Below are 71,698 nucleotides of genomic sequence, written 5' to 3' on the forward strand. Positions count from 1 at the left end.
TTAAGATAAACACACCTCGGACCTGTCACTCTGTCCCAAGTCTCCCAACCTGATGTGGCGCGAATTGTACCATGAAAGACCCTCAGTCCTACCGGGAAGGCGTGGTGGGAGTGAAAACAGTTAAGGCCCCCGGAACTGCACCGGTTCCTCCCTGCATCCGCCACACGCCTGAGGCTCACCAGTGAAGGAGGCTCAGTCCCCCGAGCGGGGGAGGTCAACTGAAAAGAGCTTGTCTCACTACTACGGCAGAAGAGGAGGTTTCTCACGAGTCACAGCGCTTCCAGAACTACCGTGGGTGTTCCTAATATTTGGAACCACTTGTTCCCCTAAGCGATGTGACATATTAAACTCCAAGGAAGGGAAACAGGATTTGCGACGGAGAGATTATCCTCGAATCGAGGATAATTAAAGTATTTGTAAAAGGAAGTATAGATTGCTCTTCTGAGGAGGCCTCCTCACAGAAGTGCAGAACAGAGCCGTACCGTCCTGAGCTTTGAGGCAATCCGTTAGAGTCAAAGCTATCTGCACGCCAAGCTATTCCACCTTTCCTCTGCAATTCTACACTCCCCCCCCCCCCCGCCACCCACCGGCTGTGTGGCTTGTGGGATCTTAGTTCCCCGACTAGGGATTGAACCCAGGCCCTGGCAGTGAAAGTGCAGAGTCCTAACCACTGGACCGCCAGGGAATTCCCTACACATTCTTACTAATGCATGTGGCAGCTGGCAAAAGCTCCATGCTGGCACTAAAAACCAATTTTCAATTTTTTTTCCCCTCAGACCTGGCTTCTTGCTCAAAGCCATTAGCCCCCATTAATCTGGGAACATTAACCTCTATAAACCTTTCATAGTTCTAGGAAAACTTGTCAACAAATGACCTATGGTTTCATATGTGTTGACACTGGTCAATACAGGAGGTGGGTTAGTCATAAGTCATTGTGTTTCTAGGTAACCAATTTGCCTACAGCTTTAGAAGAAGTTGGAGGGGGGAAATTTGTTTTAATCACTGACCTTTCCACCTGAGCAATTAAATATTTGATTGTAACCTACCCTACCCTCCTCCTACACACAAAAAGCGAAGCAAGGGAACAGTTGGAACTTTTATGTTTAAAGAAACACCTCAGTTGTTTGGAGCTGGTGTCCTAAAGAAAAGCACTGTCTTAAACCAAACCAATCAATTACTAAGTAAAAGGCAGAACTGACTCTCCCGGGCTTCCCCGCTTTCCCTCCATCCCTCTTTTCCAGGTTAACAAAGATGTACTGTGGCTGGAGGTCTAACCTGCTGAACTCATGAGCTATTTACACCCAAGGAGGGAGCCTGGGGGAATCTCTGGGGAGATACCCTGCCTGAGCAAAGGCTCACCTGTTGCCTTGACAGTCACAGCTGTCAGGTGTAAGAATTGCGTTCATGGGGACTTCCCTGTGGTCCAGTGGGTAAGACTCCGCGCTCCCAGTGCAGGGGGCCCGGGTTAAATCCCTGGTCAAGGAACTAGATCCCACATGCCGCAACTAAGATCCTGCATGCTGCAACTAAGACGCGGCACAGCCAAATAAATATTTTTAAAAAGAAATGTTTTTCTGAAGATAATCATAAAATGCTATTCTGAGTTAGAGTAGGGTTTGAGGTTTTTCCTTTTTGCTCAAGAGGGAGGGAGGGAGAGAGAGAGAAAAAAGATACTAGACACTACAGATAAAAGCCGTTTTCCCTAATCCCACTTGCCTCTCCCCTGAGACAAACACCATCATAAACGGGGTGCGCTATTTCGAGCGTATCCTTTTATTAGTGTTACTACTTATACCTGTGCTGGTCGTCATGAATAACACAGTTCTAATTTCTGTGTTTGGTTTTTACTGCTGTGTCTCAACATCAGTCTCTGAGATCATCCAGGCTGACCACCACTAAATCCAGCACACGCCTCCCAAGCGCTCTGCCTTGTCCCCTTGTGCTTTACGGTCTCGCCCGTGGGCTGTTAGACCAACAGTGTTTCTCTGCTGCAGACAGCGCTTCAGTGAGCACCCCCACGTGTACCTGTTTCCTGGAACACAAGAGCCGTGTGCAGCACAGTGGAAGCAGGGTGTGGATTGTGGCTCTGCCACTTATGAGCTCTGTGACCTTGGGCGAGTTACCTGACCTTTCTGTGGCTGACTTCCTCATTTGTAAATTGAGGGGAAATAATAGTACTTCTTAGGGCTTCCCTGGTGGCGCAGTGGTTGAGAGTCCGCCTGCCGATGCAGGGGACACGGGTTCGTGCCCTGGTCCGGGAGGATCCCACGTGCCGCGGAGCGGCTGGGCCCGTGAGCCGTGGCTGCTGAGCCTGCGCATCCAGAGCCTGTGCTCCACAATGGGAGAGCCCACAACAGTGAGAGGCCCGCGTACCGCAAAAAAAAAAAAAAAAAAAAAAAAAGTACTTCTTAGAGTTGTGGGGATTGAATGAGGCTTCGTGCCTGACACACAGCAGGAACACAGTACATGTTGGCCATCCTCGTCCTTATCAAGGGTGAGACCTGCCATGTCTGCCGGGTCCCAGGACGTGCAGGACGTGAGCATCACTGCCCAGTCCCCCGACAACTGTGATGTCAGCTCACACGCCCACCAGTGGCTGCTGAAACGTCCTGCTTTCCCTCATCTTCACTCACAAAAGGGTTTAAGACTTATTCCAACATAATGGGGTGAAAACAGTTATTTTTTACTTTTTAACTTCAACAGTGTTATTGCTTGAATAAAATCTGCTTTAAAACACGATTGCCGGGCTTCCCTGGTGGCGCAGTGGTTAAGAACCCGCCTGCCAAGGCAGGGGACACGGGTTCAAGCCCTGGTCCGGGAAGATCCCCCATGCCGCGGAGCAACTAAGCCCGGGCACCACAACTACTGAAGCCTGTGCACCTGGAGCCTGTGCTCTGCAACAAGAAGCCACTGCAATGAGAAGCTCACGCACCGCAACGAAGAGCGGCCCCCGCTGGATGCAATTAAAGAAGGCCCGCGCGCAACAGCGAAGACCCAACGCAGCCAAAAATAAATACATTAATTAATTAATTTTAAAAACAGGATTGCCATCTAGTGGTGGGAGAAGTGGACTGCAGTTAGGGGCCTAGAGCCAAATGCGAGTGGACCCACGTATACCTGGGGATAAACTGGGCATTTTAGTCACTCACAGCTGGTTTGAATTGAAGCAACTGCGTGAGAGTTCTTCTCTTCTCCCCTTTTGAGGCAGCTTGTGATCTTGTCCTCACTTTTCCTGGTGCAGCGGCATGGAGACCCGTCTGCACAGCTCTGGACAGAAACTTCCAGCCAGTGGACTGGCTCGCTGGCTCAGAAAGGAGCAGGGAGGTAGATTAGGAACGAGGCTGTTTATAAAGTGGTGGGATTCTGTGGCTCCAGCCAGGCAGGCTTTCCTTGAGCTACCCTCATCCTCCAGGGGAGGAGGCTCAGGAGCAGGTGGGCGTCTGGGATGTGCCCGCAAACTGCCACTGAGGGCTGAGCTGAGCCCCAGTGAAACGTCCTTCCAAGCCAGGGCCTTGGACTGTCTGCTGTGAAGAGTTCTAAGATCACAGCTGAGGAAGATGAGTGCACGAAAATGTTAGATACTGTTCATCAAAAACAGAGATACCTGTTAACAGATCTGCACAAAAATGTTCCACGGAAGATAAGGGTGTCAAAAAAGCAGTGTTGCTGAAATGTCATATAACGTGTCTTTAAGTCAGTACTGTCACTAAATGAATGGGATAGTGAAAGTTAAAAAAAGAAAACAAAGTCTAGGATTTCCCTGGTGGTCCAGTGGTTAAGAATCCACCTGCCAATGCAGGGAACATGGGTTCAATCCCTGGTCTGGGAAGATCCCACATGCTGCGGAGCAACTAACCTGTGTGCCACAACTACTGAGCCCACACGCACTCTAGAGCCCATGCTCCGCAACTACTGAGCCCACACGCCACAACTACTGAAGCCCGCGTGCCTAGAGCCCATGCTCTGTAACAAGAGAAGCCACCACAATGAGAAGCCTGCGCACTGCAACGAAGAGTAGCCCCTACTTGCTGCAACTAGAAAAAGCCCACGCTCAGCAACAAAGACCCAATGCAGCCAAAAAATAAAATAAATTTAAAAAAGAAAAGTAAAAGATTATTTTAAAAAAATAACTACTTCATAGGGTTTTTATAAAGATGAGAAATAACAAATTTAAAGTCCCTGGCATATAACCAATACTCAATAGTAGCTGTTTTACTGTTATGAATAATGAAGATGTTTAATCTATTGGGTACGAGTATTTCCTAAACTTCAGTCACTCCTGTGCCACCACCAGGTCTTTTACCATATGTGAGGGCCGTTAGACAATTTTTTAAAAATAAATTTATTTATTTTATTTATCTTTGGCTGCATTGAGTCTTCGGCGCTGTGCGCGGGCTTTCTCTAGTTGCGGCGAGTGGGGGCTACTCTTCGTTGCGGTGCGCAGGCTTAGTTGCTCTGCAGCATGTGGGATCTTCCCGGGCCAGGGCTTGAACCCATGTCCCCTGCATTGGCAGGTGGACTCTTAACCACTGCCCCACTTAGACAATTATTTACATGATGTTTTTCTTTCAACAGTTTCACTCTTCTTATTTAAAGAAATTTTTTCAAAAGCAAACTGTATCTCACCACCACCTTGAAAAACAGCTATGACTTGCTGTAAACAGAAGGTAGCCGTAAAATAAATACAACAAAAACAAAACAGTGCTATTCATTCTCAGTTCCCTTGCTTTCCGAAGGCCAAATCTGAGGCCTGCTTTCTGTTGGTTAAAGAGGGTATTCGAGCAAAAGAAGGGCCAAAAGGTACAGCCTACAGCGGTTTTCTTCTCAATACGGAGAGAAAAGAGGCCTTTTTCACTGCATGCTCGTGTTATTTAGAGCAGCACATGGGCAGCACACAAAATGGTCTCAAGCCATCTGGGAAATGCTGAGGCCGGACCAGAGACCAGAGGGAGAGAATGGCCTGTTTAGCCCCCTCCCACCCTCGTGACGGCCCTTGGGCCTCTGGGGGGCTCTAAAACGAGGGAGACACATAGGAGGAGGACCCGGGTGTGCCTCCTGGACCTGCCACGTCCTGGCTACGTCACCTCGGGCCCATCCGTGGGCATTTGGGAAACCTTGGTTTCCCAAAGCTAATAACTTCTTACCTGCCTTACGGAGTGGCTGTAAGCACCGATCATGAGCGTGTGTGTCACTTTGCTTCTTAATCTGTAAGCTACTGTGTAAACAGAGCAGGTCATAAGGATATTCCCTGAGGCCAGGCATGAAGAAGTGGGCGCAAGGAAGGGACGGTCTGCTCCTTAATCACTGGCACAGGTGACAAAGTGTGGGCACACTCCCCACCCGTGTGGTCTTAAAAACAAGGAGCCAGCCAGACACGACTTGGGCAAGGAGGCAGGGCCAGAGGCCTCTCCGACCACTTCCAATGCCAGGACCCTCTGATTGGTCACCAGGGCCACTGGGCTGCTGTCCCTCCCCACCTGGCACCAAGGGTGTCACCCTGGGATGTGGGGCTGCCTGAGCCCAGCCCCCTTTGCTGAATGCCTGGGGGAGCAAGTATCCCAGCCGTCCAGCCTCACAGAAGGCAGCCGCCACGTGAGGCAGAGACGCTGTGAGCGGCTGACCATGCGCACATGACCCTGAACTTCATGCGGCTGTCAAGAGCCGGCTCACGTCCCCTGCCCTGCGAAGCTCCTCGCTGCCCTCAGTGTGGTCTGCCTCCCGCGGCATCTGAGCCAGGCCTCTGCGTTAGTGTTCACCTCGTCTGCTCATACAGCCACTGCCCCCACTAGACGGTTTGTGTTTCTTCTGCCCCCAGGTCTGGCCCCACACCTCACCTGCAGCGGACGCACAGGCGGTGCTGGTCGGTGTAGCAAACCCTGCCTCACCCTGTCCACGTCCCCTCAGCGCTCGCTGTTCCAAACCACGGTGCAATGGGCCGTGTCCCCTCAAACTTGTATGTTGAAGCCTCAATCCCAATGCGATGGTGTTTGGAAGTTGGGCCTTCGGCAGGCGATTAGGTCATGAGGGTGGAGCCCTCATGATGGAATTAGTGGCCTTACAGGAAGAAGAGCTGGCTTGCTTTCCTCCTGCCACGTGAGGACACAACGAGAATTTGGCGAGAATTTGTCTGCAACCCGGAAAAGGACCCTCACTAGAACCCAACCATGCTACCACGCTGATCTTGGACTTGCAGCCTCCAGAACTGTAAGGAATACATCTCTGTTGTTTCTAAGCTACCCTATTTATGGTACTTTGTTGTACCAGCCCGAGCTAAGGCATCTTAGTAAGAACCTGAGAACTTGTGCCTGGAGGTTTCGTCGGGCTGCAGGCAGACCGAATTCCACAAGGGTAACGCCCGGGGGTTCACCCTCAGCCAGTGGAGCACAGGAGGTGGTGGGTGAAGAGCCCAGCTTCCCCACCCCTTGGGGTGCCCTGAGCCCCGCAGTGGGGCTGAGGCCCAGTTGCCCACAGTGGTAACTTGCTCCCAGTTAACCCCGGGCTTTCTTCTCTTGTGTTTCACTTCCCCACAACCACCTCACACTTCCTGGGGGCAAATAAGCCACTGCCTCAGGTCTGCTGCCGGGTCAGTCCGTGAGTTAGTTGGTCGACTGGATGAATGGACGAGGATGCTTAGCAGCACAGGACATGGAAGCAGCTCGCACAGCGTCCCCAGCGCAGGCTGCTGCTCCCAAGGCACGTCCAGACTCCAATGGGCACGTGCACAGCCAACAGCTCGGGCACAGGAGAAGCACTTCCCAGCTGTCCTCACCAGCCTGCTAGCTGTCATCCCATCCATCTGCTGTCCCCACGAAACACTCCCCCACGTCAGCTAAAATGGTGCACTGGGCTTGGAATCCGATGAGAAAACGTCAGGCGGATGGAACCAAGGAGAGACCCGAAATAGCAACTGTGTGGACCGTGGTGGCAGCCGCAGGACTCAGGCCCTCTGCAGAGGAGGCTGGACTCTGGGGCCCGGGAGGCCTCTCCGGGGGATTATTCCGTGGCGGGGTGTGTGGGGCGGGCCCCGGGAGGCATGAGCAGCCCTCCATGCATCTCCTACCTGGTACCTGGTGCCTGGTACCTCCATCCCTTCCTCTGGCTGGCTTCCCATCACCTACTGCTTCTTGTCCCCACTTTGGGAACACAGGGGATTCTCCAAACTCACAACTGGATTCGTTTAAAGTTGCTGTTTTATTTTTAAATGTTTATCCGTTAGTTTTCCAAGCAGTCTTCCGAGTAGCAGGAGTTCAATAAAAATGTGCAGATTCTCAGGCCTAAGGTCAGTTACAGGAGGTACTCACAGAACAGTGTGTGCCCTTATGAGCTGGCGATTGGATTTTTTTTCTTAGAGGAAAAGGATCATTCTAAAACCAAGGCCATTTTGATCTCAGAAGAGGGGATACTAATCAACTCATCCATTCAATAAGTATGTATGGAGGGCTTGTTATGAACCAGGCACTGTCCTCAGCTCCAGGGATAAAGCCGTGAGCAGAACGAACAAAATTCCCACCTCATGGAGATTGCAGGGCAGTGGGAGAGATGGATAGTAAACAAATGCATGTATAAATGTCAGGAACTTCAAGTGCTGTGAAGAAAAATAGTGCAGAAGAAAGGAAATAGAGACAGAGGCTGCAATTTGAGTGGGTGGCCAGGGGCAGGGTTCCAGTTATTTGCAGCCGTCTCAAAACTAAGTGATGAAAACAATCAATTTATTATCATTCAAGATTCTGTGGACTGACTGGGCTCAGCTGGGTGGTTCTTCTGCCCCCCTCCCCCCACCACCACCCCGTGGAGTTTCGCTGGGGCTACAGTCATCTGAGGCTTCCCTGGGTGGGAACGACCAGGGTGATTCATTCACACATCTGTGTCCTGGCAGGATAGCAAGAAGCCCGGGCTCTGCTGGGATGTCAGGAGAACTGGGCCCCTCTCTCCATGCAGTCTCAGGGCTGTTCCCTCTCTGGGTGGCCTGTCCATGTGGCCTTTCCCACAGCCTTTCCATCAGGGTAGTCGGACTTCTTATGTGGCAGCTCAGGGCTCCCCAAATTCAAAAGCAGAAGCTGCCAGGCCATCTTCAGGCTTAGGCCTGGAGTAGCACAGCATCACCTCTGACACACAGTGTTGGTTAGTGTCACGGGGCCAACACAGATTCGGCGTGGGAGGGGGCTGCACAGGGGACACAGCACTGGGGGCCGGCCACCCAGAAGGCCTCATTGATTGTGCAACATTCGAGCAGAGACCAGAATAAAGTGAAGGAGAGAGACATGTCGCAGTCGAGGGCGTGCAAAGGTCCTGAGGCAGGACTGTGCCTGGGGTGTGAGAGGAAAGCAGAGTCACCGAGGCTGGAGCTGAGCGCTGGGCCACGAGGTCAGGGGGCGGCCTGCGGGCCACGGAAGGGGAGCAGGGAGTTGACCTCGGCGTGACGGGAAGCACCGGACATGCCCTGACCCACAACAGTCACGTGATCTCGATGCTGCTGGATCCCGAGCTTTTGTGTGCAGACTCCCCGTCATCTCACCAAGGCCCAGGACTACCTGTTTCACCCACAGCCCCCCACCACCCGGCTCTCGCAGGCACCTTTTCTGCTGGGTGACTCCACAGCACCGAGCGCCCCCTACACGCTCCATGTTTCACTAATTTATCTATGTCCTACCTTCTGTAAATCAAAATGTACTGTAACCAGACAGGCAGGGTTTTTTGCCTGCTTTGTCTGTAGGCCCACGACTAATACTTGTACGAGTGAACTAATGGGTCACTCCCTGCAGCCCCCACCCCGGGTCTAACATGACATTTGAGACATGTGGGGTGGGGCTGCCTAGTAAACACTGAACAACATAATGAAGTTGGCAGCAGAATAACTTTTTTTTTTGCGGTATGTGGGCCTCTCACTGTTGTGGCCTCTCCCGTTGCGGAGCACAGGCTCCAGACACGCAGGCTCAGCGGCCATGGCTCACGGGCCTAGCCGCTCCGCGGCATGTGGGATCTTCCCGGACCGGGGCATGAACCCGTGTCCCCTGCATCGGCAGGCGGACTCTCAACCACTGTGCCACCAGGGAAGCCCAGAATAACTTTTTTTTTAACATCGTTATTGAGGTATAATTGCTTTACACTGTTGTGTTAGTTGCTGCTGTATAACCAGGTGAATCCGAATAACTTTTACAGTTCACTCCGCTTATCCAAAAGTCACCTTCCAGGAAGCAATTATCCAGGGAAAATGAAGAAGTAAGGAAAGCAGCCTAAACAGGGACCAAAGGTCACAGGACAGCCCCCGCGTCACCTGTGATTCCAGGGTGCCCCGCGAGCTGGTCATCAGACAAGTCCTGGATGAAAGCAGGAGGCGCGGTGAGAGGACAAGGAGAAAGTGACGGCCGGGGGGAGGGCAGATGCTTCATGCAGCGGCAGGTGGGATGGCCTGGGCTGCAGGGCGTGGGAACAAGCAGCCCGTGGACCACGGCACCTCGCCAAGGCTTGCACACAAACGGTGTGACCGCAGGCGACGTTTATGAAGTGACCAGGTCACTCGTAACAGATCGGATTGTGTTCACAGTCCTTCGTTGAAGATGAGGAAATACACACAACTGAGGGTTTCGTTCAAAGGGATGAGCAGGTGCCCACCGGTGACAGAAAACACCCATGAAGGTGCACCCACCCCACTGCCTCCACCGCGTCCCTCCTGTCCGATGACAGCTGCTTTTTAGTCCCCATCACTGGGTCCCCCTTTCACTCCCTAACCTCCACGCCGGCGTGCCCACGTGGCCGCGGTGCTTCTCTTCGCTGGAAGGACAGCATCCAGCCTTGTGGCTTCTCGCTCTCTGCTCCAGCGAGGCTCAGGTTCCCATCTCCACCTCCGACCTCAAGAGGGAGCTCCCACCTTCCCAGGCAACGTGGATGGCTCATCAGCAACTTGAAAAGCTCAAAACCGGAACTCCTGACCCCACCCCTCCCCAACCCAGCTCCTCAGGCTTGGTCGTCCCCACCTCAGTAAATGGCACTGCGACGCTTGCACAAAAACTCTGGAGCCATCCTTGACTCCTCTCTCTTTCTCATCACCAGGGTGACGATCGTGCCGTTCATATATACGCTGGAACTGCCCCAGACAAAGAAAGCTGTATGGTCTGTCGATAACCCACGTCCAATTCATCAACAAACCCCGTTAGCACTGCTTTCAAAAACATATCCGGCATCTGGACGTTCCCGCCACCTCCTCCACCATCACCCTGGTCCAAACGTTCCTTGTGTCCTGCCTTTATTTCTGCAGTGGCCTCCTAGCTGGCCTCCCCACCTCCACCCAGGTCTCCCACCTCCAAATCTGTTCCCACAGCAGCCACGGCCAGTCCGCTCAAAGCTAAGTGAGATCTGGTTACTCTTCAGCTCCAAGCTCTCAATGGTTTCCTGATTCATTCAGAAGAAAAGCTGATGTCTTCACGACGTCCTGCAGTGGCCGCCGGCTGCCCCCAACCTCCCTGACCTGTCGACACTCGCCCCAGCTCTCCTCGCCCCAGGCCGCACGCACTCCTGCTTCCCGGCCTCGGCCTTTGATCTTCCCTCTGCCCTCACTTCTTCCAGGCCACACGTCCCTGCCCCCCCAAAAACAAAACACCAACACTCCCCACCAACATCTCCTGTCCATCCTGGTCCCAGCCTCCTTGCTGTAGGTGGCAGGTTCCATTTGCTAAAAAGGGTGGTAGCAACATGGATGGTTCCCATAAGCTCTTCTAGAACCACTCCTCCCATCAAAAGGGAGACTCATTTCCCTACCCTCCATGTGAACCAGCCTTAGGGACTCGCTTCTGACATAAAATGCGGCAGAAGTGACCCTGCAGGACTCCGGAGGCTTCAGAACACGCCCCTGGGCACCCACCACGTTGGAGGAAACCCACAGAGAGACCCTGTAAGGAGAGGCCCACAGCGAGGGGAATCCAGACCCCAGGCGACAGCCAGCACCGGCCCCCAGATGCACGAGTGAACGAGCCCTCCGACAGGCCACAGGCCCAGACGCCCTGGAGCAGAGAGCCATCCCCTCTGCCCCTGTGCTGTGCCCTGTCCCAATGCCTGCCCCAGAGAGCCCCGACGTTTTGACACAGTTTTTACAGCCATAGTAACTGGAACACCAAATTTTATTTTTTCTATACTAGTTAACATAGGGGAATTCCCTGGCGGTCCAGTGGTTAGGACTCGGTGCTCTCACTGCCCTGGGCCTGGATTCAACCCCTGGTCGGGGAACTAAGATCCCACAAGCTGCACGGTGCAGCCGAAAAAACAAAAAAACAAACAAAAAAACCCACATAGTCTATATTTGCTTATTTCTTATCTGTCTCCCCCCAGGAGAATGGGCACTCCTGGAGAGCAAGGACTTGGGTCCATTTCTTCCAGCCTCAGTTTTTAGAAAAGTACCGAACACACAGTGGGCACTCAGTTAATATTCGCTGAACAAATGAATCTCTGCTAATTAAAGAAAACGGCTCCTCACTATAATTTGCAATACCTTCTGCTGAGGCATAAGACCTTTTCCTGAAGACAGTGTTTTCTGGTGTGTTTTGGACCAGCTCCCTGTTAAAAAATATCTCTTGTCAGCCATCTGGAAAATGATAAAGTTGGATCCATACCTCCCACTATACGCCAGGAAATAGTCCAAATGGATCAAAGATTTATACGTGATAAAATGAAACCGTTAAAGTCCTAGAAAAAAGCCTGACAGGATTCCGGTACAACCTTGGAGTGGGAAGGCCTTTCTAAGTATGACTCGGTGTCCAGCAGCCATAAAAGAAAAAGATGGATCAATTCAAACTACATAAACATCACAAAACTTCTGCTTGGCCCCCCCAAAAAACCAAAAAACAAAACAAAAAAAACAGCATGAGCAAAATTGAAGAATAAATGACAACGATCTGGGAGAAAACCAGCAACTTCGACCACAAAGAACAAAACTTCCCGATATATTCAAAACAAATTCCTACAGGTTGGGCAGAAAAAAAGACCAACCACCCCACAGAAAAATGGGCATTCGGGCAGCTCCCAGAAAAAGGAACTACAAACAGCCCTTAATCATATGAAAAGCCATGTAACCTCTTTCCCTCACACAGAATAAGAAAAACGTAAAACAAAATTACACTGAGAAACTATTTCTCCCCTATCAGATTGGTCCAAATCCCAAACCATGGCAATATAAGGTCAGCAGGGTGGTGGGGAGAAGGGCCGTCTCACACTTTGCTGGTGGGACTGCTAATCAAATAGGTACATCTCGGGCTTCCCTGGTGGCGCAGTGGTTGAGAGTCCGCCTGCTGATGCAGGGGACACGGGTTCGTGCCCCGGTCCGGGAAGATCCCACATGCCACGGAGTGGCTGGGCCCGTGAGCCATGGCCGCTGAGCCTGCGCATACGGAGCCTGTGCTCCGCAACGGGAGAGGCCACAACAGTGAGAGGCCCGCGTACCGCAAAAAAAAAAAAAAAAATTAGTACATCTCCATGCTGGGGAATTGGGCCATACTGATCAATGTTATGGCAGGTCCACCCTTAGCCCTAATAATTGCATTTCTGGGAATTTATCCCACAGATATGTCTGCACATATGTGAAATCACATATGTACAGAGTTACTCATTGTAGCATTCTTTGTAGTAGCAAAACTTTGGAAACAACATAAATGTCCATCAGTAGAAGACAGATAACCTAAGTTATGGTACATCCATACAATACAATAATAGATAGCTATAAAGAAGAATGAGATCACTTTTTTCTACTACTATGGAAAGAGCTACTAGATGTATTATTAAAAGAAAAATGGAGGGGGGAAGGATAAATTAGGAGCTTGGGATTAGCAGACACAAACTACTATATATAAAATAGATAAACAACAAGGTCCTACTGTATAGCACAGGGAACTATATTCAGTATCTTTTAATGAACTGTAATGGAAAAGAATATGAAAAAGAATATATATGTATAACTGAATCACTTTGCTGTACACCAGAAACCAACACAATACTGTAAATGAACTATACTTCAATAAAAAAAAATAAAATTCAAAAAAGAAAAATGCAAGGTTCCAAAGAGTATGCATAATGCTATACGTTAATTTTAAAAACAGCAGTGGGGAACAAGGATACATATATTCCTATTTGTTTCTATATGAGTAAAGAAACTCAAGAAAGGTACACAAGAAGCTAAGAGCGGCTGATGATGACAGTAGAGGAGGTTTGGCAGATGAGAAACGAATCTGGGGGGAAGACATTTCTCTGCATACATTTAAAAACATTTTTTATGTCCCCCCCCAAACACCACATAATTTGCAATAAGTGATTCACTCCTTTAGCTCCCAAAGAGGGCCCTTATCAAAGTATAGCTATTGGACCTCAATCTCCTTCACCCCTAAGAATCCACTCCTGTGATTTCTCCCTCCCTCACCCTGGAAACCTCCACGTGAACCACCCCCAGGTTCCAAAAGGGTTGGCTGCTGAACAGCCGGTGGTCCTGCCTTCCCCCTCCCCACCCCCAGGGATAAGCCACAGCCAATGGCCGGCCCCTGGCCTCACGGCGGGACACTGTCCATGGCACCTCACACTCCAGAGCTCCCCCTGGGATTGGGCTGAGGCTAGACTTCAGCAGAACCCACAGCCTTGCCTGGTTTCTCTCTGTTGTAACTTGCATCCCTCACCTCCTTACTGGTTTCTCCTGAGAGCCTCCCCCAGTAAATCACGTACCCTAGATTCCCTGTCTCAGGCTGCTTCAAGGAACCCAGCCTAAGACATCAACCAAATAAAGCACATAGGTTGATAACAGATCCCTCTCTCTGAAACAAACCACCAGGGGCACTTCTGACGAGCACAAGAATCAGTTTCCATACTAGGTGCTGACCTAACACCAACCAAAAGCAAAGACGTTGCTGGGTGGAGTTCGTACAAGCTAGTAGATGGTTTCCAATGAGGGACAGAAGATATTGACAATAGCTCATCCATCTCCACCCTCACCACTTACAGACTTAAGGTTCCAGGGCTGCCAACCTGAGAACCAGTGCCCTAAATCATGACCCTGGACACTGTAGCTGGATTTCCTGACAACTGGCTGAGAGCAGGACAAACAAACAGGGTTGGGAGGAGGAGGGGGTCAGAGGCTCGGGTGGTCGTCAGCTGGCTTTGCCTGCCGCGCCAGAGACCGCAAGTTGCTCCCGTAATCCGTCCCTCGCTCTGGCATACAAGAGCCTGTGGCTGAGAAGCTGCATTTTTCTGCCCCCCAGGTAACGTGGCAAAATCCTGGAATGTGAGTGGAAGGGCTGTGTGCCACGTCCGGGCAGAAGCTTCAGAGGGTGGGTGTGACCCGTCCACACCTGTACCAGACCCAGGGCTGCCCCACCCAGGTCCCCTCAGCATCTGCTGTATGTGGTTGGTATATAAGGTTGCTCACGGCCAAGCCCTTGAACTCTGCCTGAGGGCTTTTCCTGGCACAGGAAGCATGCCTGGCCAGTGCAGAAGGCAGGTTGGAAGCGCCCAGAAATGAATGCCCCCAACGCCAGCACCCTCAACCGAACCCCCAGGCATGGGGAGCTAGTGGACCATGGCTTGCTATGCCCCTCCTGTGGGGGAACTGTCTCCCAGCAATCCCCTCTCGGATTAAGCTCCAACTGCCCACATCAGTAACTTCTCCGGTTACAGTCCCTGCATTCTGTCTTTCTTTTCCTGTCCCACTTCCCCACCTCCCTACATCTGTTGCTTTCTGGGATCACCTTCTAAGCCAGCAACTTGAACTTGAACTCTTGACTCAGAAGCAGCTTCTGGAGGAAACCAAACCAGGACAATTCTCTTACTGGCTGAAAACCAGAACCCCAGCTGCAACCATGCACATGTTCACAAGGTCCCAGGGCAACAGATGAAAGAGGTTCCAGGACTTCCTTGGTGGCGCAGTGGTTAAGCATCCACCTGCCAACGTAGGGGACACGGGTTCGAGCCCTGGTCCGGGAAGATCCCACATACCGCGAAGCAACTAAGCCCGTGTGCCACAATTACTGAGCCTGCACTCTAGAGCCCACGAGCCACAACTACTGAAGCCCACACGCCTAGAGCCCGTGCTCCCCAACAAGAGAAGGCACCGCCATGAGAAGCCCGTGCACCGCAACGAAGAGTAGCCCCCGCTCACCACAACTAGAGAAAGCCTGCATGCAGCAACGAAGACCCAACGCAGCCAAAATTAAATTAATTAATTAATTAATTCAAAAAAGAGGTCCCAGTCCCTGAGTGATTGTATGGCTCTGGCCAACCCAGAGCCACTAGGTGAGGAAAAAACACCCTTCTCTCTTCTTTAAGCCATACCACATACTGGGAATCTTTGTTCCAGCAGCTGTGCCTTGTCTTAGCTGGTACACCTACCCAACCTCCATTTCCTCCCTGGGCACAGCACCCTGCTTTCTGCTGGGGAAGCACTTTCCCACCCCTCCCAAGCCAGAGGTGTAGCCAGCCTGCTCTCTCCAGCCCTGCTTCGGAGGAGGCAGGAGCACATGGCTCAGGCCTGGGCCAGCAGAGCACAGTGACTGGCTAGGGTTGGAGGGGAGAGGTGATGACAACAGCTAGACAGGGCCAGTCAGACACAGGAAGCATCAGCCCAGGATCTTTGGCTAAAAGATAAACCCCCCTTCTGCTGGGCTGCTGTACAGACGTCCAGAGCAGTAGATGGCCATCCAGCCCCCACTTGAATCTGCCTGAGAAAGAAGCCACCTGGAGGAAAACTGGATAAAAGACAGAAAGATAAAGGATGATATGATTTAAGCACCTAGATCCAGCCACCCCTGAAGCTGGAAAAACCGTAGACATTACAGCTAATACATTCTTTTTTTCTGTTAAAGTCATTTTAAACTGAGTTTCTGTCACATGCCACCAGAAGAGTTCTGTTTAATAAAAACCTGACCCTAAAGAGAACATCACGTCAGCTAGTTCACAATTCCCTATGCAAAACCAGCCACAGGCCAGCTGGCCCAGCCAGTCACTGAGATATTCCTTTACAGGAATGCCAGATAACTGAGGAAAGCAAATCAGCCACCTTCTAGCCTCTCTCCCCTGTATCAACTGCTGAGACACAACCCAGTTTGCCCACTGGACCAGGGCTGAGCCCTCAGCACTGGCTGTGTCCCTTGAGGCTGCACTGGGCAACCACCACACCCCACATGCCACTGTGGGTCCCAAGGGCAACCCTGCCACTGCTGATACTGGAACGTGGCCATTTAGACCACGTGGCACTGCAGCCTCGGCCCAAACACCCAGACCTTCAGATGCAGCAGAGCAGGACCCATGGTGGCCCCTCAGGCTGGCCCGCAGCACTGAGTCTTACCTTCAGAGAAGCCGGAGGGGTGAGGATCCCCCAAAGCCTGCCCTAGTCTCACGTTTGCCTCTGGTGTAGCCAACGTTGGACCTGAGGCCTTGTCTTTCCTTTTTGAAGGGAGGGTGGGGAGAGGGAGGGAAAAAGGAGTTCTGACCAGATTTAGGGGCCCTGGACCCTTCCTCCAGCGGCCAGCCCGGCCGACGTCCTCTGTGGTTGCCTCCCCTGCCCCCCACCACCTGGCACAGGGATGCTGACCCCCCAGGAGTGCTCTAGAGGACATCATGCAGCGAGGGGTGCCTGGCTCAGTGACCAGTGCATCGTAGGTGCTCGGAAAGAGGGTTTATTTCCTCCCTCCCTCCCTCCCTTCTGGAAAAAAGTGCTGACTCGGCAAAGAAACGCTGAGTTACGGGATGTACCACTTAAACTGCCCGGATCCTGGCATGAGGCCCTGCCCACAGTGGTGGCAGGGGAGGGGGCAGGGGGGAGAAGTAGGGAGAGAAGGGGGGAGGGAAGGGGGAGGGGAGGAGAGGAGCAAGGGAGGATGATGGATGGGAGGGAGGGAATAAGAAACTGGCCTCACCATCCAAACGTTCCCAGAGAAAGATTTCCTTGACTTTCAGAGTGGAAATGGGGCTTCCCTGGTGGCGCAGTGGTTGAGAGTCCGCCTGCCGATGCAGGGGACACGGGTTCGTGCCCCGGTCTGGGAAGATCCCACGTGCCGCGGAGCAGCTGGGCCCGTGAGCCATGGCCGCTGAGCCTGCGCGTCCGGAGCCTGTGCTCCGCAATGGGAGAGGCCACAACAGTGAAAGGCCCGCGTACCGCAAAAAAAGAAAAAAAAAAAAAGAGTGGAAATGAACCTGCGCACTCCGCCCGGCAGCGCCCAGGCACAGCTAGCTGATCGGCACCTCCTACAAGTCAATCCCTCCCGGCCACAGGGGCTCCTGAGAGTTCTGGGTCCTTCCTCCGGCCCCTGCAGGCACAGAAGGACCCTGGAGACCACCTCACACACTCCTCGTCCTCCCATCGGCTTTATTGTTAACCTTCCACGTGAGGAGGTGCAGGTGGCCAAAGGTCACCTCGCGCAGCAGTCACATGCCCGGAAGGAGATGCTGACGCCGCCATCACCTTCCCCCCCCCGCCCCCCCCTGCAGGGGCACTGAGGGCCCCCGGGGTCTCCTCATGCTCCAGCCTCGGCCCCACGATATCCACGGTATCCCCGGTGCTGGACTCACGGAGGGGGGATGGGCTTCAGCCAGCAGGCCCGGTCCTGGAGGCCAGAGCATCTCTGCAGCAACACCCTGGCCCAAAGAGCATCTGTGAGCCGCCTGCCAAGCTGAGCCCAGCGCCTCTGCCTGGCAGCCACGTGTGGGGCTGTCTTGTCACCAGCTGTCCGTTTACCTTTACCCATCGCTCAAGATGCCCTTCTTCAAACCCACACACTAGTACAAAACATCAACCCCCAAATAACCTGAAATCGAAGGTCCCACGATATGCCCTGGACAGGGAGCTACAGGTCAATGCTCTCCTGTTTCATTCTGATCAGGAAAACTTCACCAGGATGATTCCTTTATTAGAATAATTCCTGCTAACTCTTTCAGAATAATAGGATTCATTTTCCCTGCTGGAGTAGCATTTCAAGTGGAAGTACTTTTATTTCAAGGCACCATATCAATCTCTCCAAGGGGTGTCTCTCTTAAGAACACCCCTGCCTCCATGTGTGAAAATCCTAAAAAAAAAAAAAAAAAAAACCCAAACCCCAGACGGTGATCATAGCCATCCACAAGCTTTCATTCATGTGACAGTGTTCCTGAGGATACAGGTTACGGGGGGCCTGAAGCCACTGTTATCACTGACAGCCTTGGAACGGAGCCCCCATCGAGGCCCCCAGAGGACAGAGAGATGGACGGAACACTTGGACTTAGAAAGAGCCCGTGGGTCAGGGGGCCCTCAAGACCGGGAATCTGTGGACACGTGGCAGCGTTGGCATCCACGCCCTCTCCTACTTCTCCTCCTCCTCGCTCAGGTTGGCATTGCCCTGGAGCGTGGATGTCAGCTTGTTTTGCAAGAGGGCTGCCAGTTTCTTGGATGTCTTTTTGAGGAACGCGCTGCCCGGGTGGGCACCATTCACATGCAGGTACAGGTCCTCCTGGGTGGGGCCCGTGTAGCCACAGTCTTCACAGACGTACAGCTTGTCCCGGCGCTGCTTGTAGGCATACTGCTGCTGCACCCCATGGATCTTCTTCAGGTGGGATTCCAAGGAGCAGCGCTGGGTGAAGGCTTTGTGGCAGACGTCACATTTGTAGGGGCGAATGCCTGCAGGGTGAGGGGCAGACACAGCACTGGTCGGTCACAGCCCAGCCAGAGCCTCCCACCTATGAAGCCATTAAAAGTCATCCTGCATCACCCAACGGCAAAAAAACCAACAACACGATTCAAAAACGGGCAGAGGAACTGAACAGGCATTTTTCCAAAGACGTACAAAGGACCGACAGACACATGAGAAGATGTTCACCATCACCAATCATCAGAAAAATGCAAATCACAACCACGTAGAGAGGAGAGATCACCTCACACCTGCCAGAATGGCCATTATCAAATAGACAAAAGGTAACAAATGCTGGTGAGGATGTGGAGAAAAGGGGACCCTTGTGCACTATTGGTGGGAATGTAAATTGGTGCAGCCACTGTGGCAAACAGTATGGAGGTTCCTCGAAAACTTAAAGACAGACCTTTCTGTATGGTCACGCAATCCCACTGTATTTATCCAAAGGAAATAAAAACAGGATCTCAGAGAGATACCTCCACAGCCACGTCCACTGTAGCACTATTCACAATAGCCAAGACATGGAAACAACTGAAGTGTCCACCAACAAATGAATGGATAAAAGAGGTGTGGTATATATCTACAATGGATTATTATTCAGCCAGGAGAAAGAGGAAATCCTACCATTTGCAACAACATGGATGGACCTTGAGGGCATTATGTTCAGTGAGATAAGCCAGGCAGAAAAAGACGAATAGTGCGTGGTGTCACTTAGATACAGAAAAGTTAAACTCCCAGGAACAATAGAAAAATAGTTGCCAGGGGCTGAGAGAGGGAAAAAAAAAAAAAAATCATGACCAAGGATGAGGAACATGAGGAAAATGATTAAGGCAGGAGATAAAATTGTCCACAGAGCAAACATAATAAAAACGGATGCATACAGCAAAACACCACCACTTGCCTGCCTTAAGGTTTGGGTTTCAAAGTGGGCAGAGTAAACCTTGTTTTAATTTTAGTTTGGGTTTCACTGGAAAAGGAGTTATTTGGAAGGTGCCCTGAGGAGGAGTGACCCCATGAAAAGTGGGAGGTGACTCCCCACCTGCAGGGGAGGGAAGATGATGACAAGGGGGAGAGGGGTCATCCAGCCAGTCACCACTGTGGGCAACCAGAGTCCAAATGGCCAGGCTAGGTGGGGGACAGAGAAGAACACACACCTCCGAGTTACCCTGGCCCTCGGGAGCTGGAGTCTTTGTCCGCCTGCTCCGGCAGCACCGTGGAGAGCACCCTGGTGGGACAGGTTCTCTCTCCCCGGCATGTACAGCCTGCCTTGGGGTAGAGTGGCCTCCAGCAAGGACATCCTCAGGCTGGGCTGCAGGTGTGGGCAGCCACGACATGGACGGGTGTGCCCAGAAATGGCAGGGGCCAGAGGACACTGATGGCGTCGGCTACAGTTAGGAAACCATTTCCAACCTAGATCTCCTGCTGGCTTTAAAAGTGAGCTACTATTAGTGGGGCCTTCCTTCCAGACGGAGAGGCCGCAGGTACCATATGAGCAGGGAGCTCAGCCAATCAAACCACAGTCATGCCCATGCCCACCGTGGGCACCCGACAGGGTGAGACGGGGACTTAGGTAAGGAGACCTCAGTAGGTGTATCTCAGGCTCTAAAGTGGGGGGGATTCAAGGAAGCATACAGTGTCCCATGAGCACGGAAGCCCAGAGAGGGTGAATGTTGTGCTCGGGGTCCATGGAGCAGAGTGGGCTGCCAGCTCTCAGAGCATCTCAGAGCCCAGAGGCCAGGAGGACCACTGCCCGCAGGAATCCCCAAAGCTTTAGGCTCAGAATTTAAGAGTATGTGAAAACATCGATCAAGATAAATATTTTCAAAATCAAAATACATGCAAAAAAATCCATGATGAACAAGTTATCAAAAATTTAAGTAAGGACAGGATCCACCAGGGCTGCATGGAGTCATGTTGGAGCTTGAGGTGAAAGGGAAAATGTGCGTCCCCACGTAGATGTTTTTATTTGTTTTTTTAATGGTTATTTTTTTCCCCAAGAATGTTCGAGTTGCTGAAAGAATAGTGAAAAATTGAAAAACAGGTGTATTAAAATTCACATTCTAAAATGCTTAAATAGTCTATTTATGCAATAATGGGTTTTATCATGATTTTACTATCCTGGCTTTAACGGAAGCAAGCTATTATCAAAAGATATTTTCAAAATCTACTTTTCTCGCTTAACAATGTTCCTGGTGCACCATATCACACTGATCAGAATGGCCATCATTTAAAAGTCTACAAACAATAAATGCCAGAGAGGGTGTGGAGAAAACGGAAACCTCCTACACTGTTGGTGGGAATGTAAGTTGGTGCAGCCACTGTGGAGAACAGTATGGAGGTTCCTCAGGAAACTAAAAATAGAATTACCATGTGATCCAGCAATCCCACTCCTGGGCATATATCCAGACAAAACTATAATTAAAAAAGATACATGTACCTCTATGTTCATAGTAGCATTATTCACAATAGCCAAGACATGGAAGCAGCCTAAGTGTCCATCGACTGATGAATGGGTAAAGAAGATGTGGTGCATATATACAATGGAATATCACTCAGGCATAAAAAAGAATGAAATGATGCCATTTGAAGCAATATGGATGGACATAGAAATTATCATACTAGGTGAATAAGCCAGACAGAGAAACAAATATCATATGATATCACTTATATGTGGAATCTAAAATATGACACAAATGAACCTATCCATGAAACAGAAACAGAATCACAGACATAGAGAACAGACTGGTGGTTGCCAAGGGGGAGGGGGTTGGGGGAGGAATGGAGTGGGAGGTTGGGGTCAGCAGATGTAAGCTATTATATATAAGATGGGTAAACAACAAGGTCCTACTGTATAGCACAGAGAACTATATTCAATACCCTATGATAAACCATAATGGAAAAGAATATCAAAAAAAAAGAATGTGTGTGTGTGTGTGTGTGTGTGTATATATATATATATATATATATATATATATATATATATATATACACACACACATATAACTGAATCACTTTGCTGTACAACAGAAATTAACACAACAATGTAAGTCAACTATACTTCAAGAAATAAATACATATTCCTGGAGATTTTCCCATATTGGTGCTTACAACTTGGTTTCATTCCTTTTTAAGAGCACCATGGCGTTTTGTTGTACAGCTGCACCCAAATCCCATCTTTTAAAAACTGTAGAGACTGAGGAAGCCCTGCTCCAGCCCACACCCTTCCATCACATGATGCTGCCTTATACGACCTGGTACTAAGGTGTAGTCCACCTCACATCACATCACCTAGGAGCTCGTTGGAAGTGCAGAGCCTCGGGCCCCACCCCAGATGTCCTGATCCAAGTGAAAGCAGTGGTTCTCAAATTTGAGCCCGAAACAGAACCACCTAGAGGGCTTGTCAAAACACAGATTCCGGGCCCCCTGCTGGCAGATCTGGTTCTGGGGTGGGGATGAGAATCTGCATTTCTCACAGGTTCCCAGGTGCTGCTGAGGCTGCTTATGCTGGAGCCACAGGTCTGAAGCAACGCGTGGTGAAGCCTTAGGACGGCACTTGGGGTGTCTTGAGGCAGCCAGGCCCCCCCAAGTCCTCTCTTCAAAGTTAAACGTCCCCAGTTCCTCACTGGTGGCGTGTGGAGTGGGGCCGGGAGAGCTGTGTCTGTTCATGAAGTTTTTTAAGTACACAGATGACAAAGGAAGTCAAAATGGAAAAAAATACTCCCCCCACCCTCGTTCAACCACCTGAACAAATCGAGTCGCTTCCACTTTTCTTCCCGTCCACATCCAGAAGCTCCCATCCTTTCCTCTAACGTTCATGTGAAAAGAATTGTGTTAGCTCAATGCCGTGCATGGTGGGGTGTTCCTCCAGCCCACCCAAGCAGAAAACAGGCCTGTATTACATTCCACGTTTCAGAAAAACTGCTAAAAGAAACTCCTTTATAATCCTCAGCACTTGGCACCTAATAGGTGCTCAGTAAAATCATTTTTATTTTTTATTTTATTATTTTGGTTTTGGCCGCACCACGTGGCTTGTGGGATCTTAGTTCTCTGACCAGGGATCAAACCTGGGCGCTCAGCAGTAGAAGCGTGGAGCCTTAACCATTGGACCAGCAGAGAATTCCTAATAGGTGCTCAGTAAATAATTTTTGAATGAATGAGTGAATCCTACTGGTCCAGGAAAAAGAGAGGTCACATCTTGGGGCTAGTTTTCTACAAACGTAGGGGCCGTGAGGCCTCTCCAAAGGAATACACCACGTAGGTTGCATGCCTGGGCCACAAGGGGCTTTGTGTTAACCAGGCCTCTGCGCCCACATGGCAGCTGGTTCCCACCACCTCTGGCTGATCAAGCAGCAACCTGACTTCAGACCCAAAGCTCATCAAGACAGAAATTCACCCAGAGGCCAGCTGCTCCTTTCAAGGGTGACTGGAAACAGCCCTCGACTATTTTAAAATGTCCAAACTCAATCGGTGGGGAAACCAGCACACTGACACCAGGCTTTAACCTGGATTCTGGAAGTGGACGCTTCCAATCCTACTCCTGGGGGTCCCCACTCCCAACGGTGACCTGAGAAGGTGATGCGGACGGGGCTGCATGGCTTTGCCTGAGCCCTACCCCTTGCAGAGGGCATCGGGCCAAGGCCAAGTCCACTCACACGGTCACGTCTCCCTCTCTTCATTCCGCAGCTCAGCAGAATCCTACGGGCACAGCATCCAGCAGAGCCTGGATAGCCAGGGCTAGAGAATTTCAAAGCCCTGCGTCGTGCAGATGACAGCTAGGATGAGGATGACTGCGGGGGGTGGAGCGGGGTAGACAGGAGGTCCCCACACCTCTAGTTACGGCAGTTAATTCTGACTTCTGCAAACCTGCCCTCCGCACCCGGCTCTGCAAACACCACATTCATCCCTCGCTCACTGGTGCAGGCAGACATGGTCACCCAGCAGCCGCCTCTTGGTGACTCTTTCTGGGCTGGGGAACAAGTCCCTCCCTCCTGGAGTCCTCCTCTTCCCCAAACTCGGGGGGGCAGGGGATGAAGGGGGCCAGGGAGGAGCCCCAGATGAGGGGGACAGATACCAAGGCCTCCCTGACATTGGGCCTCGCCTGTCCTGGACGTGGGCGCTCTCGAGCAAAGGCCAATCTTGTCCGAGCCTGGAGTGGGATCCCGGAACCATCCCCGCACCAGGCATCATTAACCTACTGACACCTACACAGTAACAAAGTCCAAGGCCACTGGAAACGCAGGCACCACCCATCAGCCACGCATTAACTGAGTCCACACCTCAGTTTCCTCACCTGTAAAATGGGGATAATAATTGATACCCCTTGTAAGGCTTCTCTGAGGACTAACCGAGATCTCATAAGCAAAGGATGCAGCACACACTGAATGTTCAACGGGATGCAGCTTCAACAGCTTACAATCCAGGTCAACAGACCGCAAATACGCTCTATTCAGAAGCTGGCTGGCTGGTGGGTGTGTGAATATTTAGTATCTGTCTTTAAACTGTATCTATATGTACACCTTTTTGTTCATTATCTATTTCACAATAAAAAAGGATAATTTTTTCCTGTAATAAATCATAATGGAAAAGAGTACGGAAAAGAATATATATACACATATGTATAACTGAATCACTTTGCTGTACGCCAGAAACTAACACAACATTGTAAATCAACTATACTTCAATTTAAAAAAATAAATAATTTTTTTAAAGGCTAATTTTTTAAAATGTTGTTCCCAGGCAGCTGGTGGAGAGGGAAGGGGACAGACTTCCTTCCCCGTCCACCCTCCAGACTATTGTGCTGTGGGTCTGTATCACCTCGAGCAGAAAATACTGTGTGTTGGGTTATCACAAAGGGTCTCTTTTCAAATGTTCTATTTCTACTACCAAATCAAGCTTCACGTCACTCATCCCCAAAGAAAAGTCTTTGTCATTGGCGCTCTCTGCTTGCTGTAGCTAAGTCCCCTTTACTGAACTTTATCCAAACATGGACTTCAGCAAGGAGCTCTCTGCAGGCCTCCTTGTGGGACTGGACATTTAGGGCAAACTCTTCAGGAGGCAATGTGACCACCCCATAAACATCATAATGGGTCTACCCTTTGGCCCACTTCAGGGAAATTATCTACAGAAAGACTCACACAAGTAGGCAAAGGATTTACCAAAATATCTGTGGTAGTGATGTCTAAAATTAAGAGAGAGACAGAGAAAGAGAGGAAGGAAGGAAGAAAGGAAGGAAGGAAGGGAGTGAGGGAGGGAGGGAGGGAGGGAAAGAGGGAAGGAGAGAGGGAGGAAAGAAAAAACCGACCCTGAAAGTGTAAATAAGTGTCATCATTTGGGGCAAGAGAAAAAAATGACAGTGCCTCCATATTTGAAATTTCGTCATAATCTCATATTAAGAAACGCTCTGACAACTATTCAAAAGAGTGAGGTATGTCTACTTCTGCAGATGGGAAACAATCTCCAGGATAGATAGTGCATGAAAAAAGCAATGTGTGTTAAAAACTTCTGGGGAAAAAAAAATTAAATGGTGGCTTGCTTTCAGGAGTGGAACTAGGGCTTGGCGTGGAGAGGAGGCTTCTTTTCTCTTTCTTTCATTCTTCCCTTTCAATATTATTTTTTGTAGCTAAAAAGTCAGTCAAAATAAAAGAGGGGAGAGTTTGGTAAGTGAAGGAGGCCACCCTACAAGGCAGCATTCAGCTCCCTCGGGGTGGAGGTAACTCTATTCTTTTCTCCCACCCGCCCCGCTCCAAACTTCTCCCAGCCTGCATTTTTCCCGGTCCAATCAACCCTTCCCAGTAGGCTCCAAACAGACACCATTGTTTCCTCTTCTTCAATCAAGATGGGATTTGTTTGCCTTCTCCTCCTTCTCAATGTGGCCCAGATGGAAGATAAGGCCCGAGGGCCGCACCAAGGGGGGGCAGGGCAGACCCTGTGCTCCGGCCAGAGCCCCCTCCCCACTGCCCGGACCTCAGATCTGAATTCCTCAGCCTCCCTCCGTGGAACTCAGAAGCTTCCGTAGGAATGGCAGGCGCATCTCGAACCAACTCCTTTACTCTAGTCAGGGTCATAAAGTTATCACCAACCCGGGTTATGCCCCTCTGGAGCCCTCACAAACCGAGCAGGGGACCCCGCACATGTGTGTGCCCTTTTCGACTGGTTACAGCAGCGCAGGCTTTCTCCTCTGTAGTCTGTATATTGACTGAAGTCTTTTACAAAATAAGTAGTCACTTTACATACGAGAAAAATAAAATGCATTCAATGCAAGCTGTACTTGTCTGATGAGCCTGGCACACCTGATCACAGTGGCGAACAACGCCCAGACCACACCTGACACCTCAGTAAACGTTCAACACGCCCCCAGGTGCCACCGGTGCTGGGGTCCCTGGGCAGCGAGGGGGGAGACACTCAGTGCTGAGTTTGGCACCTGCTGGTTGTTTGACTCTAAATGACAGATTTCCCCCACCCACACCCTGCCCCCAGCAAACTCTCTCCTTCCCTGGATGGCCAGCTGGCTCAACCTAAAACACTTGAACAAATCCAGAAGAATATTCTGTAAAACCAGGCCCATGACATTTTTCACGGGCTACGAACTGAATATACAATCCTGTCTTGAAAGCTCATCCCTCCCACCACCCCCCGCCGTCTCTATTTTGTCCTGAGGTGGGTCAACAGCCATAATTTCACACATTGGCCTCAGTGACCCTGTCAACTCCACTTAAATAGAGCAATTCCCTCTATTATGTGTGCAGTGGACCCTCTTGGTCCTCCATCAGGACCCCCTTTTCTGGGCCAGTACTTCACTCCCCATCTGTCATCTATGTTGGCAGCTAACAGTTCCTGGATGTCCCCTTCTCCAAGGAACGGGCACTGGGCAAGTGACCTGCCCACCCAGGGGAAAGGCAGCCTCTGACTCACATGGGCACAGAAATGTCCCCCACTTGCCTGGGGACAGGACAGGCCTGTAGTGCCAGTCACACGCCAGAGCCCTGGTGGGATCAAGCTGGGGCCACATCCCTGCTACCCTGTCCTGCTCTCCCCTCCCTCACAGGTTTCTCCCAAAAGCTCTCCCTCAATAAATCGGTTTATAAGAATCGCCATCTCAGAATCTGCTTCTAGGGAACCCAACCTAAGTCAATTTGGATTGAAAACAGCCACTCGTCTGCGGACGTATTTTCACAAAATGTTAACCGAGTTTCTTCTGTTCCAGTTTCTCTCTTCCAATCTGGACTCAGATGTCGTTTGGCTGCTCCCCCTCCCCCATCACACACACACACACACACACACACACACACTCACACACTCACACCTCTGATCTACTCTTTCCTTGGTGAAGTCATATCCAAAAAAGAAGTCTTAATCTTTTCTTTCATCTGCTTGGATATTAAGGTAAGACATTTCCAGGCTCCGGTTTCCCTGGACCTTTTCCAAGAAGTTTCCTCGTGTTCTGAGTCTTTCCTTAGAGGCCCCGCTCTCTCAGGAGGAGACGTGGGGGAGGGGATTAATCCCGATCCCTGGTCCCACTGTCTTTGTCCACCTCATCAACACTGTCGCTGCAGTTCTCAAAACAAGGGTCCTGGGATCCCAGGTAAGTCTTCAAATTAGTCATGGTCTGGCCCAACCGGACTGGGAGCAACCATAACCTTCATTCATCTGCCTATTGTAGTTGTGAGAACACTGTCCACATCTTTGCTTCTGGTCCTAACACAACATTTACTTGTAATTGTCAAGAGCCAAAATCCAACATTCACGTCTCCATCAAAGGCAAAACCGAATTCCCAGAATTCTGGTGAGACCTTTTGGAGCCAGTGAGGTGGTACATACACATGAACTACAGAAAGGTCTGAGGAGCCTAGATTTTTGCTCTTTTTACTGATTATCCCTTTTGCACAGAGCTCAGAGCTTGCAGGGCAGGCCTCTGGCGCCAGGAGGCCAGGCCTGTCCCTCCAGCTCCCGCAGAGGGGCATCCCCAGAGCTGGGGCCCCTTTTTTTCCGTTTGCCACCAGCTAGTTAGTCGGTAAGGCCTTGACTCCTCTTCCTGGTCATTATTACCTGGAGGCATATCTCCATCAGAAAATAAACCAGGGAATTCGTCCCACCCTCCCCTCCCTCCCATGTCCACATCTCCGTTCTCTACGTCTGCATCTCTATTCCTGCCCTGCAAATAGGTTCATCTGTACCATTTTTCCAGATTCCACATATCTGCATTAATATACGATATTTGTTTCTCTCTTTCCAGCTCACTTCACTCTGTATGACAGACGTTAGGTCCATCCACATCTCTACAGTTGGAAGATTAGAATTGACTTATATACACTACCAACGCGTAAAATAGATAGCCAGTGGGAACCTGCTATAGGAAGCTCAGCTCGGTGCTCTGTGACGACCTAGATGGGTGGGATGGGGGGTGGTGGGAGGGAGGTCCAAGAGGGAGGTATACATAGAGCTGATTCACTTCATTGTACAGCAGAAACTAACACAATACTGTAAAGCAATTATACTCCAAAAAAACCAAAACAAAACAAAAACGAAACAGGGAATTCCCTGACTGTCCAATGGTTAGGGCTCCGCACTTCCACTGCAGGGGGCACGGGTTCGATCCCTGGTCGGGGAACTAAGATCCCGCGTGCCTCGAGGCACGGCCAATTAAATAAATAAAATGAACCAGAGGGAAAATAGGTTCAAGACATTTCCATAATGCTATCTGTTGGTCACTTTAAGAGTCAAAATTATAATAAAAAAAATTTTAAATCATTAACTGTAGATTCAATGACCTTAGAGCTATCCAACAGAGATTAAAATGCAAGCCATTTTGTAATTTTAAAATGTCCAGTAGCCTCATTAAAATAAGCAGAAAGAAACCGGTGAAATTATTTTAAGGATACCTTTTGTTGAACCCAATATATTCAAAATATTACCACTTCAACATGAAATCAACATTAAAAATTGATATATATTACGTTCTTATTTTGCATTAAGCCTTTGAAATCTAGTGTCTGTTTTACACGTAACCACACATCTCAATCGGACCAGCCACCTTCCGCGGACCCAGAGCTCCCCGTGTGCAGAGAGGCTGCGGGGTTCCAGTCCTAAATGCCTCCTGAGTGCCAGCCTCGCCCCTCGTGGGATAAAGTGCACGATGCCCTTTGGGGAAGCATCAGGTGGAAGACATTTTTATTCAGCAACCCGGTGATTTTCAGCCCCTCCTTCAGGAGTCACTAGAAGTCTCATCTTTGAGGAGCGGGAGATGAAGGAGCCCAGGGCCCTGGAGCGGGGGGCAGGGGGCAGGCCACCCCCTTTCTGCCCACTCTGTGGCCAGAGGACATGCTGGCACCACTGAACACATGGTCAGGCTCCTCAGCAACCCACTATAAAGCCTAGGCTGGAGGGTGCGGTTTGTGCCAGGCCCGAGTTCCTCTCTATCTCGCCTCTTGCAGAGCAAGCTGGCTTCTAGACACTGAACCGGGGCGGCTGGTAAGGCCCAGCCTCGGGAAGGACACTGAGTGAGCACAGTACTGAGGGGCGGGCACAGAGAAGGGGCCTGTGGAAAGCGGGGGACCTGGACTCAGGAAGACCAGCAGTCCCCAGCTCCTCAGCTGTGAACTGCGGGTAACAAGGGCTCGGGGCTCCTCAGGGCTGTTGGACACAACAGGATAAAGCCGAGGGGCCTGGCCTGCAGAAAAGCCACCATTCTGAGCTCGCTACCACCTGAGGAAGCTGTGCGGGCCTCCGCAGGCTCTCCCGTCTCTGCCAACGCCCCCACCCCGGGCCCCCGGGCCGCTAAGCCTTGTTCTCCCTGGCAGACACTGCTACCCCCCCACCAAACCCCTCAGCCTCCCACCAGGCCGGCTCGGACAGTCCCAGGAGGCCAGTGGCTTCCTGCCGCTCCTGCCCGATGATGCTCCTGGGAAACGTGAGGTCTGCAAGGGGCTCCGGGGAGGAACTGCCTAGGAGCAGAGTGTCCCAGGATGGACCCCCAAACAAGGAAGGATGGGAGTTGATGGATAAATACCCCACTTCCTGCCCCTGGAGCAATTCTGGGGTGCATTGTGTGCATTCAGAGGACCCCCAGGGGGCTTGAGCCCCAGTTGCTCCCAGTGGTAACCCACTCAGTAAGTAACTAGCTCTCACTGAGTCTCCTTCCCTCTGTCTCCTCTCCTCATCCCCTCACTGTGCCCCCGGGACCATCTCCCAAATAAACGGCTTCACCCAAATCCTCGTGTCAGGGTCTGTTTCTGGGGGAACCCAAACTAAGACATTCCCCATCTGCAATGCCCTTCCCTCCCCGTCCAACTGTGAAAATCTTGCTCACTCTTCAAGGCTCAACCAAAAGGACACCTCCTCTGAGAAGCCTCCCTGGTGCCCCTGCCAGCAACAATGCACCTTCCAGGCCTCCCCACCAGCATTCTCCACTTTTTCTTCTGTCTGGCACACCTGCTGTTTTCCTTGGGTCACAGTCAGGGGTTTGGGTTCTTTCTCCCTATGTTGGCTGAGCTTTCCACAAGCACATTGGTGAGTCTTCAAGCCTGTCACACCACAGGGCCCCAGGAAAACTCTGCCAACGATTTCAACATTTACCACCACTAATAGCTCATATTTACTAAGTGCTTACAATTTGTGAAGCACTTTATATGCCATTATTGCCCTGAAACCTCGCAGCCATCACTTAGGTGATAGGTAATAAAACCATGCCCATTTTAGAGATGGACACACTAAGGCAAAAAGATAAGTAATTTCGACAAGGTTGCAGAATCAGCTAGCTCAGATCCAGAGTTCTTAACCAGTGTGTGACCAACTCAGTGCAAACGCTTACAAACTCTTCCCTGAGAGCAGTCAGTCCCTAATATTTCTACTAATGGAGAATTAACTCAGTCACAGATGAGGCAGCTCCGTGTTTACTCCAACTGAAGGTACCAACAGCTCACAATGCTCCCCAAGCCCCCTTCACTCTGTGGGGGAGTGACCACAGAGCCCACCAGGTGAGGAGTTGCAGAAGAAATAGGCCATGCCCTCAAGGACATCCTCAGATAGAGAGGAAAAGCTGAGAAATTCTACAGGACAACCAACGACAAATGACGGCATGAGTGGTCCCCAATTTCCTCCAGCTCCTTGGGTCAGTTGCCTACAGGCCCAGCTTTGCAGCCACTTAATGGGTCCATTGATAACCAGGGGTCCCCCCGTCACCCATAAGACCCCCACCCTTCACAGGATCCTCTACTACCCACAGGACCCTCCACCACCTACAGGACCCTTCACCCTCTATAGGACCCTCCCTAATCACACAGGACCACCATCACCCTAAGCATCAGGACCATCAATCTCCCTAAGCATTCTCCTTGCCCCAACCCAGGTGTCAGCCTGGTCAAACTTTTACTGAAGTCAGGGTACTGGTGCCTCTTGGAGGGAAGGTGACAGTGACCAGAGGGGGCAGGAGGGAGGGGGCAGTGTCTTATGGGGGCTGGAAATACTCCAGCCAGTTATATGCTTGTGTTCGCTTTGTAAAAATTCCTACATTCTCAAACTATGCACTTATGATTTGTGTGCTTTTCTGGATGTATGTTACATTTAAATGAAAATTTCACTTTAGAAAAGTTTTTTTTAAAGGAAAAAGAAAAACCTTTTAGTATGCCAGTCCACTCTCTAGGGTGGAGGACACCCTTCTGAGGCCAGGGAGGAAGCTCATGGCCAGTACTCTAAGAACAAAAAAGTGTGATAAGGGCTTAAAGGAAATCTGAATACAGAGGATCTGAGAAGGGCCCTGTGTGGCGGCTGGGGACCTGAGAGGCCCCCTGGGAGAGAGGAGTGGACATTTTCCCACCCCACCCCCAAAAGGCTGAGGGAAACCCTAAACCCTGAAAGGGCTTGACGGGATCAGCGGGCCTATAATTAGTAAATTCTATGAGGTTGTAGGGTGAGTGCGTGGCACCAGGACAAGACTGAATGGTTAGGATGGGATGGATTTAGATGAGATGAAATGGGTGGGATGAAAAGATGGAGTGGGATGGGGTGGGAGGGGCTGGGACAGGATGGGGATTTGAAGATGGGACCCAGACTGTGAGGGGCTTTACATGGAGCCCATCAAGACGGGGAGTTTGGATTCTGTCCTGCCCAGAGCTGGAGAAGGTTTTTTTGTTTTTGTTTTTGTTTTTTTGCGGTACGAGGGCCTCTCACTGTCGTGGCCTCTCCCGTTGCGGAGCACAGGCTCCGGACGCGCAGGCTCAGCGGCCATGGCTCACGGGCCCAGCTGCTCCGCAGCATGTGGTATCCTCCCAGACTGGGGCAGGAACCCGTGTCCCCTGCATCGGCAGGCGGACCCTCAACCACTGCGCCACCAGGGAAGCCCTGGAGAAGGTTTTTTTAGCAAGGAAATGGCATCTTAGAATTCTCCTCCAGGGATCGCTCTGGCACAGGTGTGGCCCTCAAGGAGCAGCCTGGAGGCCAGGTGTCTCCTAGACAAAACTACCGAGGCTACGAACAGCCAGGGGGGCGGGAGGGCGGCCAACCGGCACCCCAGGGCTGTCTGTGGAAGGGAGCTGGTGAGGACCCAGACCCGCGCTGAGCAAAGCTCAGGGTGGGGGTGACACTTGCCCACCCGCCCCCGCAGGAGGCTCGGGCAGCGCTAAGTCAGCTGCTGTTCTCTTTCTGAGCTCTCAGGAGGAAGCAACGTGATGCTATTTTGAGACAGACTCACTTCCCGAGAAAGGAGCACAAAATACCAGCAGAGGGACCACGGGGACCACGTTCCAACCCTCAGCCCGGCCCGAAGGCTGCACCGAGTGGGCATCACAGCTCCCAGGACACTTCCGGCCAGTGATGCGCCGCCCATCTCACCGAGGCGAGAACAGGCTGAGAGCGGCGCGCGGGCCCCAGGGGACACCTATGGCAGGTGGCAAAGCCGGGCGGCCCGGCCCCAAACACCCCGCCCCGCGATTCTTCCGGAAACATAGCTCTGCCCCAGGCTCCCGACCGGGTTCCTTGCGGGGGAAAGACCAGGGGCTCTTGGCCGCGCCCCCCCCTCACCTGTGTGCGTGCGCACGTGCCTCTTGAGGTCGAAGGTGTCGTTGAAGCCCTTGCCGCAGAAGCTGCACAGGTGCCTCTTCACCTGGCTGTGGCACTTGAGGTGCCGGTTGAGCATGCGCTGCAGGCGGAAGGCCTTGCCGCACAGGTCGCAGGTGTGAATCGCCGCGTCGCCGCCGCAGGTGCCTGTGGTGAACTGGGATAGAGAGAGGGGTGAGGACCCGCGCGGGGCGGCGCGCCCACCGCCGGGTGCGTCTTGGCTGGATCTGACTCGGGCTCCCTCACCGCCCCCCCTAAAAACTCCCAGCAGGTTTTGGTTTTGGGGAAGGTGGAACAAGGCAGCTCCCCGCCTTGTTCTCCATAGTGGCTGTATGAATTTACATTCCCACCAACAGTGCAAGAGAGAACCTGCATTTTAATAAGACCCCCAGAGGATTCGTGTGTGCACTGAGGTTTGAGAGGCACTGGTATGAATGAATGTAAACTGATACAGTCACTATGGAGAACAGTATGGAGGTTCCTTAAAAAACTAAAAATAGAACTACCATACCATCCAGCAATCCCACTACTGGGCATATACCCAGAGAAAACCATAATTCAAAAAGACACATGCACCCCATGCTCCCCTTGGAGCAGCTCCCCATGCTCCCCTTGGTCCTCGGGACAGACCTCTGATTACCAGCTGGGCACCCCGCCCCCAGCTACACGCCTACATTTCCCAGCCTCACAGCAAGTCCTGTGGGTGGGACCACCTGGCTGGTGAGATACACTCTCTAAGGGGAAGGATGGTGCCCTCTCCCCTGATTTACTCCTTCCTGCTCGGGAGAGCTCCAACAGCCACCTCGGACCCAAGGCAGAAGCCAGTGCTGAGGATGGAAGAGCAGAAAGGAAAGAGGAGTCTAGGTCTGATAACATCACGGAGCCCCCAAAGACAGCCACAGTCAATTCCTTCCTCCCGGCCAGCATCCACCAAGAGACTGTCTCCTCTCCCCCTGGATCTGGGCAGGGCCTGTGTCAGTTCCAGATCTTAAGAAACGGTGCAGCTTTTCTGCATCCTCCCTCTTGGAAGCCAGCAGCCATGAGGAAGCCTGAGCCCACCATACTGTGGGGAAGCCCAAGCAGCCATGCAGAGGAGCAATGAGGTGCCAGGTATGAATAAAGACTCACTGGACCTTCCAGCCCAGCCAGGGCTGCCACCAGCTGAGTGAACAAACGCGGCCCAGAGGAAAACTGCCTAGCCCAGCTGTGCCCCAGTTTCTGACCCAGAATCATGAACAAATAAGATGGTCATCTTGGGAAGTGACTTGGTCAGGATCCCACAACTTCGTTATCAGAAAAACTATAACCAAATCCCAGGTCATGGACTGCCTGGTTCATTCTCTCAACCGTGTTTGCTGCCTCAAAGGAAGAAAACAGAATCTCTAACTGTGTGACGAAAAACACCAGATCTGATATATTCATTAAAGTTTTCCTGGTTATCAGATCCTTTAGAAGATGGATCCAACCGTTCTGCCAAAATTCTATTCATAAAAGGATCTAAAAGACTTAATTTTCAGACAAACATTATTAGCAAGAAGAGTTGGACTTTTCCTGGCTTAACACCTTCCTGGTCTCAAACACCCTCCTTTCATCCACCAGGATACTGCCTTCTGCCAAGCCTCAGCTCACCTGTTCCCTCCCTGATGAGCTTCTCCAGCCACTGCAGCCCCTGCCCAAACTGGTCCCTGTACCCCTAAGACCAGTGCCTCTCAAACCTCAGTGCACACACAAATCCTCTGGGGGTCTTGTTAAAATGCAGGTTCTCTCTTGCACTGTTGGTGGGAATGTAAATTGATATAGCCACTATGGAGAACAGTATGGAGGTTCCTTAAAAAACTAAAAATAGAACTACCATACCACCCAGCAATCCCACTACTGGGCATACACCCAGATAAAACCATAATTCAAAAAGACACATGCACCCCAATGTCCATTGCAGCACTGTTTACAATAGCCAGGTCATGGAAGCAACCTAAATGCCCATCGACAGACAAATGGATAAAGAAGATGTGGTACATATATACAGTGGAATATTACTCAGCCATAAAAAGGAACGAAATTGGGTCATTTGTAGAGACGTGGATGGATCTAGAGACTGTCATATAGAGTGAAGTCAGTCAGAAAGAGAAAAACAAATATCGTATATTAACACATATATGTGGAACCTAGAAAAATGGTACAGATGAACCGGTTTGCAGGGCAGAAATAGAGACACAGATGTAGAGAACAAACGTATGGACACCAAGGGGAGAAAGTGGCGGGGGTGGGGGTGGGGGTGTGATGAATTGGGCGATTGGGATTGACATGTATACACTGATGTGTATAAAATGGATGACTAATAAGGAACTGCTGTATAAAAATAAATAAAATAAAATTCAAAAATAAATAAATAAATAAAATTCAAAAAAATAAAAGTGCAGGTTCTGATTCAGGAGGTCTTGTGGAGTCTGGATGCTGCATTTCTAGACAGCTCCCAGGAGATGCCACCGTGCAGTCCATGGACCACACTTGAGACGTAAGGGAATGGCCCTCACATGGTTCAGGACTTTATTCCAACTCATTCCAGAGGCTTCCATCAGGCACGAACGTATCCTCAACTAAACGCCTTGTGGAAGCCAGCAAGCATCCTCGCAGTCTCCTGGCCCCACCCCCCCATGCCCCAAGCGCAGATGAGGGCCGTGCACAGGCAGAAAGTGTTGGTGGGCAATGGCTCACAGGTGGCAGGAGGCAAAGACCCCAGAACAGGGCTTTCCAGGCAGCCCCCTCCACCAGTTCATTCTCACTGCTCCATCTTAGTCTCAGCCGACCCTGATGTGTGCCTGATCCAAGACAGGGCCTGTGCTCAGAGCACCAGGATGGCTTGTCCCCAAGAAGCTGCCAGTCTAGTCGGAGAGCAGACCGGGCAACAGGCCACTGCCATCTAGGAAGCCCCAGGTGCAAGGGGCGGCTGGGAGGGGAGCCTAGCCCAGACAGTGGGTGCACGGGAAAGTGTACCCGGAGAGGTGAGCTCCTCAGCCAGGCCACGATGAAGAAGAAGATGGGGGAAGGGCAAGGGATATCCCAGAGAGGGCGCGGGGAAGAGGGGGACTGTGTGTGGTCCAGCCTGGCCAGCCTGAGCCCTGGAGGGTAGCTGATGAACAGAGCTGAGGGAACAGAGAAGGGCAGGGCCCCCAATGACTGTCAGAGGGCGGGGGGAGGGTGGGCATATTGGAAGATACAGGAGGACAACCGCAGGGCTTGAGTCTGATGACCCTCCTGCCTCATACCCCACCCCTGCCCCCCAAAGGGGTGGGGCCTGGCAGGGCCTGAGGGAGACCCAGCTGTGCCCAAGGCTCTCCTATCACAGGACAGGTCATGGTCTCCTGCTAATCCGCAGTCCCCATTCTAGTCACTGCCTCCCTTGAAGGGATGTGAAAAGACTAAACATGGCCCAGGTCTTGGCAAACAAAATACCGTGAGCTTCTGAAGGCCAAGTCTACACAGGATGAAGGTCATTTGAGAGGTAGTGCGGCTAATAAAATAGAACAGAGGCACATGAACCTGGTAATTCTGATGAAAAGCGTGAAGAAAGCTAGAACTGTCTTCTGAAAGCCTTGCACCATGTGCCCGAGGACTCGCCAACTATGGTTCCAACCTGAACCCTTGTTTACTTTAATCCTTTTGGTAAACTCCTATTTTTAAAATGCTCTGCATGTAACATGAGTACCTCCTATTACAGTCCAGGATGGAAATCTCAAATCACTGGCATTATTTGGTTTGAAAAGAATAAAAATGTTGAGGGCAGAGGGGATGGAGATCAGTGATCATTTAAGGGAGTTCAGGGTCAGTGGATCATCTGATTGAGAGAGATACAGAAAGCTTTTTAACACAGGAGAGAAAAAAGGAATGAGGCGTGGGGACTGGAGAGGGAGGGCACCCCATTTTCTGGGGAACTTCCCTCTGGTTTTCTCAGAGCAAAAATAAAAGATCTCCAATTGCCTCAGCAAAGGCAGTGTTTCCATTTCTCCACTTTTCACAACATGGAAAACTGAGTCAACACAAAATGCTCATGTAGAGAATTCCCATAAGGTGCACCCTCCAGCCCATGAAGGGTTGTTTGCCAACTATAAATGTATTTCTGACCAATCCAGACTCCAGACATTTATGAATTATATCCAGAACGTCTGAAGACAGCCTTTTCAAAAGAAGATGGAGGGTTAATTAAACAGCAAAAAGATCATGGCTGATGAAGCCAGCTTCTGCCAGACTTGTTCACTTTTCAGAGGAAGGAAAAATTCCTTCGTTAGAAAGGTGAGAGTCCTTATTATTCAGCCATAAAAAATAATGAAATCATGCCATTTGCAGCAACATGGATGGACCCAGAAATGATCATACTAACTGAAGTAAGTCAGACAGGGAAAGACAAATACTATATATATCACTTATATGTGGAATCTAAAAAATAATACAAATGAACTTATTTACAAAGCAGAAACAGACTCACAGACAAAGAGAACAAACATAGCTACCAAAGGGGAAAGAATGGGGGGAGGGATAAATTAGGAGTATGGGATTAATAGGTACCACTATGTATAAAATAAACAACAAAGATTTACTGTATAGCACAGGGAATTATATTCAATATCTTGTAGTAACCTATAATGGAAAAGAATCTGAAAATATATATACACATATAAACATGTATGTATATAGACATATGTATAACTGAATCACTTTGCTGTACACCTGAAACTAACACAATATTGTAAATCAACTATACATCAATTTTTTTTTAAAAAAGGAGAAATTCCTAAGAATTCCTCAGAAAAATATTTGGAGGATAAATTCCTAAACATGAAATTTATCCCACAGAGTGTACTTCACATGTGCCTTGAAATTTGGTCTGTGATAGCAAAAAGCTGGAAACTACCTATATGCCCATCAATAGGGACTTGTTAAAAAAAAGATGGTATAACCATAGAATAAAGTAACTAGAAAAGGACAAGAGTACCAACTGCCAGTCACATGAGTGAGCCCTCCTGGATGTTCAGCCCAGTCAAGCCCCCAGGAGACTCCAACCCCACTGTCATCTGACTGCATCCACAAGAGAAACCCCAGGCAAGACCTACCCAGCTGAGCCCAGTCAATCCGCAGAACTAGACGACATCATAATAAAGTATTATAAGCTGCTAAATTTGGGGTTGTTTGTGAAGCAGCAATAGAACACTGGAACGGTGATAGATGTATCACATTCTCTCTAGAACACCAGAGCTGCCACATTTCTGAGTGTTCTCTCCCAGGATGGGCAGCCTGATACAGAAGACACCCCTGATTCCTGAAATGATGCCCCATGTGCCGGAGGACTGGCAAGCTCTCCTCGGGTCACCTGTCTGCTCACTGGGTCATCTTTATTATGTTTACACAGGCTTACACCTACCACTCTACTTCCTAAAAGTCCAAAATAGGGTTAACCAACTACTTGTTACTCTACTCTGCAAGGGGTAGACCAGAACTAGTTACATCTTTGTCACCTGGTCACAAAATGAGTGGGGTGGAGAGACAAGAAATGCTGAGGATCACATAAAAACCTAGACCTGGATGGCTGTGTGATGTCATTTAATATCCCTGGGCCATACTTTCCCACATGTAAAAATAATAAAATGGGATTAGATGAGCTCTTTTCCTAAGTTCAAATCCTGCCCTACCACCTACAGTCTGGGAAGTAGGCAAGTTACTCAACCTAAGCCGTAATTTCATCACCCATAAAATGTGGACAATAATGATACTTGCCTCTTGGGACTGTTAAGGAATTAATTAAGAAAAGCTACTTTAAAAAGACTGGCTGCTAGGGACTTCCCTGGCAGTCCAGTGGTTAGGACTCTGTGCTGCCATTGCAGGGAGCATGGGTCCGATCCCTGGTCAGGGAACTAAGATTCTTGCATGCCGTGAGGTACAGCCAAAATAGAAAAAAAAAAAAAGACTGGTTGCTGCAATAAATGCTAACTCTTAGAGTTCGACAAGCTCCAGAGTCCTGTGATCCTACATAAAAGGTAATTGGTCAAAACCCATTGTTTCTCCATTTGTCTTTTGAGTTTTTCTCTCACTGATGGAAGAAAAAGGGAACTAACCTTCAGTGTGGGTCACCAGCCCCCAGTCCTTCATCTGCGACTCTGAAATCCAAATAGCTCTGAAAACCAACATTCGCTCCTATCTCCCTTGGCAACAGAAGTGGAAGCTACCCATTTGGTGTCAATATTCGTGTTTTGATATGGAAAGTATTACCGTGTTCACTTACAGTATACCGCTCCAGACACTGTTATCCTCAGAAAAAGCTTAATAGTCTCACCCTTAATCCAAAATTAACTCTCCAGAAGGCTTATTCCTGAAGTGAGGAAGCTACCATGAGGACGGGAGGTGACATCAGTCCGGAGATTAATTAACTAACTGGAGATTAATTCAGGGCAAGAAAGATGAAGAGAGATAGCAGTTCCCCAACCCTGAAGCTTGGCGCTTTCTTATTTGCTGTCCTGTTTTCTGCAGGATCTCGGCTTTCATTTTAAAAAACACACAAAGTTCCCCTCTAGTTCTTCTAAAAACAGGCTTGTGCAGCAGAAACAAACCCATCATTGTATCAGAGCTGCTGAAGACTTCAGGAGCATCCAGGGAGGTAGGGACCTGGGCTGGCCCTCTGACCAACTTCAAAAGCTGGCTAAGGTCACTTACCTGTCAACTTCTAAAGGAAAAAAAAAAACTCCTTTATTTTCTGTGGATGCTTCCACCAGACAAGTTCCTTAAATTAATGGTCCTATTTCCTGTGGGAGGCTACCGTGAGTGCAGGCTACCTTCCGGTGGCCGCGCAGACGAGATTTCCAGTGACACATCTGCTTATGCCTGAGCGCTCAAAACATGCTAAGTGTATTTCCCCAGCTCCTTTAGGATAAAAATTCCCCTCCTGCTCCTATGTACTACTTTCTTAAGCTTCACAACTCCACTACATGGCAGAATGCAGAACCTTCCCAAATGCAGAGATGCTGAAGGGAACATATCCTAATCATCCAGAAGAAACAGATTCAAATAGCTGAAACCCGCCTGTGGCCACAGGACTTGTAGGTGCCCACACCGAGATTTTGATGGGGCTTGTTGTCTGCAAAACGTGTGCCTGCACTTCCCCGGGACAGGCCCATGGGTCTGGGCATGACGTGTGGGAGAGGCAGGGATGAGCCCTGTGGTTTTGTCTCATGTCACGGTGAGAAACTGCTTCAATTCCTTCATGTCAGGCTGTCAGTGCTAATGGCTAAGGCGTCAAAGGTGCCTTCCATGATGCAGTACAACAACGCTAAAGAATAAGGAGCCTTGGGTTGGGCTTTGCCACTAGTACGTGTGAGGAACTCAACAAAACCTCTCTGGCTTTACCTTTCTCCCCACAAAAATGAGATTGGACCACATAAGGGTCCCTGAAGTAGATCCTGTGGGTGGACACGCTCAGCCTCTATTCCTGCTCCTCTGGTGGGCCTTCCTGTACAGCAGAGGCTACAAAGCTAGACACTACATTTCCCAGAATCCCTGGCATCTGTGGTCTTTAGATGTGACTTGGGTACCACCAGTTACATGCACCATCAGGAGATTTGACTTTGGGACTGAGTTAATTGAGCCGAGGCAGGTATGTGGCAATTGTTTCACACCCTGCATTAGCAGAAGCATCGTGATGCACGACAGCAGCCAAAGAGGCTGCGGCTGCAGTTCCCGAGGTAGCCCAGTTCTGTAGTGTAGCTCTGGGAGTCACTCCTGGGAGCTCAGACTGGTCTCTCTTTAGCCCATTTAGTACCCTATAATTAACCACTGTCTGCTTAAGTGAGCTACAGTGGATTCTGTTTCTGCAACAAATCCATTCAGACCCTTCCAATCACAAAAACTGACTTCACCTATATTCCAGTTAAAAGCTGGTTGCAGTTAACACTTAGATTGTTCTCCTATTCCTCCTTTTCCCCCCTTTAAATTAATTTAAGCTTTTTCAAGCATCCATTCCAAGCATTTTTCCCTTTTTGTCTTGTTTCCTATTTCCCCCCAGATGCTATTGACTCCTCCCCTGCCTGTATTCCTCTTCTATGTTGACTTATGTCCTCCTATGAGTCAGGCATTACTGCACCGGGTGCTGAAAATACAATCTCAGCAGGAATGCTCCCTGCCTTTGGTGGCTCTAGAGTCAAGAAGAAAAGTCTGGTCAGCCAAGGAGATGGTCAGTGAGTTACAAGACTGGTGGGGGGAATTGGGGCATCCAATTCTGTCTTGGGAGACTGAAGTCAACAGCCAGGGAGTTAGGGATGGGGCTTATGTTCCCTTCCAAATATCAAACGGGTGGGTTTTTCAAAAATACTTAAATCCAGCCAATCCAGTTGGTAAATCCCTTGTCCCTGCTGTAGGCAACAACGTATTGGACATTAACAAAACTTGCTATGAGTCACTGTCGGCTAACTCCCCACTGGGCAGTTTACACACACACAAAATTGCTCAGCGTGTTGCCCACATTGTCTCATATAATCTGCCCAATGCTTTGGAGAGGCCGATTCTCTTATTTCTCTATTTTACAGATCAGAGAACCGAGGCTCAGAACAGATAACGTAACCCCAACCACAGCTGGTGAGATGCAGCCAAATGAGGTTTTCCTTCTCAAAAACCTTCCAGAGCCCCTCTTCTGCCCCCATGGGAGCACCCACGTTTCTCGGTTTGGCCCCTTTACCATCGCAGCCTGTCCTGGCTACACGTCCAGCTCCTCACCTCGACTCTCCCTGACCCCAGGCCCATTCCCCATCCTCCCTCCAGCTCTGAGTCCTGTCCTCACTCAAGCTTTGGGCTCAGCCCATACTACCCTAAAGCGTGCCTCTCCCCCTTCTCCCACAGCCCTCAAATCCACACCAAGAAACCTTCCTCTGCTCAGAATGTACTGCATCTTTGCTTGTGCTTCTAGTTGAGCATTCACTTTCCTGTAATAGGGTTAATAATTAAATTAGTATTTGTGTCTCTCCACCAACCCAAATAATTCTAGCTAGAGTTATTGGACACCTACCATGTTTCACGCTTGACTCATTTATCCTCACAACTCTATGAGGTTTCATTACTCTCCCCATTTTACAGGCGAGGAAACTGAGGCCCAGAGGGACTAAACCAGAGCCTAGAGCCCTAACCGTTACTGTCAGAAGATTCTGGAACACCAGGGTGGGAGCATCTTTATCTCCTGGCTGCCTTGGGCACAGCAGGCACTACATCCTGTTGGATGGGATGTAGCTTCTCTCTGCCCTTCTCTGGGCCTAAGAACCAACTGTCCACTAAGTGTCTTCAAGTCACTGAAAAAAATGCATCATGCCTGAGTGGCTTCCCCCCCTTATGGTTAGGAAACTAATTCTTAGACAGTTCAGCATACATTGCATAGAACTCTACAGTTACACAACGTGCTAATTCACAAAATGGCCAATACCACAGCTGATAATTCTGTAGGCTTGGAGCACCTTAACCCCAGGAGGTCTTGTGGAAGCCGAGAGGGAGAGGGAACCTGAACTTTGGCCTCAATAAACAAACAAAAACTCCTCTGGAAACCTTGTTAAGGGTTGAGGAGCAAACTCTATGCCCTACCCCCCACCCCTGAGGTCAGCACCAAAACAAGGATCCTGGGAATAAGATTGGTTTATTCATTCCCTTAATCCAGGGCCCCAGTGGACCTGTTTGCCTGGGGTAGCAGAGATCTCCTAAAATGGTGGTTAAGGGACTGGATATTTTTCCTGTGCCACCTTGTCTCCAGGGCAATCTGGGCAGTTGGGGGGCAGAGGGGTAAAGTAGCTATAGACCACCCGAAAACAATGTTGCAAATTGTCCTCCCAGCCGGGTGATAAATATGCAAGTGGGATACTTTGTAGAATTTCCTGGAGGGCAGAGCTACAGGCCTCAGGCAAATTGTCCCTCCCAGTTAACCCCATCTGGCCCAGAAAAGCCTCCCATCAGCTGACTTTGAACCTTGGCGGCGCACTTAACACTAAGCAGGATGCCCACACCCAGTCCCAGCATCCTTTAAAGGTGTCTTTCTTAAGGATTCCAAGCTCAAGCCTCTAGCCTCAATTCATAACCAAATGCACACCAGCCCACCACGGAGCCAAGCCCCTGGAGCCAGGAATATGCACAGGGGAGGGAAGGCCTCTCCCAGGAAAAGTAACGGAGGAGGCTTTCGCAATCCACAGCGAACCCTAGGGCTTCCGCCTCATCCCGCTGCCTGGGCAGGGGGGGCTTCGGGACCACCCTGGAGCGCCCAAGAATTAACACCTACAGCAAGGGCCTGGAGCCCGAAAGGCTCGCACTAAGGCCCACCTGGCTAGGAACTGGGGTTATGTGATTCCTAAAACATCACTCCCAGGCTCCCGCCGTCCATGAGTCAGTGGAATGGGACGGCTTAGTCTTAGAGGTAGCGGATACCTTTGAGAAGGCAATCATGGCAGTTCCACACAGGAAAACGCAGATGGGCGTCCGGATAAGCTGTGGCCTACAATTCCAGGAGGCTGGGTGGGGGTGGGGGCTGAAGCGCGAAAATAGAAGGAAACAAACACTCCACCCCACTGGGGGCGGGGCAGTGGGCCAATGTGCAGTTGAATCCGTTTATCCGTGAACATAATTCAAGAAGATTTGACAAACACAAGTTTAAAGTGCCCGGCACAGACCTCGTGTCTAACGGGCACTTCATAATTGGCACTGGGACTAGTTGTGATTGTGAAAGACCCACTATGTGCCAAGCTGCCACCACTGCCTCCAGAACTCGAGGAAGGGGGCGAAACTCAGAATTCACAAAGCTGTAGGAACTGCACCTCAGAGGAGGGGAGCCCGGGGCCTGGGGTCCCTTCTATCCCACCCCGGGAACTCCGACGGCCAGGGTGTTCTTCAGGCCCTGCGCACAGAATGGATTGCTGGGGGGAGGACGCTATGCCTGAGCCTTTTGGGAGCTCCGGAGGCCACGCGGGCGGCCTGTGCCCGCGCGGGAGGCCAGTCTCCGGGGCGCAGCAGCGCCGGCGGCCGGCTACCTGGCAGGCGGGAGGACGCGGGGAGGCGCCCTGGCCGCGACCCAGGGGCAGGTGCAGGAGCTGCGCTGCGGGCGCGCTGGGTGCTCGGGTGCCGGGGCGCGCGGGCGGGCGCGACAGGGAGAGGCGCCGGCCCCGGGAGCCCGACGCCAGGGCGTGGTGCAGGTGGCGGCGGGGGCAGAGTCGACATCGTACCTTGATTTTCGATCTGGCGACCGGGCGCTGCTTCGCCGCCAGGTGTCCACCGGGGACCTCGCCATCGCAGGGCTCGGGGGTTTCGCGCTCGGGGGCGCGCGGGGACGAGCCTCTCTCCGCGCCTCCGGGCTCCCCCGCGCTGTTGCTGCCGCCGCCGCTGCTGCTGCCGCCGTCGCTGCGGCAGTCCTCGGGGGGGTCGTGGAGCAGACGGCCCAGGCCCACTGCGGGGGAGGGCCGCGCCCCGACACACAGACACGCGGCGTCAGGCCCGGGCGCCCGCGGCAGTTTGACCTGCGGGCGGTGCCGCCGCCGCCCCGCCCCGGACCTGGGCAACTCGCCAAGTGGGCAACGCCGCGGGGGTGGGCGAGAGAGCCCCGGACTCGGCCTCCCGAGCGAGCTCGTGGTTCTGAGAGCCGCTCCTCAGTCCCAGTTCCAGCGCCCACGAGGAACAGAGGGCCCAGCGCGGTTGGGGACCCGCGCGCCAAATTTCATCTCCCTGGGATGGGGGCGGGGGGCCTGACCTCGACCCACCCAGCCCCGGAGAGGTTGACCCATCCCTGTGCAACCCCACGAGGACGTGGGGCTGAGGGTTGCCCCTGCTGGCCCCTAGCCCCCCTCCCGGGCCACCCCGGCCCGCGCTGCAGCCAACGGTCCCGCCGCCGGGCAATTAGAGGCGCCCACTAGGGGGAAGGGGGCGCAGGGCGTCCCAGGTTCCCAGCCTCTCACTCTCGGTCCTCCCGCGCCTCAGTGACTTCCTCCTCCCCCTGAAAGAGGGACATGGGGGAGGGGGAGAGTCCAGCCCCGGCCGTTGAGCAGAGGGGACCCGGCCACCCTTGCCCGCACCCCAGGAACCCGGCGCCCAGGCCCGGCCCCGGCGCGGCGCTCACCTGGGATGTAGGTGTCTGCCCTCTCCTCGTCCGGGAGCTCATCCCAGCTGCGGACCGAGACCCCCGGGCTCCTCCTCTTCACCAGGAAGACTTTGGGCATCGTGGGGCCCCCTTCCCGGACTGCGGCCCCCTCGTCCCGGCTGCTCCCCTCTAGGGGCGGCGGCGGCTCGGTCCCCGGTTCCCCGCGGCCAGAGCCCACCTTCCCGCCCGGCCGGCCCTCTCCCTCCGCCCCCCGCCGCGGCGCGGCCCGGCCTCTCCCCCGCACGCCCGGCGACTCCCAGCCTCCCGGCTCGGCGACACCTATGCCTTAAATCGCGGGTGAGACCACGCCGAGGAAAAAGTTTCATAAGGTGGAATAGAAAAGGCACCAGGAAACTTGGGAGTGAGCATGCGCCCTGCAACATAACGGTGTCAACAAGCTCGCTACCTGTCCGACCGGTTCCGGCGGCCGGGGCTGCCTGTTCCAGCCCTTCCTTCGGCACGAATGTTTGCAAAAGAATTTAACGTCTCAGTCTTCCCCCCTCCCCTTCTTAAAAAGGGAAGAACGTTTTTCGCTCAGCCCCCTGCCCCATTCCCCATCACAGGCACCGCAGGGCGAACTCTTTGAGGAAAGCACCAAGTCCGCTCCCCGGGCGTCCCCCCTAGAGCTGGAGCCCCCGCGAGTCGCCCCCTCCCCCGCTACCCCCCCCGCCCGCCCCAGTGGATTCGCCTCCGACAAGCAAGCCAGAAAATGGCTCAGTTCCTCTGGACTTCGTGGATCATTCCCGGCGTTTGTTGAAATCTCGGTGTGCGGAAGGGGGAGGCCGCGGGAGACTCCCCAGGATTCTGATCTGGTAAAGAGGGAACTTGGGAGCTTCAGCTCCCCCTCATAGACAACAGTCCCCCAAATAAACACAGTAAAATTAAATGTTAAAATTCATGCATCTTTAGAACGTTATTTTGTGCCATACAATCTAAGAAAAACAAGTCCGCTTGTTCCACCCCGAGTCCCCTTACCCCCAAATAAACACGATGGAAAAAAAGCCAAGGGCTGACTATGCAAACACAGCTTTGAAACTGATTTCTTATCCACACCCACTCCCATTATTGCCTCCCCTAACCGTTTGCTCCCCAAATTCTGAGGCTGGGAAATACTTTCCAAGAAGCCAGTGAAGATGGGCTACATCCCCTCACTGCCCCTACTGGGGAGGTGGCTGGAGAGCTTGGTATTTATTTTGGGTTTGGGTTTTTTTGCTTGTTTGTTTCTTTTAATCTACCTTTATACCTGGAGGGCCGGGGATGGGGGAGAGGGTAGAGAAGGAAGGAGAGTTGGTAAAAGAAAGATGCCAAGTTTCTAAGAGCAGTTGTACCCGCGTTGGTGGATTTGGGGGGCGCGCTACGGGTCCTACGGCCTCTGCTCGGTGTGCCCAGGGACGCATAGCACCGCCTCCACGGCCGTGGCGCCCACCCCCTTCCCGGGGTGATCAGACGTGTGCCAGCTCCGGGGGCTGCGGGGACGCGGCCGGCCAGGGGTGCCCTGGCGCCAGCAGCTCGCCCATCCGCCCGACTCACCTGTCTGTAACCTGACCCGTTGCGCGCCCAGCCCACAGGGCGGGAGAATCAACACAGCGGTTTTCCCCGTCCTCTTCCGCCCTGGAATGGCCCTTGGGGACACAGCAGCCTGGTAACGGATTTCTTGGCTCGGCTGGAATACTCTCCCAACGCTCGGAGACGGGGCGCAGCTCGGCCCAGACTGCTCAGGGTGCAGAAGCGCCCCGCCTCCGGAGCTGCCCTCAAGGGGTCACCCTCTCTGGGCTCTTCCCTGTCTGGACTCCAGATTTTCTCTGAGAACGACAAACAAAGAAGGAAAAAGACTTTGAGCCGGGTGCGCCAGGGGAGGAGGAGGAAGACATTTCCATAGCGGCACAAGGAGACCAGGCTTCTTTCTCGTCCACGAGGCTGATGGCGCAGCTTCTGGGAGAGACTGCGAATGTATTTTTATCCGCCAACAAACTGGAGCCTTGCTAGAAAGAGAGAGCTTGGCTGAATGAAAGTAAAAATAGAGTAAAACTGTGAAATCACGGAAGTATGTCCCATCTCATAAAAAGCTTAAAAACTTCACTTCATTCAAAATTCCTTATTTTACAAAAAAGACCCCATTAACAGAGCTTTTTCTTCTTCTTCTTCACCTTTCACTGGATTTCAGATCACCGAGTGCCTGAGACACTGTCCATTATTTGAAAATATTATAGAATGATAGGATCTAAGAATAGAAACCTCAAAATGCAACGCAACCTTCAGGGGATTGGAGGTGAAAATAACAGGTATAATTACACTTTTATTCAACCAATTGTTGTATGCATGCCTATTCTGATATTTGCTGGATATTTCTTTGGAGGAAGGGAAATCTAATGTGTTATCTTTCTTTTTTGTGTGTGTGATCAGACTTGAGATAGGTTTATCAACAGTACTAACATTTTCAAAGAAACAGTTTTGCCTTTGTTGACTTTTCTCTAGTGTAAGGTCAGATTTCTAAGTATTATGAGAGGCATTGATAGAGTATTGCCTAAAAGTAGGATAAGAAATGGTAAAAAAAAAAAAAGAAAATGAACCCAATTCTTTTAAAAATCTCAAAAGTTTGAAGTTGGAAGACACGGAGGACACGCTATGGTCCAGAGCTCACCCAGTATTGCGGGGGGGAGGTGGTCCCGGCAGAGTGTCCTTGATAGGTGTGTCGCCAGCCCTGCTTGAATACCTCCAGTGCTGGAGAGCTCATTTTTCCAAAAAGCAGCCTATTCTCTGGTTAGACAACACTGATCTTAGAAAGCTTTTCCTTCTGCTATATGGAAATCTGTTTCCCTGCATTTCCATCTACCCTCCCCATTCTGCCCTCAGGGGCTGCTGAGCCCCCTCCCCCTGATAGTTCTTCTAAAGCATGCAAGCACCATAGGTGTTCTCACTTAAGACTTCTTTTCTCCGGTAATGTATGGTGAGGTTGAAATAGACAGGTACAAACCTGCTCAGTGGCATCCTTGGAGCAGACAGTTACGAGGAGAGGTTAGGATGTCAGGAAAATATTCCTTAAAATTTTTTTAAACATTTTATTGAAGTATAACACAGTGTTAGAAAAAAATGCATAGATCATAAGTCCACAGTCAGATAAATTTTCACAAACCAAATTCACCTTTGAACCAGCACCCCAGAACAAGACAAAGCTGTTGGCGCTCAACATTCCATTCAACATTAGACCAGCTTCCTTATAGGTTCAATAAGGCAAAAAAGAAGAAATAAATGTATAAGGATTATAAAGGAAATAACAAACCAACATGATTTGTAGTCAGTATGATTGTCTATGTGGAAAACTCAAAAGAATCCTCAGATAAATTATTAAAATTAATAAGAGAGTTAGCAAGTTTGTTGTATATAAAATCTGTGTGTGTGTGCCTGTGAAAGTGGATATGTGTTGTGTCAATTGCATTTCCATATGGCAGTAACAGAAAAATTAAATTTCTAATAAAAAAATTGACTTACAACAGCAACCAAAATAAAAGTGCCTTGAAATAAATTTTTTAAAAATATTGTGCAAGTTCCTTGTGGATAAAATTAGAAAACTTTTTATTGGAAGATGTTAAAGAAGATACTAATCAATGGAAAGATTTACCATACTAATGGATTGGAAGACTCCGAGTCAAAAAGAGGTCAAAAATCCCCAAATTCATCTGCAGATGTAATACAATTCTTAAAAATACTTGGGGGAAAAAAGATCTTTTTGTGGGACCTGACAAAATTATTCTGAAGTTTATATGAAAGAATAAGCAACACACTCCCGAAAAAAACCCAAAAACCAAGGTGTATAGATTTGCTCTATCAGACATCAGTAGTAATTAAAATAGTGTGCATTGGTGCACAGATAGACATTGGTGCACAGGCTGACCACCATTACAGAACAGAGAGCCCAGAAACAGACCCACACACATGTGGAAATTTGATTTATGAGAAAAGGCACGGCAGAGCAGTGGGGAAAGATGAGTCATTCAATAGGTGGAACTGGAACGTTGATTATCCATTTGGGGAAAAATAAAGGAAATTGACTAATGCACAGATAGAACAATTTCCAGTGGATTAAACATTGAAGTATGTATGTATAGTTATACATATATATTGGGTTGACCAAAAAGTTCATTTGGGTTTTCCCATAAGATCTTAAAGGAAAAATCCGAACGAACTTTTTGGCCAACCCAATAGAGAGCTAGATAATGTAAAAGAATATATTTATGATATAGGGTAGAGAAGAATTTCTTAAGAAACAAAAAACAGACCATAAAAAAAAATTTGATAAGTCTGACTGCCGAAAAATTTTAAAGGTATCAACAGGCACAATAAAGAGAATAAGCTAAACAACATACTGAGAGAACTTTTTGCAACACATTTATCTTACAAATGCTTAGAATCCAGAATATATAAAGAACTCTTATGAATGAATATGCAAAGACAAACTCAATAGAAAAATGTCAAAAGACTTGGATAGGCATCTCCCAGAAGAGAAAACATGAATGGCTCATCAACATATAAAAAGATACTCAATCTCATTAGTAAACAAGAAAATACAAATTAAAATGACAATGAAATACGATTTTATGTTTACCAAGCTGGCAAAATTTTAAAGTTTGACAATACTAAGTGTTGGTGAGGATATGGACCAATGAAATTGTTCAAACGTTGCTAATGTGTATGTACATTGATTCAAACATTTTGGAAAAGAGTTTGACTTTACCTAGTCAAATTGGAACTACACATATTAAATGACCCAGAAATTCCACTTCAGGTTTTGTAATCTAGAAAAAGTCTTGCACTTTTGCACCAAGAGTCACAGACAAGAATATTCATCATAGCATCATTTGTCATACTCAAAAAAATAAAAACCTCAACACAACCCAAATGACAATCAATAACTGATTGGATTAATACATGGTGATAAATCTGTGCAGTGAAAAGGAATGGCTCACAGCCACACACATTAACAAAAGTAAATCTCAAAAACATATTGTTGAAAGAAAAAAGCAAGTTACAGAAGAATTGTACTATAAGATTCAAATGATTATAAAAAACATCAATGTAAACAATATTTTGTTTAGGAATACAGACACGTGTTAAAACCATTAGGCAACAAGCAACGATTTGGAAGAATCTCTAGAGACTATGCTGAGTTAAAAAAGGGAATCCCAGGGACTTCGCTGGTGGTCCAGTTGTTAAGACTCTGTGCTTCCACTGTAGGGGACATGGGTTCGGCCCCCAGTTGGGGAACTAAGATTCCCGCATGCCATGTGGCCTGGCTGGGGAAAAGAAAAGAAAAGAAAAGCAATCCCAAAGGTTACCCATTGTATGATTCCATTTATATAACATTCTTCTTATTGTTTACTTTTTATTTACAAAATTTTTATTCCATTTTTATTTGTAGTAAAGAAATGCAGGAAGATAAAATTTCAGTTGTTCTAACAGGCTTACCAAAAGGCCTTTGTAACCCTTGACAGTTTCTTAGAGGCAACAAAATCTTTTCTGGTTATGCTTGTTTGTTTAGTTTAGAAACTAAATATGCGCACAGTGATACCTATGTATATTTGAGTTTAGTGCATTATCTTTTAATATCCTACATGGGAAAATAAGGATTTAGGGCAATCGCCCTTCAGTCTCTGATCCCTCTGAAATTGGTTATTTTCTTTTTAAAAAAAATTAATTTTCCATCTTTATATTACTTTTATATTTTGTATTATTTTGCTAGGGCTCCATAACATTCTTTTTTTTTTTTTTTTTTGGTAAATCTTTTATTTTTTGCCCTATCCTTTTTTATGTATAAATTTATTTATTTTATTAGTTTTTATTTTTGGCTGCATTGGGTCTTCGTTGCTGTTCACAGGCTTTCTCTGGTTGCGGTGAGCGGGGGCTACTCTTCGTTGTGGTGTGCGGGCTTCTCATTGCAGTGGCTTCTCTTGTTGAGGAGCATGGGCTCTAGGCACGCGGGCTTCAGTAGTTGTGGCACATGGGCTCAGTAGTTGTGGCTCATGGGCTCTAGAGTGCAGGCTGAGTAGTTGTGGTGCACGGGCTTAGTTGCTCCGCAGCATGTGGGAACTTCCCGGGCCAGGGTTTGAACCCATGTCCCCTGCATTGGCAGGCGGATTCTTAACCACTGCACCACCAGGGAAGCCCCCCATAACATTCTTGAAATAACAACGTCATAAATATGGAGAAAAGATTGGTTGTCAAGAGTTAAGGATTTGTAAAAGGTCAAGCAAGGGATCCTTGTGTGATGGGACTGCTCAGTGTCTGTAGTAGCTGATACACGAGCCTGCACCTGTGATATAAATGTTTAGAATCAGACACACACACACACCCACTCACACACCAGTGAGTACAGGTAAAACTGGGTAGATCTGGATAAGACCTGTGGGTTGTCTCAGTGTCAATATCCTGCTGATAATACCCTCTCTCGTTCCGTAAAATTTACCATTGGGGAAACTGGATGAAGGGCACACCACTGCATGTGAATCTGCATTATCTCAAAATTAAAAGTTTAATTTAAAAAAACTGAAAGTTGCTAAGAGAGTTGATCTTAAAAGTTTTGATCACAAGGAAAAAAACTGTAAGTATGTGTAATGATGGATGTTAACTAAATTTATTGTGGTAATCATTTTGCAATACATATGTATATCAAATCTGCATTGTACACCTAAAACTGATAGAATGTTATATGTCAGTTATATCTCAATTTAAAAAAACAGTAGGCAAAGCAAGAAAACGATTGATACAAAAGTCAGGTGAATGCTGCTCACTTGGAGAGAGGAACGGGTCTGAAATTAGTGTGGGATAAACAGGGAATGGGGTGGGTGTTCCAAAGTACTGGTAATACCGTATTTCTCAACCTGGGAAGTGAGAATAATTGTTGTTGTTATTTAACCATGTATACATATTATACACATTCTTGTCTATGTAATATGTTTGACAATATTTTTAAAAATAAAAAACCAAACCAGCTGATGTAGCACGCATGAGCCCTGCTTGAAGAAAGCCAGTAACTTTGCACACCTTCCCTTTTGGGTAATTTTCCCTTAGGAGTCTCACCTCCTCACAAGGGAGCCAGAAGATTGCTTTCTCAGACTCTCTTGCTGCTGGGTGCAAGCCTGTGACCCGGGATCCATGACCGGGGTTCACGCACACTGAACACACTGGGTTTAGCACAAGGAGCGGGGGTCAGGGTCCTGGAGGTCTGTCCTGTGCTCCGCGAGGATGGGGCTCCGGGCACGCGGACCACGGCGACAGAGCCCCTACTGGAGACGCCCGGAACTGCAGTCTGAGCATCGTTTCGGGCGGCTCCCTTCGGAGACTGATTCTATGGTCTCCTGGAGATTCCACGAGCTACCTAACAACCTTTCATAAATTCCTTTTCGGATTAAACAAGCTAGAGTGGAGTCCGTTGCCACATCTTGGGTCATCTATTCTGCAACTGGCATTGTCTCCAGGACCTCATTAGGTTGTCTTCCAATCAATGACAAGATTATGAAGTCTCATTCCCACGCTACTATAACTCAAAATAAAAACAACACGAACCACAAAATATGTATCCTTATTTTAAATCTTTTCTTTCTAGAATAATTTGCAAGGTTCTGGTTAAACTCCTGGACGTGAAACTTCTCTCTCTCTTCTCTCAGCCCCTCTCATGCTCTTGCTTTTCTGGTGCCCTAAGCTGACACCTAATCTGCCTCTAGTCCTGCACTGTCCAAAACGAGAACCACCAGCTTGTCATATGTGGCTGCTGAGCACCTGGAAGGTGGCTGGTCTGAACTGAGATGTGCTCTAGGTGTAAAATACACATTGGACTTTGAAGACACTACTGAAAAAAAAAAAGACTGCAAAATATTTCATTAATAGTTTTGTATATTAATTTATATGTTGAAATGATAATATTTTGGATATATTGCATTAAATAAAATGTATTATTAAAATAGAGTCCAGGGTTTTTTGTTTTGTTTTTTACTTTTTAATGTGGCTACTAGAAAATTTAATGTGACATCTGTGGTTCGAGATGTAATTCCATCTGACAGTGTTGGTCTAGACTATTAATGACCAGCATGAGGAGCCTATGCTGTTCTGGATGGCTGTCCTTCAGCATCCCCACGTGTTCCTGGTCAGCATTGTGATTTGGGGGGTGACAGGGAGGTCGCATTGAGAGACCAGGACTTGGCTTTGGACCATGGCTCTGCCACTGACACACTCCAGGGACATGGCAAAAAGTCATTTCAATTCTCTGAACCTCAGTGTGTTCATCCCTAAAATGGGACGATAACGTGTCTCTTACCTACTTCACACAGTTGCTGTGAGTATAAAATGGGATCATATTTGTGAATGTGCCTGTAGGAAGCATTTTCCTATTGTTTAAATGCCAATGACCAATGTTAATCGAATGCCTTCTCTAATCCAGACACTGGGTAATATGCACTAGCCACGTTGTTTCACTAAGTAACCATCTGTGGGAGAGAAAAACTCTTTTTATACCCACTTCACAAGTGAGAAAGCAAAGGTTTAGAAAGTTCAAGGACCCCTCTTCTCGAGGCCCTCGTTAGAAAAACACCAGATGCCGAGAACATCCATCCTACGCTCAGCAGAAACCAGCAGTGTGTCCATCAGGGTCCCCAGCCAGCCTGGGATGTGCCATGCGGGGGACACCCCCTCGCCTGAGGGTTACTCTGTCTGTAAACACACTCAGAATCTTCCAAGAACAAGATCTCGGTGTCTCTTCCATACTAACAAGCTCTCCCTGCTCCTGGGCGCACCTGTGTCTGGGGAAGGGCAATGTCTACCTGTGGAGGCCACCTGGTGTCTCCACCTGCCCCTTGGGCATCCATTCCCCTGTCTTCCAGTAACTGAACATGCGGTTCTGGACAGGCTGACTCCACGCCTCCTGCGGGAGGTGGGTGCTTAACTCAGCTAATTAGAACCTTCAACTTGGCCACAGGGCAGAGATCCAAACTGAACCAGTGCTGGACAAGAGCTGTTGCCGAGACTCCGATTCCCTTGAGATTGAGAGAGCATGCGACACAAGCCCGGGGCAGGCGACCACCTTTGCCACCAGCAGCTGCCTGAGAATGCTGCCAACACAGAGGAAAGCAAAGCCAAGAGATGGAGAGAGCCAGACTGAGTCCTCATGACAGCCTGAAGCAAATCTACGCCTGGAAATGTTGAATAAATTCTCTTTCATATTCTTGCTCAAGCCAGTGGGAGTTGTGCTTTCTTACTTTCTACCAAGAGTTTCAACTAAATACCTAAAAAAATGACACTTGTTCGCTTCTCTGCTGTCCTGTGATTCATGGAAATGACAGTGTGTCCCTTCCCCATGAACCACAAGCTGGGTTTCCAAAGGCCACCAGACCACAATGACTTCTTAGCTTACTCCTATGAGACAGAGGGCATGCTTCTGTAAATTAAGTATGTACATGAGAAACAACAAATCTCCATCATTTGGGCACCATATAAATATAAATAGATAAATGGCTTGGGAGTGAGTTGATTATCACTGTGAGTTACGGATCTAATCTTCTAAGATGCTTACAGGTGTGTACGAATCCAGATCCACACACTCAGATATAGGGACAATGTCACAATTTTATTTTCTTTTACCTGACCCCAAGCTCCCATCCCAATGTGGTGGGTTTGCCATGAAGCCACCTTCTCTACCTTTTCTTCTAGATCCTGTCCCCAGTGAGGGGCATGAGGGTCCTCACTGCTTCTGGTTCCTGGGATCCAACCTCCCTGCTCTCCCTCAATCCACACCTCTCCCCCAACTTGTGAGTTTAGGTTTTCTTTAAAGACTGCAAGAGAGATGTCTCAAAAGCCTTTGCTTTTTCAACCCAGACCTCCCCAAGGACTAGAAGGCATCAAGGAACATCTACCTGATTGGTACTGATGGAGGAAAAATTACTACTTGAACATAATAAAGGTTAATATCTCAATAATTTTCCAACCACAAGGCTTCCCAGCAACGAACTCAACAAGGCAAGGCTCTGTGGCTGTCTGAGGCGTATTTACTGGTCTCAGGTAAACACGAACATGGAAGCCCCAGGTGAGAAAATTGTTCTCTTTTTAATTCTCTTTGACTTTTCTGATTAGGTCCAGGAGAAAGTCTCAGCTTGGTGCCAATAGGTCTTTAACTCCTTTCTAATACTGGCAAGACTCCCCTGTAAGGAGCAAGCCAACCTCAGGCTTTGATCCTCTGTCAGGCAAGCAATGGGTACCTGGTCAAACTTTAACAACATCGTTCTGTTGGTGTATGTTGCTATCTATATTTTCAGCTTCCCCCCTGTTTATGGCAAGTGATATTGGCTTTCTATTTCTTGTAGTGATGTGAAATGTCCTCTTTATTTATCTATTTTTATATTCTATTAGATTATTTTATTTATTTAATTTTTGAAATTGAAGTATAGTTGATTTACAATATTATATTTGTTTCAGGCATACAGCTTACTGATTCAGTAGTTTTACAAATTCTACTCCGTTAAAAGTTATTAAAAGATGATGGCTAGGGGAAAGCAGGGAGGGGGTGGTGGTGGGATGAATTGGGAGATTGGGATTGACATATATACACTAATATGTGTAAAATAGATAACTAATAAGAACCTGCTGTGTAAAAAAGTTAATTAAATTTAATTTAATAAAAAGATGATGTCTATAATTCCCTGTGCTGTACAATATACCCTTGTTACTTATCTATTATATACATATTAGTTTGTACTCCTTAATCCCCTATCCCTCTCTTGCCCCTTCCTGCTTCCCTCTCCCCACTGGTAACCACAAGTTTCTTCTCTATATCTGTGAGTCTCTTTCTGTTTTGTTATATTCATTCATTTGTTTCACTTTTTAGATTCCACAGGTAAGTGAGATCGTACAGTGTTTGTCTTTCTCTGTCTGACTTATTTCACTAAGCATGATGCCCTCTAGGTTCATCCACGTTGTTGCAAATGGCAGAATTTCGTTCTTTTTTATGGCTGAGTTAAAATTTCCTTTTTATTTATTTTTAAATTTTATTTTATTTATTTATTTTTGGCCACGTTTGGTCTTCGTTGCTGCGCATGGGCTTTCTCTAGTTGCGGTGCATGGGCTTCTCATTGCCGTGGCTTCTCTTGTTGCGGAGCATGGGCTCTAGGCGCACAGGCTTCAGTAGTTGTGGCCCGTGGGCTCAGTAATTGTGGCTCGCGGGCTGTAGAGCGCAGGCTCAGTAGTTGTGGCGCATGGGCTTAGTTGCTCCACGGCATGTGGGATTTTCCCAGACCAGGGCTCGAACCCGTGTCCTCTGCATTGGCAGGCAGATTCTTAACCACTGTGCCACCAGGGAAGCCCTAAAATTTCCTTTTTAAATACATTTATTTAATGATGAATTATTTAAAGATAAGTATTAGGTAGGTAATATGTGTTAATCTAGATTATCTAAGAAGCAGATACCAAGAAGGAATTAAGTGTGTAAAAAGTTTATTAGGGGATATGCCTGGGAGAAAATGGAAAGGAGGGAATTCCCCTGTGGTCCAGGGGTTAGGACATGGTACTTTCATTGCCTGTGGTCCTGGGTTGAATCCCTGATGGGGCAACTAAGATGCTGCCAGCCACGTAGTGTGGCCAAAAAAACAAAAACAAAACAAAACAAAACCAGAGAGGGGACTGGGAAAAGTTTGGAGAACTGTCCGACCAGGCTCCAGTCCGGACCCCAGTGAAGGAGAGTGGGAGGGAGGAAGGCTGGGTGGATGGTCTTAGACAGCCGCGAAATTCTAAGGCCGAGTCAGCAAGGCCTCAGGGAGTCCTCAGCCAAAGTCACCTCTCAGAGGGGCCTCCTGGGGATCGGCGGCGGCCTCAGTATCCCTGCTGTACTCAGTCACCGGCTGGAGCAGCCCCCTGCTTCAGAGCAGCAGCCGAGGTCCAGGGCCAATCACACTCCCGCAGGTGGGGACAGGAGAGGCATGTTCTCACGGCCACCATGTGATGGAACGGTGGTGCATACATAGAGCTAAGATACCGCAGGCTGGTGCTGGAGAGAATGATTTGGGGCCAATGTAGTTCTAGAGGGAGGCGGCTTTTCAAGTGGGGGAGCTGATGCCTCCATATCCTCTCCTCGCCTGAAAAATGCCCCGGAAACCAGGAATGTGATATTGTATGGAAAAGGGGTCTCTGCAGAGGTGATTAGGTTAAGGATCTTCAGATGAGGAGGTTATCTGGGATTATCTGCTGGGGGTAAGGTAAATGCCATGACAAGTGTCCCCGTAACAGGAGACAGAGGGGGGCGTCACACGGACGGAGGAGGAGACCATGTGAGCACAGATGCAGAGACCGGAGTGATGCGGCCACAAGCTAAGGAACGCCCGCTGCCCCCGGACCTGCAATAGGCAGCAGCAGTCTCCTCTGGAGACTCCAGAGGGAGGATGGCCCTGCCGACACCTTGATTTCAGCCCAGGGATACGGATTTCAGACTTCTGGCTTCTACAACTGTGAAAGAATACATTTTGGGGACTTCCCTGGTGGTCCAGTGGCTAAGACTCCACACTTGCAGTGCAGGGGGCCTGGGTTCGATCCCTGGTCAGGGAACTAGATCCCACATGTCGCAACTAAGTGTTTGCATGCAGCAACAAAGATCCCCCGAGCAGCAACTAAGACCCAGCACAGCCAAATAAATAGATATTAAAAAAAAAAGAAAGAAAGAATACATTTCTGTTGTTTAAGCCACCAAGTTTGAAAAAGAAAGAAGAATACATTTCTGTTGTTTAAGCCACCAAGTTTGTAGTAATTTGTTATAGCAGCCCCAGGAAACCAACATCCATCTTCCCTTCCTTCTTTTCTCCTCTCCTTTCTTTTCTCCTTTCCTTTTGTGCTTTTTCCCTCCTAATTTATATTCTCTTTAACCACCTTCTGGGTTTGTTTTTTGTTGTTGTTGTTTTGGGGTTTTTTTGTTGGTGGTGGTTTTTCTTCTTTTTTTGGTTTTACTCTCCTTTTTACTGAATCAGCATGAGTAATTTTACTTGCTAATTAATGCACCTTATAAGTCTATTTTTAAGAGAATTTTGTGACTGGCTCTGAATGTTTCTTCTGTTTTGTTTTCTCGTCTTCTGATTTCCTTCACTTTTCCTAAGTAGACCTTCTATTATCAAAACTCCCCAAACCTGGAAGTCAATATCACATTCATTTCCCCATCCTGCTAGGTGATGGGGACCCGAAGGGGAACAAATCTGGGCTCCTGACCTCCAAGGGTCACATCGAGAGGAAGGAGACAGAAATGTAAGTTTAAAATGAGTCCTAAGTCTTTCACGTGCTTTGATAAAAGCCTGTCCTGGGTATTGCTGGGCAGAGGATGCAGTTAATTCTATCGCGGGGTGAAGGGTAGGGACTCTCCCTTAGAGGAGGTGACCTGGAGTCCTGATTTCTAATCCACAGTGGCCACAGTCCATCATTGTTGCATATTTACAACCCACCAAGTGCCAAGCAATGAGCTACTTAGGGAAACATGGCTGACACAATGTGGCCTACTAGATATCCATTCTCCATTTTTTCCTTGGTGACAGACCTCCAATTTCATGTGGCATAGTAACGTACCAAGCTGCACTCTCTTTCTCAGCCTCCCTTTCAGCTAGTTATGGCCTTGCGACAGTTTCATCCAAGGAGTCCCAAGCAGAACTCGGCTTGGATATGATTTCTGGAGGTGTGGCAGCCATCTTGTGACCATGAGGATGGCAGCATAATGATGAAAGCCCATGTGCCAATGTTGGCAGAGCAGAAAGAAACAGCATGAGACTTTGAAGGAATCCTTGAGCAGCTGAAGGAATGCCTGCAACTGTTCATTTTCATATTCTTTATAACGAGAGAAAAATACCCTGTATTGTTTAAGCCACTGCTAAGAGAGAGAGAAAGCGAAAGGGTGTGGGGGAGAGAGTCTATTTATAATAAAGAGTAGGTTTGTTTCACAGCTGAATGACTTTGAGACTTTCTCCTTGGTACTTCACCAAGTCCCCTCCTTTGGAATCCTAGCAGGCTCTGCAATAGCTTTGACCAATAGATATGGTGGAAGTGAGGTTGTGCCAGATTCCAGACTGAGAAGTTTCTATTTCCTGTCTCATTGAATGCTCACTCTGGGGGAAGCTAGCTGGCATGTAAAAAGTCCAAGTATCCTGAGAGGAAGCCCGAGCTACCTATGGAGAGAGGCCACATGGGGAAAGCGAGATGCCCAGCCAGTTCCAGCTGCTCCAGCCACTCCAATCTGGGGCCAGGCATGTGAGTGAAGGCAACCTAAGCCCTGGGCACCATCTGACTACAGCTACCCGACTGAGACCACTAACGCCCAGAACCGTAGGAGATCATAAATAGTGTTTCAAGCTCCTCAGTTTGGGGGTGGATTGGTACACGGCAGTAAGTACCCAGGACAGGCAGACACTATTATTATCATCATTTTTGAGTTGGGGAGACGGAGAATGAGAGCACTTCTCCAGTAAGATCAAGCCAAGATGTGGCCAACCTGCTAGGAGCTCTTGTTGTCTGACTCCAGTTGTCCTGGTTTGGAGAACTTGAAAAGAAAGATGTGACCAATAGTGTCAGGGAAGTGAGGGCAGAAGAGTGTTCCCTGTTTTGGAGGATCTTAGGCTGAGCAGGTCTGAGAAAGGAACACGGGCAGATCAAGACTGCATGGTGCAAGGCATGAGCAGAGACTAAGGATGTGAAGAAACAGCAGAGACAAGTCCTTCAGGATGCTTGGCTGTGAAAGCAAGGAGAGAGACAAGTTCATATCTGGGAAGATCATCCAGTGTAGGAGGGATTATTTTATTTAACCTTTTTATGATAGAAAATTTCAAATATACAGAAAGTAGAAAGAATAGTATAGGGACTTCCCTGGTGGTGCAGCGGTTAGGAATCTGCCTGCCAATGAAGGGGACACGGGTTCGAGCCCTGATCCGGGAAGATCCCACATGCCGCGGAGCAACTAAGCCCGTGCGCCACAACTACTGATCCTGCGCTCTAGAGCCTGCAAGCCACAACTACTGAGCCCGCGTGCCACAACAACTGAAGCTCGAGCGCCTGGAGCTCTTGCTCTGCAACAAGAGAAGCCACCGCAATGAGAAGCCCACGCACCGCAAAGAAAAGTAGCCTCCATTTGCCGGAACTAGAGAAAGCCCACAGGCAGCAATGAAGATCCAACACAGCCAAAATATAAATAAATAAAAAATAAAAAAAAGAAAGTATAGTATAATGAAGCCCCCAGTACCCCTCATCAGCTACCACTAATCCTCCAGTGGCCCCTCTTCCTTTATTTATGTCCCCACCATTGGGCTCATTTTGAAATATATCCCAGATATATAATTTCACCTGTGAGTATTTTAGTTCATATTCTTAAAATATAAGGATCATAAACAACATAACCACAATCAGTTATTATTGACGTGTCTCATAAATCTCTTTTAGATTTCTTCTCCATCTCTTTTTTCCCCCCTTACAATTAATTTGTTCAAGAAGCCAAGTCATGTATCTGGTAGAATTTCCCACAATTTAGATGTGCTGATTCTATCCCCCTGGTGCTAACATGTTCTGTGAAGGGGTTGTTGGATCTAGAAGCCAGGTCAGACTCAGAGCTGTTTTTTTTGGCAAGACTGCATTTGAATTCTTCCATCAAGCAGCATAAAATATCTTGTCCCTCGTTTTTGTGGTTTTAGCAGCCATTGATGAGCATCGCCTATATCTGTTATTTCATTAGGGATTTATAGATTGTTATCCTCTAATTCTATCATTCCTTCTTTATTAGCTCGAATGTTGCATAAAGAGAAGCTTCCCCTTGTCAGAAATGTATCCTTGAGATACAGATAAAGTACGATAAATGCTTTATTCTGGAAGGGTCATTTAAACAGTGGGGACACATTTGAGAGTCCTCTTGTCTTCAGTGTTCTTCTTGCTCAGCGTCCTGCACCAGACACTCTACAGTCCTGCATTGTAACCACTCCATCCCCAGTACCCTTGATGCTTTGGTCCTCTCTCCCTTTGTCCTACAAATCTGAAAAAACTCCACCCTGAAAGTCCTGTATCATCCCCCTTCTCTGGCCCTGTCCCTGAGCTGGTGAGCGTTGCTGAAGAAAAATGACCAACCAGGGCCGGCTGGTTTCACAAACCCCAGGCCCACCTTCAATTCAGTTCCACAGTCCAAATCTGTTTCTCTAAGAATGCGCCACTGAGGCATGAGATGTGCCTAGTGAGCTAAGGAACTAAATCTCTATTTTTAGTTAATTTAAATTAAGTTAAATATAAATTGTCTAATGTGGCTAGTGGCTACCATACTGGACAGCACAGATTATAGAACATTTTCCTGATTTCAGAAAGTTCTATTAGGCTGGTCTAGGAAATTGACTTTTTGTTCCCTAAGACAACAAGTTCATACATTTTCCCCTTGCCTCAAACCTCCTCCATCATCTTCTCCACTCTGCTTTCATTCTTCCCTGAGAATACAGAATATGAAAGCTTCCAGACACACTCTTCATTCTTTATGGCGGTTATGGAAGCTCCCTGGTACAAGCTTGCTCAATGTTCCACGTCTAATCCACCAAACCTATGCACACTTGCTACCATGGGGTAAAAGTCCAGCTCCTACCAGAGGCCAAAGCCCCTGTGATGCTCCAAATCCAGCCCCATTTGCAGAATCAAGGACTTTGCCCCTTCGTTTATCCCTTTTTTTCTGTATCGTCCATCTCTCTCTATCAATCACTCCCATCAACAAATAGCCTTCATCTTCAATCTTTAAAAAGTCTTCCTTTATCCCCCCTGCCCTCCAGTTTTCTGATGCCCATTCATATCAAAAGTGTTTATTTTGCCAGTGGGTCTCAAGCTGTCGTCCTCAAGCTAGCTCAGCATGACCCAAGAATTTGTTAGAAATGCAAATCACCAGGCGATACCCAAGACCTCTGGGCCCAGGAATCTGGGCTTTACAAGCCCTCCAGGTGATTCTGATAATCATTTGGGCTTGAGAACCACAATATGTTCTCTACAATACGTACCTACACTTTTTCACTCTCTCTTCACTCTTCCTCCCATGAACCCCCTCCAGCTTGGCTTTTGTTCTCAACTCTTCCTCAGAGCTTGGTGCTGATGCCTTTCACCTCCCTACCTGCATTCTTTCCCAAGGAAATCTCACCCATTCCTTATTGTTAAGTCTCTTGACCTTCAAAGTCATAGATGCAACCCGCACCTTCCTTAGAGTTCCAGATTCCCCCGGATCAGCTGTTTATTTGCTATCTCCATCTGAGTGTCTCCTGACCATCCCAGTAAGTCTGAAAAAGTCTTGACGGTTTCCTCGAAATTTCTCCTCCTTCCACCCCGTCCCTGCCCCAGCCTTCCCTGCATCAATAAATGGCATTCATTCAGCAGCCCCAGAGGAAGCATCCTTGATCCCTCCTTTCTCTCACCACCCCTCTGCATCCTTAATTCCTCTTTGCTGTCTAAGGCGTGGACAGCTGTGGGGAGGGCAGTATTGTGCTACTGCACCGTCCTCAGGGAAGTGAAGCCTGACTCTCCATCCTCAAGTGTGGGTTGCACAGCGACTTTTTTTTTTTTCAAAGAGGACAGTACAGAAAGGAAAACAAGAGTAACTTTAGTGGAGAAACCTGATAAACACTACCTCATCCAGGTGATCAAGATCGACATCAAATGTGGTAAGTCATGTGCATAATACGCACTCTTGATAAGACGTGATGAAAATGGCACTTTACCTCCCCCCAAACTTATAACCCAGCCTCACCATGAGAAAAACCTCAGATAAATTCCAGTTAAGAAACATTCTACAAAATACTTGCTTGTACTCCTCAAAACTGACAATGTCACCAAAAAACAAGGAAAATCTGAGAAACTGTCACAGTCAAGAGGAGCTTAAGGAGACCTAATGACTAAATGCAATGTGGTGTCCTAGGTAAGATCCTGGGATAGAAATAGGACATCATGTGGCCATCATTAAAAAGTCTACAAATAATAAATGCTGGAGAGGGTGTGGAGAAAAGGGAACCCTCCTACACTGTTGGTGGGAATGCAAATTGATGCATCCACTATGGAGAACAGACCTAAGGATGGATAGATAGATAGATAGATAGATAGATGTGTATATGTGTGTACAGATAGGTGGGTAGATATCCTCTTGGTTCTGGTTCTGATTTTCCTAGAACCTTGACCAATACAAGGATGAAGCCTGGATTTGCTGGAGCCATCTTGCCAGGCCATCTGAAAAGAGAGCCCACAGAGAGGCTTCCAGAGGCTGAATGAAGAGCCAGGCCCTGTGGTGACATCTGAGCCCCTGAACCAAACTGTGCTTCAAGGCAGAATTACTCCTCATGTTTTCACTTAAATAAGCTAGGAATCCCCTATTTAGTTTAAACCCAATTTGACTGGCGACTAAGATTCCTCAGGGATATCAGATGGGGGAGAAAAGGGGTCTCCCCAGGTCAGATTCCTGAGAGAGAGGGGATATTTGCCTCCCGTGGCCCTAGGCTGTTAGCAGGTTTGTGTAGAGAGACATGGGGGTCAGGGGGACAGTTCTCTGCCTCCACAGGAGGGAAAACCTGCCTGATCCCTGTGAGGCCATGCACCCCCAGCCCAGGAGGAATGGCCAGGATGTCCCGCTGGGACTCCTCCTTGCAGGTTCTTTGAATCCAGGACGGAACAAGCTGCCAGCAGCTCCGCTGAACACTGCAATCTAAACCCAGGCAGCATTAAAAGGCAGTAGATTTCCACTTTTCTTCCAGGAATATCTGAGCCCAACACAGACAGAGCAGGATTTACATGAAAGCGGAGTCTGTCCCCTGAAGTCACCTTCACGAGGACAGGAAGCCTTCCCGTACTCTGTAAACACCTGCCCATGGATGAGCCCAGGCCAACGGTGGACACAAGACTCCCCCCTGCCACCACCAGCAGGTGTCCCAAGTCAATAGGCAAAGGCCTCTGGGAGAGGTGGCACTCTTAGCTATCAGACTTTAATAATAGTAATAGAATTTCACAGAGAGCAGATTTTAGAGGCGTGGGTGGGGGGGAGGCAGGGAACCTGGAGTGGAGGCTCAGCCACAGAGGATAAGGGACTCAGAACTGGGAGCCCTGAGGGTGCCTGGTATAGACTTTAAGACTGACCACAGTGGGGATAGAGACTCGGGGGACATTCACTTTTTCAAAAATAAGATCACTTTGTCCTGCATTGAGCTGATTCTCTAAGGCCCATTTCCATGTGGTCTGTGGCTGCTTCCACCCTGTCCTGGCACAGCCAAGTCACTGCCACGGAGACTGTGTGGCCTGTAGAGCCTAAGATATTTACTATCTGGCCCTTTCCAGAAAAAGTTTCCTGACCCCTCTAAACCAGTAGTTCACGAACTGGAGTGGTCATTAGAACCCCTGGCAGGCTTACCAATGCATACATTGCTGAGCCCCATCCCCGAGCCTCTGATTCATTCCATCTGGGTGGGACCCAAGAAGTTGCATTTCTAACAAGCTCCCAGGGACGTGGTGGCTGCTGTTCCGGGGGCCATGCTTTGAGAATCAGTGCTCTAATCTCTCATATCCACACTCAACATTTCTTTCAATGCCTTCCCACAGTTATGGCTTCAAAGGACCCAGAGTACACGGTAATTCTGACTGACTTCGGTGTATTCAGCAGTTCCACAGCTGCAGCCCCTGAGCCCTAAGACCCTGCTGCCTGTGGGGATGTGAGGACAGCTGCCCTGTGAAATGTCTGGGAAAGGGCAGAGGATTAGCTGCTGTAACAAAGTGATCCCCAAATACAGCAACTTAAGTGAAAAACAGGCTCATTTCTCCCAAGTCAACATTCCAGCTCATGCAGGACGACAGGGTGATTCTGAGTCACGTGGACATCAGAGACCTGCTTGCTTTCCATTCTGTGGCTCCGCCATCCCCTGGGTGTTTTTTTTTTTTTCTTTTTTGTCTGTATGGTCAAAGGGGGATCCTTGCCATCTCCACATTGAGGCACCCGTGAAAGCCACAGCATGTGGCTCGTTGTAAGCTGTAGGTAACTAGAAATCTGCTCACATCCTTCACGTCGGCCGACTTCCGACTAGCCCAGGATGAGAGACTGGGAAATGAGAGACCAGTTAGGCTGCCCTGTATCCAGGACGACGGAGAAGAAATCAGAGAGGACAGTTAGCAGCCGTCCCAGAGCATGGCAGTATTTTCTGGATACTTAAGAAAACAAAGGTTCTCTCATGCTACGTGTCCAGGCCAGGTAGCTAGAGGCTTGCCCCAGATCAAAAGAGAAGTGCTACATTTTTCAAATCTTGCTTTTTAAAAATTTGATTGAAATACAACATACATATAGAAAAGTGTACAAATCAAAAATGTATAGCTCAGTGAATTTTTTACAAATTGAATACATCCATGTATCCAGCTCATAGACAAGTAACAAAACATGACCAGGGCACCAGAAGCCCCCTTACACTCAGTCCTGTCAAGAGTAACCTCTATCAGCCTAAATCATAGATTAATTTTGCCTATTTTTGAACTTTATATGCCAAGTGTTGGTGGAAATGTGGGGAAGCCAGAACCCTCATATACTGTATACCATACTGTATGGTTTCTTCCATATCTAATTCTTTCACTCAACATTTTGTTTGTGAGATTTATCTATGTTTTTTTCATGCAATAAACATGCAATAGGGCTTCCCTGGTGGCGCAGTGGTTGGGAGTCCGCCTGCCGGTGCAGGGGACGCGGGTTCGTGCCCCGGTCTGGGAAGGTCCCACATGCCGCGGAGCGGCTGGGCCCGTGAGCCATGGCCGCTGAGCCTGCGCGTCGGGAGCCTGTGCTCCGCAACGAGAGAGGCCACAGCAGTGAGAGGATCGCATACCGCAAAAAAAAAAAAAAAAAAAAAAATGCAATAAATTTCTATTGTGTGGGGTTTTTTTTGTTTTTTGGGTTTTTTTGCATTGTTGTGTAATACTCTCTTGATCAATGCTTTGTTTATCCATCCTAGCGTTGATGGACACTATTTGTTTCCAGTATTTGACTACTACCAATAGTGCTTCTATACACATTTCTGAACACGTCTCTTGGTGAACATATATTGCATTTCTCTTGGGGTTTACCCTGGAGTGGCATTGCTGGGCCACAGGGATGGGGCAGGTACAAGCTTAGTCTTAGTATTTATTGCCAAACCGTCATCCAAAGTGGTTGTACCAGTTCACACACCCATTAGATGTGGTTGCTCCACGTCTCACCAACACTTAGAACTTCGAGCACTGATTCTGATCCAGTTGGACTTTGCTGAGAAGCACATAGACAGACCAATTTTCATTCTCAAAAGTCATAGGATGCCTGCAGAGACACATGTGCAATGTATGATGAGTTTGACACCTCACCCAGTGCTCTCATTCACTGGACTGGGGAGCTCAAATGGAAAGCCCAACATATTTTATAGCCCATATATAAAATCTGGAGATTTCATATAAAAATCTGGCTATTTTGCCTCGGGGAAAAATGGAAGATCCAGCAACGCAGGGCCCGTGTTCCTTCAAGACCATGATTGGCTGGAGTTGAGTGCAGGTAATTCCCAGTCCACTGCTCCCACCGTTCTCTACCTACCGTCACTGACCCGCGTCATTCATTGACCTGAGCACCCCGACCGACTGGGGTAGGTAACTGAGTTTCAACACGTGCAGGGGGCTCCCTAGCTTCCCTCCTAGCCCTGATCAAGGCATGCAACATGACCAACTAAGGCACGCCTTACCCTTCATAGGATACGAGGAATGTGTCAGAAAATTCTTCTCTGCCTGAAAACATCTCCACTATTACAACTTTTACTTTGTACTAAGAATTGCTCTCTTTTCACAGGCATATCTTAAATCGAATAAAAGCTACTGAGAATGATGAAACAATAAATTGTCCTTTTGCTGGTGAATACTTCCTGTTTCAGGTATCTTTTGCTGTGCAACAAACCATCCCCACACTTAGGGGCTTAAGACACCATTTTGCTTGAACACGATTTTGTGGGTCTGGAACTTGATGGCAGCACAGTGGGAACAGCTCGTCTCTGTTCTGTGCTATCTGGGGCTTCATCTGGAAGGGCTCAAAAAGCTGAGGTCTGATTAGAACAATTCAACCGGGGTCGTAAAGTCTAGGCTTCAGTCCTTGTTCTTGGCTGGGTTCCCTCCCTTCTGCTCTGTGTGGCCTCTCCATGAGGTTATCTTGGGCTTCCTGACAGCATGGTAGTCTCAGGATAGTTGGACTTCTAACAGGAGGCTAACTTCCCACAGGCAGCAAAAGCAGAAGCTGCCTGACCTTCTTAGAACTTAGGCCTGGAATTGCATCACGTCTGCCCCATTTTACTGGTACAAGCAAGTCACAAGATCACCCCATGTGAAAAGGGGGTTTGAGGGTCTCAGTGGGAAAACTGCAAAGAATGGGTGGCCATCTTTAACCCAGCCTGCCCCTTGTTGCCTCTCTTTCTCTGTCTCCCCTCATCCTTCTCTGTGACTCTGCTTTTGGAACATGTGTATGGAATGTTCCAGGCACTACGCTAGTTATAGAAACACAGAGATAAATACAGTCTTTGCCCTCAAGAAGCTTACAATCTAATGGGCAAGATAAACCAGCAAACTGACAATTACAGTAGAGTGAAAAATGTAATGAAACACGTGCATGCAGGGCCTTTAGAAGAGAGGCCAATATATTGTTCATTTTGTAACCGCCCCACCTAGTTTAGAGCGTGGATCAGGCCCTCTAAAAACACTAACTGAATTAGTGAATGTCATGAACGCTTGAGCATGGATGAATTTCTTTAATCACTCCCTACAAAGAGAAAGAGCTAGATGGATGTTGTGAACAGTTTAATGAAATTAACTGGCTAGTTATTAATTTACCTCCTGAAAAAGATTTCAGTATTAAAAAAAATTCAATTGTGTGGCATAAGATAGTAATTCTTGTGTGCAAAGTCTTTGAAGCACCCCAAGAGCCTGAAAATTCTCAGGGGGTACTGTTTGAAAATGGAGTGAACGTTCAGAGATCACGGGGACTTATGGAGGGAAAGCAAGTAGAAAGAGGGACCCACACGGGCAGGGGGTCCCGGAGAGCAAGTGAGATGGTCAAGGGTAATTTCATTTTTCTCATTGTTCTGCATGGAAACGTACAGCTTAACTGGCACTTGTCACATTGATGCTTGAGAAAATAAACAAACAGACAAACCCTCGTTTGTTTAAGCTATTGCTTATCAAGTTTTTCTATCACTTGTAATCAAACGTCTAGTTTTTCTAAGACAGTAAAACAGAAAGCAGACCCTCCGGGGGCAGAGGACGGAGAAATAACCACTGCAAAGCTGTCTTGGGTCAGGGTCCCTAGAAGCAGAAGCAGAGCTGAAAATCGGGGGTTCTTGTCCATGTGCTTTATTGGGGGCGCTCAGAGGACAAGCTTGTAAGGCGGTGAGGGGAGCAGGAGAAGCAAACATGAATGTGGTTTCAGGTGAAGTCAGTCTCCGCCTGATCCTGTGCGGAGCGCTGAAGTATAAACTGCAACATTGGGAATCCTTGTGGCAAGGGAGCTGGCCTCTTGCACCCCTGGCTGCGACCACCCCAGAGTGTATGTGTGTTTGGGGTGGAGGGGTGGTCGGGGGTGGGGGCGGATGAAAACTGCGTGGCAGCTCTCATGGTCCAAGGGCAAGCCCTGGATAAAGTTGCAGGTATGAACCTTTAGCAACAGCAGCTGCAACAGCGGGGGAACAGTAACAGGGGTCCCAGGAGACCTGGGCAGGACACCCAGAGCATCTGCTACAGAAGATGACTAAATCTTTCTATGACTTAGGACCAACTGTAAAACCTAATTTACATCCCCACCGACAAGAATGGCTAAAGCGTACAATCAGACAAAGCAGAATGTTCCCACAAGCCGGTGAAGACAGGGAGCAATTGGAATCGCTTGCGTTGCTGGCTCCACCACTTTGGAAGAATATTGAGCTGTACCTACTGAAGTTCAACATAGGAAGAAAATCTGATCAAGCCATTCCACTCCTGCAAATACATCCAGCAGAAGCGAGTGTTGATGTCCATCAAAACGCAGGTAACATGTCAGCAAATAAAAAGGGATGTACTGTTGATGGATATCAAAGTAATTACCTGAGTGAAAGAAGCCGGTCTCCAGTGGTTCCATACTATGTAATTCCATCTGTATGACATTCTCAAATGGACACAACTGTAGGGGTGGAGGCTAAATCAGTGGCCGTCAGGGTTGAGAGGTGAGGGGTAGCACAGAGTTCTTTGGGGTGATGGGACTGTATTGTGGTTGTATAAATCTACACACATGTTAAGATTCATAAAATGGTACAAACACACAAAAAAGTCATCAAATAAATAAACAGAATTTTTTTAAAAAGATATGTATGAGAATGTTCATAACATTCCTTATTTACGACAGCCTAAACTGGGAGCTTCCCAAGTGTCCACTCAGGAGAATGGCTGTGTAAATTGCAGTATGTTCGTACTATGGAAAACTACTCAGCACTGAAAAAGAACTAAGTACTGGTACATGCAATGGCAAGCCCACAGAGTGGTAAGTGAGAGAGGCAAGACCCCAAAGAGAATACATTGTAAAATTCCATTTCTATAGCGTTGAAAAAACAGGCAAGATTCATCTAAGAGGATACAAGTCATATCCTCTTGGGGCGACATAAAGAAGGCCTCTGGGGTGTTAGAAATGTGCTCTGTTCTGATCTGGGGGGTGGCTTTGCAAATGCATTCATTTGTAAAAGCTCATTAAGCTGCTAACTTAAGGTTTGCGCTTTTACTTGCATAATACCCCCATGTTTTAAAATGCTTACGATTTTAAAATTATTTTAATCTGATTTGTATGATGGTGTACAAGGAGCTAAGGTTCACCGTCAGCTGTTGGTTCCTTGGAAGCAGGCTTCTTATCTTGGCTCGACAAACACAGAAAGGGCACGGTGCTAGGCTCCAGGGACACGAGAGCAAAGATGAGGTCCCTGCCCTAGATAAATATTTGCTGTTGATAATAAAGGGGGTGATGATGTTTAGAATCCACCAAATTCAGGATTGCGTTTTGTCCTGCCTGGTGAAAATGCAGCTGCATGAGAAGAACAAGTGACTGTTTTCCCCAAGAGGAAAAAGGTTTGTAAAAGGACTTATAACCCCCTCGTGGCATTGGAGGGGATTAGACCTTCCTTACTGCAGACCACTCCTAAAGGAAAACCTTGCCATGGACTGTAAAGAGCACAGATCAAAATTCATACCAGAGCCATCGTGAAGCAGGAGCTCTGCGTGCCATTTAGCTTCTAACAGACCTCCTGGGGACGTCTCATTCTTTTTTCTGTCCCCACGTTGGTTTGATTTGTGCTCTCTTTGCCTTATGCCTTCGTGTTCCTCACAGAAAGTTCCCAAATAAGAATGTAAGCCCGTTCCTTGTAAGAAAAATACTAAACCTTGACTCATTTTTTTGAGGAGGCTATTTATATATGTTAGGTTTGAATGATGTTCTGATATGATTTTTTAAATAAATTCATTTTATTTAAGTGTATGGTATTTTCATTTTATTTATTTATTTATAATTTTAAATTTTTATTTATTTAATTTAATTTATTTTTGGCTGCGTTGGGTCTTCGTTGCTGCACACGGGCTTTCTCTAGTTGTGGAGAGTGGGGGCTACTCTTCGTTGCGGTGCGCGGGCTTCTCATTGCGGTGGCTTCTCTTTGTTGTGGAGCAGGGCTCTAGGCACGTGGGCTCAGTAGTTGTGGCGCATGGGTTTAGTTGCTTTGCGGCATGTGGGATCTTCCCAGACCAGGGATCGAACCTGTGTTTCCTGCATTGGAAGGCAGGTTCTTAACCACTGCGCCACCAGGGAAGTCCCTCTTCATTTTCTCTTGAACCATTTCATGCTGGAGTGTCCTAGGACTCTGTCCTTGGTCTCCCTCTCTGTTCACACTTATTTCCTTGGTAATGGCATCTAATCACAAGACCTCAAATTCTATGTACATAAAAACTCCCGAATTAATATATCCAAGCAGACCTCAATCTCAAATTCTAGACTTGTGTATCCAAATGCTTACTCAAGATCTCCACTTAGATGTCTAGTACACACCCCACACTTACCACTGGTCCAAGGTCCTGTATCCACAGCCTCTCCCATCTCAGTGAATAGGGACCTTATACTTCCAATCGCTCATGCCCAAAATCTTGGAGTCATTCTTGACCGTCTCCTTCTCTTATACCCCACCCCCAACCTGTGAACAAACCATGTTGGCTCCATCTTTAAAATACACCTAGAATTCACCCACCTCTCATTGTTTCCCTGCTGCTACCCAGAAGCAAGCCACCATCATTTCTTGACTGGATTACTTAAATAGCCTTATGACTGGTCTTTTGCTTCTACCCTTGCTTCCTACAGTCTATTCTCTACCCAGTTACCAGAGATATGCTTTTAAATGGGAAATCAGATGATGCCAGCTTTCTTCTGAAAACCCAGTAACAACCCCTATTCCATTCAATAACAACCACAAAACTAGGAATGGAAGGAAAATTCCTCAACCCAATAATGGCCATATATGACAAACCCATAGCTAACATCATACTCCATGGTGAAAGACTGAAAGCTTTTCCCTGAGATCCAGAACACGATAAGGATGCCCACTTTTGCCACTTCTACTCAGTCTCCTACTGAAGTCCTAGCCAGAGCAATTAGGCAAGAAAAGACATCTAACTTGGAAAGAAAGAAGTAAAATGATCTCTATTCACAGATAACATGATTTTACATGTAGAACTCTCTAAGGATTCCACACACTATAAAACAGACTTAATAAATACAGCACAGTTGCAGGATACAAAAACAGTGTACAAAAATCCGTTGTGTTTTTTTTTTTTTTTTTTTTTTTTGCGGTATGTGGGCCTCTCACTG

At 48.6% G+C, this 71,698-nt stretch overlaps 1 protein-coding gene across 2 annotated transcripts; it reads right to left on the reverse strand.

Annotated features, from left to right (window-relative positions):
• Positions 1–18,054: 18,054 nt before the first annotated feature.
• Positions 18,055–46,405, reverse strand: OVOL2 (ovo like zinc finger 2). 2 transcript variants are annotated; one of them, XM_082645010.1, is made up of 4 exons: positions 44,788–44,966; positions 43,901–44,121; positions 32,637–32,829; positions 18,055–18,613 (listed from the first exon to the last, which is right to left on the reverse strand). In XM_082645010.1, exons 1-4 carry the CDS (start codon positions 44,885–44,887, stop codon positions 18,300–18,302), a joined length of 828 nt encoding a protein of 275 aa, XP_082501136.1. In that variant the 5' UTR covers positions 44,888–44,966; the 3' UTR covers positions 18,055–18,299. The 2 variants fall into 2 exon arrangements, with proteins under 2 accessions (XP_082501136.1, XP_082501137.1); XM_082645011.1 differs by lacking the exons at positions 43,901–44,121; positions 44,788–44,966 and adding an exon at positions 46,339–46,405.
• Positions 46,406–71,698: the final 25,293 nt, after the last annotated feature.

Source organism: Mesoplodon mirus (genome assembly GCF_964341445.2).
Source record: "Mesoplodon mirus genome assembly, chromosome: 15".
Taxonomy (NCBI): domain Eukaryota; kingdom Metazoa; phylum Chordata; class Mammalia; order Artiodactyla; family Ziphiidae; genus Mesoplodon; species Mesoplodon mirus.

What these genes read in the sequence shown, in the direction of transcription:
- OVOL2 (XM_082645010.1), bottom strand. Translation starts at nt 44,887, where the DNA reads ATGCCCAAAGTCTTCCTGGTGAAGAGGAGGAGCCCGGGGGTCTCGGTC. An exon ending in TCGCCAGATCGAAAATCAAG is followed by an intron (nt 32,830 to 43,900) that starts GTACGATGTCGA and finishes TCTCTATCCCAG; the next exon opens with TTCACCACAGGCACCTGCGG. An exon ending in GCACGTGCGCACGCACACAG is followed by an intron (nt 18,614 to 32,636) that starts GTGAGGGGGGGG and finishes CTCACCCTGCAG; the next exon opens with GCATTCGCCCCTACAAATGT.